This window comes from Ursus americanus, chromosome 23, assembly GCF_024610735.1.
Source record: "Ursus americanus isolate L20-20 chromosome 23, mUrsAme1.1.p, whole genome shotgun sequence".
Classification (NCBI taxonomy): Eukaryota; Metazoa; Chordata; class Mammalia; order Carnivora; family Ursidae; genus Ursus; species Ursus americanus.
Window position 1 is genome coordinate 6,471,169 of NC_142149.1, and position 68,999 is coordinate 6,540,167.

Genomic DNA, 68,999 nt, shown 5'->3' on the forward strand with positions numbered 1-68,999 from the left:
GCAGATGCTGGGCCAGGTACCGGAGACCCCAGGAGTGAGCCAGGCAGAGCCCTGGTCAGTGCAGTGCAGTGCAGGCTGCAGACCACGCCACCTGGCTGACAGTACCCCCGAGCTCATGCTGGAATGCGTGCGGGCCTGTAGAAGTACACAGAGCGTGATCTGAACCAGCCGGCACTCCCAGGAGGCTGTCTGAACCCTGATGGGCGAGGTTCTGTCTTCTCTCCACTGCTCAGATCCCTGGCTGGGAGGGGCTGAGTGCCTAGCAGCTATTCTCCCCACGCTGCCTGTGCTGCCCTGCGAGGACAGGGGGGTCCCCCATTTTCTCTGTGGGTTGGCTGGAGGTCGAGAATATAATGTCTAAGCTTCTGTTTTGCTAGGCTGACCCTTTCCTGGTTCTTTGGCAAGAGAGGTGGCTTTTGTGGAGACTTTTTTTCATTCCCCACCTGTGCCTGTTACTATTTCCCAGTTGCTTGCTTCTCCAGTCTGGGATATTTCCATGTTTGGGATAAATGAAGCAAAAAGAAAATCCTGACTCTCAAGGCCCCTCAGTCTACTTTCTCTCCACCTTTAAGAACATTCTTATTTTTGTCAAGCATTTGGACAGGGTATAGTAGGGAAATTTGCCTCTGCTCCAGGATGTCTGGACCCTCAGCTGGAAGGCTCAAACACAGGGGGCTGGAATCACTGAAAAGCTCTTTCACTTACATGCTGCTGTTCACTCACCTGGCATTAGTCGAGGCCGTTGGCTGGAATCCCACCTGTGGCCTCTGCATGTGGTCTGGGCTTCCTCACAATATGGCGGCTGGGTTTATGAGCAAGTGTTCCGTGAGAGCCAGGTGGGCGCTCTCTCCTTCTCTGACCTGTTCTCAGAAGTCACACATCACTTCCGCCATGTTCCATAGTCAGAACAGTCACAGGCCCACCCAGCTTCAAAGGGATGGGAAATAGATTCCACCATTCCGTAGAGATGTCAGGCTTCTGGAAGAGCACACAGGACTAGAAATATTGCTGTGGCCACTTCTGGAAAATACAAGCTGCTGCAGGCATGATGACAGAGCAGACTTACAGAGTCATTGTGAAGCCACATGAGACAAACAGGGCGAAGCATGGAGCCCAGTGCTCCCCACATAGTGAGCCATTCTCCCTTCTGCTCTCTCTTCTGTCTCTCTGTGCCTCTGGGGAACAGATGATCAGAACCAGAATAGGGAGCTGATGATGGTCACATGATGTGCATGTGCTGGGTTCAGGGTCCAAAGGTGGGGACCTCTTTCACAGGTGTGCTGCAGCCACTTTCTCTTGACCCCATTTCCTCGACCAGGTCCTTCCTGCTCTCTGCCAGCTTCCTATTCCTGGTCTTGCTGAAAGCCATCCTCTTCCTAAGCTTCGGCTATGCTGCCATTTGGCTGGCCTGGCTTCAGCATCACCTCTGAGGGTGATGGTCTGTCCAGCCCAGTGAAACTGCAGCTCCTCCACCAGGGGCTCCCTGTCTGGTGACACAGCTCTCGGCCTCTCTGCTCCAAACTCAGCCTGGACCCCTCGCTGGGATGTGAAGCTGGAAATGCATCAGCCCCACCAGAGACTTCTGGGCCTGGGTGTTGAGTCATCTTTGCTGGATCCTTTCATGGGCAGGCCTGGCAGCAGACACCAGGACACAGTGCAAGGACATGGGCTCTGGAATGGATGTGTGTCCAAACCCCAGTGCTGGGGCGCCTGGGTGGCTCAGCCGTTAAGCATCTGCCTTCAGCTCAGGTCATGATCCCGGAGTCCTGGGATCGAGCCCTGCATTGGGCTCCCTGCTTGGCGGGAAGCCTGCTTCTCCCTCTCCCACTCCCCTTGCTTGTGTTCCCTCTCTCGTTGTCTCTCTCTGTCAAATAAATAAATAAAATCTTAAAAACAAAACAAAACAAAACAAAAAAAACCCAGTGCTGCCACTTAACCTGTGACCCAGGAGAGGTTATTCTGTGGCTCTCATCATCTGTATCTTGGATTTGTATATAATTGAGATAATACGTGGAGGACATTGGCCACATCAGGGGAGCTTCCACATGGAACTGCCATGGCAATTGCTGGTTTGGTCCAGGGCACAAGGAGGAGTATAGGCAGGTAAGGGACCTGGGAGGAGTGAGCCAGGCCTCTTGGGATTCCTACTTGACTCTGGGCACAATGAGGGGAGGTGGTTAGCCCCCAGAGACCCCACCCACATCTGTCGCTTCAAACATGCATTTGGCAATGGGTGAAGGGGATGAAGAATGGGGGTCTTGCTTTAAAGTAGAGCTGAGAGTGCCACCCTTATGTGCAGTAGGTGTTGGGAAGAGGGTTTCCTTGTGATGAGCAGCAAACAGCTGCTAGAGGGGCAGTGAGTGGCCAGGCATGAAGGAGTCTGACCAGACTGAACCCTTCCCCCTCCTTCTCTCTCTTTGTCCCTCTGTCCCGCGTCATCAGTGGCCTCTGTCCTGGGAAGGGGTTCCTTCCTCCTTCCTTAAGGCTCAGCCCTTATGCCCTGGGTACAGAAATCACATCTTATCTGCTACTCTTTTTGACACCCCACTCCCCTGATTTGTGTGGATTTGTGAAGAATCCAACATGTCTTCTCTGCCTTCGTCCAAAGTGTTGCTGAAAATACTGAACAGGTGAGCCTCCAGGTAAAGCCTTTGGGCATCTGATTGCAGACCACATACTAGGTGACTTGGCCTCTTTCCTGCAGGATGAGGAATGTGGCAGGCACCCCGACACTGCCCCTCTAGACAGGTGTGACAGTAGGCTGTTAGTTGGCTCGTACATCACTTCTAGTTGGAGAAATATATCCTCACACCTTTTCATGAGTTAATTAGCAAGACAATAGACCTCTTAACTCCTAGCACCCTAAGTAAGTGTCTTTCTTTGTACAGAGGGGCTTACAAAGGGACCCAGTTGGAGCAGAGGGGAAATGAGTGTGAGCTGGACCCACTCGCATCTAACGAATGGAATATGGCAAGTAACAGGATGCCAGTCTGCCATTAGGTTATAAAAAGACTCTGGTTTCTGTCTTGCTGGCTTTCTCTTATTTGCTGTGATGAAAGCCAGATGCCATGTTGTGAGATGTTAGAGAGATCCATGTGGCAAGGAACTGAGGGGGCTTCTGACCAATAGCCAGAACAGCCCTGAGTTCCACGGTCTGTGAGCAACTGAATCCTGCCAGCAAGCACATGAACAAGCTTGGAAACTGACCCACCCTCGGTCGAGTCTTCAGATGAGACTGCAGTCCCAGCCAATACTAACTGCAACCTTGTGAGAAGCCTGTAGACAAAGCCATGCATGATTCCTATGAGACAGTATATGTGATTGTTTTGAGCTAAGTTTTGGGGTCATTTGTTGTGCAGTAATAGGTAACTATGATCCCATGAGCTGCCTGAGAGTAGGACCAGGAATGAAGGTTTACCTCTCTGTCTCCTCAGGATCTAGCACAGCGTTGACACAGAGAAAGACACAGAAATCTTAGCTGCAGTGATGGGAAGTCACTGGCGAATCCAGGATTACCCCACTGGGGCAGGAGGCAAAGACGGGTAGGGAGGGAATGCACATTCTCCATTTGAGGAGTGTGCAAAGAAAGGTTTAATGCAGAATGCCTCTTTCATTTAGTTCTTATTTGTCTCCAGGAATGCCCAGAGCCATGACAGTGACTCTTGGTCACCTTGAGGACTAAATACCTGGAATGTTCACATAGTCACTGATAAGTGAGGTTATTCTGTACACCCGAGGCTGTGGGTCAGGATGGGGCAGGTGGTCAGCACTGTTCTGTGTCAGCAGGAAGATTCATGATATGCACCTGGTGGAGACATCTCACCCATGTCTCTAGTTTGCAGCCAGAGAGAAACGCATGTTCTCACGGCCCTTGCAGAGAGGGGTGACTTGGAAACCTGTATGCCACTTCTCTAATGTTTGCCCCTAGATACCCTTCCTGCTACTCCTGCACTATATCCTTCACTGTAATAAACCTTAGCCATGACCATAACTTGTCAAGTTGTATGAGCCCTTCCAGTGAATCACCAAACTAGTGGGAGATCACGGGACCTTTGGAGCAGAGTGAAATGATGTTTAGGGGGGGGAAAGAGGAGCTTGTTGTTATAAGAGAAAAGGAATGGGCTCTATTCATCCCTCCCTAAGCTCCATTATTTGACAGAATAGTGGCCCCTCGAAAAAGATGTCCACATTATAACCCCCAGAACCTGTGAATATTTTACCTTTCATAGCAAAAGGAACTTTACAGCTGTGATTAACTTAAAGATCCTGAGATGGAGAGATTATCCTGGATCATCCAGTGGGTCCAATGTTATCATAAGGGTTAATATAAAACAGAAGCTGGAGGGTGAGAGTCAGAGAAGCAGATGTGTTGATGGAGGCCGAGGGTGGACTGGTGTGGGACCACATGCCGGTGGAATGAGGCAAGGAAGTGGATTCTGCCCTGGAGCTTCCAGAGGGAACGAAGCCCTGCTGACACCTTGACTTTGGCCCAATGGAACTAATTTCGGATTTCCAACCTCTGGAACTGTAAGACTGGAGTATGTCCCCACTCCTCTGTGTGATACTAAAAAGGGCGTCCAAGTTGAAGAAGCTTTGAACTGAGCAGGGTGAAAACCTTGGTCACAGCCGGACCAGAAATGATCCTCCAGGAGGACCTGCACTGTGATGGCAGTGGGCAGGCTCTTCCCATAGGGCAGCGTTGGCACTGTGGATCTATGGGGCCAAGAGCCAAGGACAGCCTGGGATCCAGTTGGGTAGACCCTGCCGTGGCTGGGCGGGCCCTCGGCACTTGAGGGGACAAGGTGCCATCAAACTCCCCTTGCGGCTCTGGTTTTGGGTCAGTCTCTTTTTCACCAGGTTCTTTCCCTTTCCCAATAACTTTGCAACTGAAAATGAAGAAGCAGCAGAGGAAGGAAGCTGATAACAAAATATGGACAGGAAGTGACAGTATCGAGGGCTGGAACTCCTAGGCCAGATGTCGGAAGATAAGGATCTGAATGTTCTGGGGCTGGGGAGACAGGACCACTGGTCTGTTTGTAGCTCAGCCCCTCTGCCTCCAGGTGAGTGGGTCTAGGACTTGTCACTTACTGACACTTCCCTGGGTGGGGGGAAGAGGTGGAGAAAAGTTCAGGAGAGGTAACACGCAGGTCCCATGAAACTGCTACCACCTACCCAGTTGGGCGGGAGGATGTGGACACCACGACTGTTCACTGCCAGGCACAGAGGCGGGGGATGTTTTGTCAGCCCACTGGTGTGTGTGTGTGTGTGTGTGTGTGTGTGTGTGTGTGTGTGTGTGTGATATCAGTTGCTCACATTATGCCAGGGTCTGTGCCTAGCACTTGACATCAGCGATCTCATTCATTCCTCACAGTTGTCCTTAGGCCGTGGATGCCACCATCTTAATGAAGGAACTGGGAACAAGAGAGATGCCAGGCAGGGAGAGGTGTACTTTCCAAAGGAGGGGGAGGCCAGGGGATAAGGGGACAACAGCCAAGCTTCCCACAAGGAGCAGAGTGAGGACAAGCCAGAGGCCCGGTGTTTGGGTGTGCAGGGCCTCAGAGGAGCAGACCTGATTCCCAAGAGGCCTGATGAAGCGGTATGACCTGTCATGGGGTCGGGGAGGGTGACGGGGGCAGCAGTAATGGGAGTGGTCAGGAGAATGAGCTAAGCTTCTTTCCCCAAATGTATGTGTTCTAGGTGCTTCTGACAGTTGCTGGTGGGGGTGGGCAGGCCAGAGCCCTATGGGCCTCCTGCTGTCCCCAAGCAGAATGGTTCCGGGCATTGGGTTGACACCGGACAGTGGATCCCATGTCATATAAGCCATGCTGTGGATGGTGCAGCCTGTGGCCTCCAGCAGTGGTAAGACCCTGGGGTGATGGAGATGGGGAAGAGGCTGTGCTTCCTTTGGGAAAGTGATCATCCTACTTCTTACCCACTAAGCTCTTTGTCAGTTTCCACTTCCTCTACTGGCTTTTCCCTCAAATCCCAACAAACTAGACTGGGGTTTGTGGACTTGATTTGATGATGTCTGGTTTCAGGACCTCTCTGTGCCTCTGTCTTCTTACCTATAAAGTGGGGATAATGGTACCTGCCTAACAGCTTTCTTGTGAACTTAAATAATTTAGGCGAAGCCAATACCTGTGTCTTTGAGAAGAATATGTTTCTGATACATAAGTTGAATTTGGAGGTAATATATAGCTGGTTGACAGACAAGATGAGAAGCTAGTCCTGGTCGAAGACTATTCTAAAGATATTTAACATTTACGGAGCAGTTAGTGTGTTCCAGGCACTGTGTCAAGTGCTCTATGTTTGTTCACTCCTTTCTTACCTATGAGGTAAGAATGGTCACTATTACTCTATTTTATAGATGAAGAAGCTGGGGATGAGAGTGATTTAGCAACATGCCCAAGGGCACATGGTTAGTACATGGTGGAGGTGGGATCTGAATTTGCGTGACTCCAGAATCTATGCCCTTCACCAACACCCTTCTATTGAATTAGATTGATAGCGTCCAAGCAGGTGAAGCTTCCCACAGGAAGTCAGGAGGTTGGGTCCGGAGCCCAGAAGAGAGACTAGGTTAGAGGAAGAGGTATGAGGTCAACCACATGGAGGTAGTGGTTGAGAGAGTTATGGGGAGTCCTCACCCCAGATATTTAAGTGGGGTGTTTAATGACCCAAAAGCATGCAGCCAGAGAGAAGGGACAGCTGGTTAGGTCAAGCAAGCAGCCTCGGACAGGAAGAAGAATGAGAGACAGGGACAAAGTCTCTCCTCTGTTGGCGGTTTCATATTTTGGGGACTGACTTGAAGCTTTGGGGTATGATCCAAACATTATATTGCCATTAAATGAAGGAAAAATCAGTAGATTTCTCTTGTTGTTCTTAGTCCATTCTCTGAAGTATCTCTTGCCACTCTTTCCCTTTTCCTAAGTAGGGCTTCAAATTAGGAAGTGGCTAGGAGATGAAAAAGGAAGTAGGTGAGAGACAGAAACGCAAAGGAAACTTGAGCAAGTAGAAAGTGGCCACCGCAGACTCTGTCGCAAACACCTGGATTCCAGTGGGGACCTGGATTTGCTGGGGGCACCAGCCAGAGAGACAGAACCATGTGGCTGTCCCCAGTTCTGCTCCTTCTCTGCCTCTCAGGTGAGTAGGGCTGGGGCTTTGGCACTTGGTAATGGGGGGGCGGGGAACAGTGGGTAGAAGGTCTGTTCTGGGTTCAAGCCAAAGGAGAAGTCTCAGCAGAAATAGGAAGGACACATCCATTCATCCATCTGTATATCCTCTTATTCACTCAAACATTCATCTACAGAGCCAACATAAGCTTACTGAGCACCAGATGTGTGCCAGGACCAGCTGTGTGCCGGGAGAGCAATTCTGCACTCAGGGACTCATGGTTGAATGAAGGAGTCAAGTCACTGTGATACAGCGTAGAACTTTCTGTAGAAGAGATTTATCCATGTGGTGTGGAGGTGCACAACAGGGGCCCCAAACACTGCTCTTGACCCAAAGCAAGTTCTCACCGAGGCTTCACTGGACTTTGGACTTGAAGGATGAATGAGTTGGCTGAATGGAAAGTGGGAATTAGCCTATGCAAAAGTGTGGATCTCTAAAGATCATGGAAAGTTCAGGAATTAGCAATGTTCCATTTTGTCAGAGCTTCGTTTAAAGGGGTTGGAAAGGTTTCTTAGAAGGAACTAAAGAAGGGTCTAAAAAGGCATCCTCAGCATCCACCTTAAATCCTTGCTAGAGCAAGGTGTGCTGCCGTCAGGTAACTATAATTGTCCATTGAAGGTTGGAGTTTCAGAGGAGAAAGTCTTTAAAAAAAAGACATTCGACATGCATGAGAATCCATTCTCTGTGGGAAGTAAGTTCAGGGTAAAAATTAGACGGTATTCTTCATGTTTGTAGAATAATTTTTATGTTGGGTGAGACATAGAATCTGCCCAACATAATGATGGACTGTTCCAGAAGAGTGGGTGGAAAATGGAGAGGTTTAAAGAAAGAAGACCAGTTGGGTGACACCGGCCAAAACATCATTTTCTTTTCAGTCTTCTCAGTAACACAGGAGAGTGGACGGGATGGTCTTCAAGGTCCCCCAGGGCCCTCATAACTGAGATCTTAGAAAGACATCTAAAAAGAGATGTATCTCATTACACATGGGAGGTGCTCAAAAGGTCTTAAATGAGGATGATGATGATAAAGGACATTTTCTTTTTTTTTTTTTCCTTCTTTTTTTGGATAATGGACTTTTTCTGAATCCCCATAATTAAGTAAATGGGCACCCAAAGCAGTGGTGGCTGGAGCCGGCTTGCACCCAATCACAAGAGCTGATTATGGGCTTATTTTCCCCACCCTACCTCCAGTGACAGCATGTTGCTAGCCTGAAATTAGTCACAGTGAGAGTATTTACGTCACAGAAACCGGGAAATACTACGACTCATGGCTTCTCCTTGACTCCTCTGCACCCCGCCTTGCTTCCTGCCCGGAGCTGGTTTACCAGCTTATCACTGCTTCCTCACACCTGCTTGCTTAACTCTGATACAATTGCCTAAGGACCTTAGCTTGGATGCAGTTAAACTGGGGATGGAAACTTCTTCCCACCCCTTCACGTGGACTGGCTGATCTCTCCAACCCCACAGGTTCACCTTTCCATCCATTTATAGCTCGAGTTCCTCCTGGGTCCAGATGAAAGCTTTGGAGTCACTTGTAAAGACTGAAATTTTGGTTCTCCGGCCCCCCCCCATCCTAGCTCCTGGCTTAGCTCCTTTTCCTCTGTTCCAGCATTCTTCTACCTGCCATACCCATCAGGATTACAAACAGCATTTGGAAAAATGTGACCCCTTTACATTTATGGAGGGTTGTATGGTTAGCCTGAGAAAGGAAGGGGCAAAGGGGGTAAAGAAAGATGGTAAAGCCCCAGGGACGGTGACGGGGTTGGGGGTGGTCAGATCGTGCCCCAAGCCTGTGTCAAGGAGGCTGTGAGGGTCTCCTTGGGACCCAGCCCTTCCTAGCCGTGTGTCGCTCTTCCCTCAAGAATAGTCTGGATGAGGGTCAGGGGTTTACTTTTCCTCTCTTGAGAACACCCGGAGAGCGGAGTAAACAAGTCTTGCTCCTACAGAACAAGTTTGAATTGCAGAAAACCTGAATGCAGGGCCCGACTCCAAAGGGAAGTGTTTTTATATGTCACTGAATCTCATGCCTGCGAAGGCTAAGGACAGGGCAGGACAGCTGGCTCCCTCTGCTCCCTCTCCAGCTTTGTTCCGATTCTCCCTGTCCCCAAGGGGCAGGATCCTTGTGTGGTTACTCAGTGTTTCTGGGCTCACAGGGCATAGGTCTCTACCTCGCTTGCTGGCCGTAGTCTCCAGACCCTCTGGCTTAGGTTCTAAGCTCAGATGTCCCTCCAGGCCCCTCTCCCTGAGCCTGGAACCATCCATACCTCCCTGGGAACGTTCCCCTCAGGCTTCAGGCAGACAGCTCTTGTAGGGGGCCATTGAGATGGAGTCCTAGGATGTGGCTTGTGTTTTCCAGGCTCTTTGTCCCTGATGGGCCCCAGCTCTGTGACAGGCACCTTGGGTGGCTCTCTGTGTGTGCGGTGTCAGTACGAGGAGCTGTATCAGAGGCATAAAAAGTACTGGTGCCGAGGACAGTATGAAGCAACATGTGAGAAGATTGTGGAGACCAATGGAGAAGAGAAAGAAGAGAGGAGTGGGCGCGTGTCCATCAGAGACCATGCTGACAAACTCACCTTTATAGTGACCATGGAGAACCTCACTGCGGATGATGCTGGACCCTACTGGTGTCGAATTCAGACAACATGGTTCCTGGATGCGTTGTCACGTGACCCTGCAGTCCATGTTAATGTGTCTGTTTCTGCAGGTAAGAAATCTTCTCACTCCGGCAGCGGTGCGTATGGATCTCGTCTCTGGGTCTTGTCTAGTCCTCAGTCCCAGTGGTGTTGGGAAGAGCCTATGATGAGGGCAGGGTGAGAGGCAGCCGACTTTGCAGCCTTGGCATGGGTGGGGGTGTGTAGCTGAGGGTACCCTCACTCTCACAGGGCCAAGGCCTCACTCCATTGCCTGGGAGGCCCCTCCATGCTGGACCAAAACTATTTCTACCACGCCTTTTGGAAACTTGTACCGAAGGAAATAAACTCTTCATACATACATCTTCAGCTTGCTCACAGAATATTCTCCCTACCATACTGTCTTGAATTTGGCCTCACTCCTCTCATTTCAAGAAATCGGCTGCTTGAGTGGAAGCTGCTCTTTTTCCTACCCCATGTGCTATAGGGTGGTGAAGCTATGTTCAAATTCTCCCAGTTGCCCATCACAGCTTCTAACCAATTACTGTCCCACCTGCTTCCTTTGACATTTGTGTCACATGGTCTCATGTATCCTCTACTTCTCCTTGGCATGGCCTTCCATTGACTTCTAGGTTACTCCCTGACATCCCTAATCCCTGTCATCATCTTGGGAGTTTTTAATGAGTAACTTGCCTCAGCTTCTAGGATCTTCTCAACTGCAGTGGCCTGCATTTCCACCCCCAGAATCCCACACCATGGCAACATTGCACAGCTTGCTGTCACCCCAAACTGGTCCGTGTCCAGAAACCTACCCTCAGATGTTGTACTTTCAGACAACCTTCTGTGCATCACCCTCACCCCTGCTGGCCCTATTCTCAATCTCACATATGCCTCCAGTCCTCGGATCCCTCTCTCCATTCTCTCCCCGTTTATTGCCTACCCCTCCCCTGCCCTGATCTCTCTTCCTTCCTAAGCTGGGCCCAACTCTCATGGAGGACTACGTTTTCTTCACTTACCATGCACCATGTCCCTACCCACCTCTCAAAACCCTCATCCCTGGACCCATCTTAAAATTAGGGTGAACAACCATTGGGGGTTTGCCTAGGACTGAGAAGTTTCTTGGGATGTGGGGCTTTTAGTGCTAAAACTGGATAAAATCCCAGGCAAGCCAGGGCAAATTGATCTCCTACCTAAAATCTATCGGCTGCAGTCGTGCTGGGGAAGACACAGACGGCCCGTGTGAATGTCAACACCAGCTCACGGTTTCTAGTATGACTCTCCCATTCTTCTACCTTACCAAGGGCACACGGGATAGCAGACGTGAACTCTCTCAATTTCTTTTCTTCTCTCCCTACAAACTTCTGCGACGCCTAACTCATTCCTCCCCCTTTCCCTTCTAGGTTGACGGGGGTTTCCCTCCACCTGTTCCAGAACAATCATCTTGAGGCTGGCTCCTCAGTGGAGCTCCTTGCCTCCCCATCCCCTTGATCCGAATTCCCTCCTTGCTCATCCGTATCTTCTCCATCAATGATCCACACTCTCTCTTCACCCCAGCCTAGAAACAAAGCTGGGTTCTCTCAGGGCCTAAAAATACCTTGTAATCCCCGTGGCCTCCTCTAGGTGTCACCATGCCTCACGTCTCTCCTTTCTGCCTGCCTGGATGGTCGCTGAGGTCTGAGTCCTCTGTGCTCTTGCTGTATCTGATGGAGTTCAGCCCCAGTGCCCGCTCTCTATTGATTTGAATCCATCTACTTAGATGCCTCTGCTCTGTGTGAGGGCAGGGACGGTGCCACATCCGTCAGTGAATCCCCAATGGCAAAGACGTCAAGGGCTGTGGTTGGATGAAACGGAGCCTGTCCTGGGAGCACCGGGAGGGCTAAGCCTCTGGGAGGCTTGCTTTTTTTGGGCAATCGTGAGGTTGGGGCAGAGACACAGGTTACACCAATAGCCTGCACACCTGAGATTTAGCTCCTCCCCAGCAGGACGTAAAAGCGGCCTTCCTTTCCGTCTGAAGGGTGCTGTAGCCCCTCCCACAGCCTCTTTGCGGCCTCTGGGCCACAGGTGGGGCCCGTCTTCTCCAGACTTGCCCCTGTTCCTCCTCCCTCTGGGGCTCCACCTCAGCTGGAGAAGCCCCCGAGACACCCCTGCTCTCACCCTAGGCAGAGTCGGACTTGGGATGGAAAGAAAGATCTGGCACTTATTAGAGGTGGCTGGTATGACCAGTTCTGGAAGCGTCTCCTTTGGTCCCTGAGGGGCTCCCTCCACCCCGGAAGTGGCCTGGGGTTGGCTTCAAAGCATCTCTCAAGTCCCTTCTGCAAGTGGGCGACCGTGCGTAACATCAGGTCCAAATGGGCACTTAGCGCGGGGCTGGGGAGAGAGCAGCGCCTGATGTGTGATTTGTCTCCAGCACCGGGTGAAACCGCAGGGAGGACCACGTGTGGAGCTGCCCCTGCCACCTTTCCGGGACTGCAGAGCAAGAAGAACCTCAGCTCTGAGGAGGTGCTGACCTACTGCTCAGGGTAAGGGCCCACAGCCTAGACACCACAGAAGAGGGGGCTCGGTCCCTTATGGGACCTTGGGGGTGCGGGCTGGCAACACACCATCACCTTCCTACCTCACTGCTGGGTTTTCTTCCGGTTCTGGTCCTGATTTTTACATTCTCCATGGCTGCATGGGGATTATTCCACGTGGAAAGTATCCCTTGTTTTAGGAACGCGCTCCCCCATGGGACAGGAGCAGGGAAACAGGCACAGGCAGCCCCTCCCATGTCCACCCCTTCCCTTCTCCCTCCCCACCTGGTTCTGGACTCCGGCTTCTGGTTCTGTGGCCCTAAGTCGGGCTTACCTCCAAAGGTCTTTGCCGTACCAGAGATCCAGGAGCAGCTTGTGGGGTATGGAGAGAGATGGGCTGGCGCCAGGCTGTTTTCCTTCTCCCAAAGATACCCAGAAAGGGCTGCCATGTTGTCTTCAGGCCCTGCGGGGCCGAGGATAAGGGTCAGGGCTTTAAAGTGAGGGTGGGGGTGGCTTTTAAGAAGTCGGTTGATAAGGAGAAATGTGAGAGGAAGGGGCAGGGTGGAAGCTTTGGAAAGCAGGCACTGCTGGGCTCCTCTTCTCTTTGCCCCATCACCTCTCCTTGACCGGATACCCAGGGGCAGGTCATGATCAAGGAAGAGAGGGGCTGCCTGAGCACATGTCCTTTCCAGGTTTGATCCTGAGTTATGAGGGCTCTAGAGTTGGGGTGCAGGGACAGGTTGGGAGAGAAGGGTCCTGGGCATCCCCCCGAGGAGCCAGTCATTTCCTGTCCCTATGTCCACCCCCACAGGTCCTTGCTCAGCAGTGTCCACTTCTTGCTCCTGGTCTTCCTGAAGCTTCCCTTGTTCTTGACATTGGTGGGTGCTGTCCTCTGGGTGAACAGGCCTCTGAGGGGCTCTGGAGGAAGTAAGCCTGATGAGGTTAATCCACGATGTGGTGCACCGTCCCCAGGAATGCCCTGTCCAGGAATGTAGCCCTTCACACTGGACAAGAGAGACCTTCAGACTCCAGACTCCAGGGCAGGGCAGACAGCAGTGCCTGGCTTCTGGAGGGACCCAGATCTTCTCAGGGGTATTGTTCCCATGTCTCGAGGGAGAATCCTGGGTCTTAGAGGACACTTGCTCTGAGTCCTCAGGTGCAGGAAGGATGAGTGTCCTGGGCTCACACTTGGGGTCCTCCTTTCCCTGCCCCAGATCCCCTAGCTCCTTGCCCTCATGCCTACCTCCCAGGGCAAGAATTCTCTGGAAGTTGCAGGAAAGCCTGGCCCTTTATGCTTCTCCTTGCCACAAAAGCGTCTCAGTTCAGTGTTCCCCAAGGGCAATAACCATCTCCTTCCTACAGCCAGGGGGCTCGCTGAGGACTCGCCCCTCACAGCCTCCGTCCTTGGGCTCACAGGGCTTGGACGTCACTTGTGTCCTGAGAGCAGGGAGTGTATGGCCGGGCTCAGCGCATCTCTGCCTGGGCCAGCCATGACTGAGAAACTTTAGGTTGAAGCTCTGGGGCTGATTGGAGCAGTAGTGGGAAGAGGCAGTAGGTGCCCCTAACATCCCTCCTGGAGTTCCCCAAGCGGGAGGGCCTCCTGCGCACAGAGCTGATGGTTGGTCCAGTTCAGTAGAAGTCTGGCTGAAGCCACATGCCAACATCTGGTGCTTTCCACAGGAAAAGCAGACTCAGCTTTCCAAATACAGGCTACAGGACACAGAGGTGAAGAAATACTTCCCCACATGGGGATGGCATGATGCCACAGCCACCATGGGGCACACCAGCCCAGAAAGGACTCAGTTGGTTTCCAATGCTTGTCCACGGCTCCCTTCCGGAAGCATGTAGGAAACACAATGCAGGGCAGGAGAGGAGCTCATGATGTAGTTTATTCTTTCTCACACTTATTTTGAAGTATTCTAGTTTCTTTACCTTTCCATATAAATTTTAGAGTCAGCTTGTCTTGATCTACCAAAACAATCCTGCTGGGATCTTGATAGGAATTGTCCTAAACTTACAGATCGATATTGGGAAAATGGACATCTTTCCTATGTTGATTCTGCCGGTCCGTAAACGTGGTGCCTCTCACAATTTATTTAAATATTCCTTGGCTTCGGTCCCCAGACTTTTGTAAATCTTAGTATCTAGACGGGGCACTTGTTCTGCTAGATTTCTAGCCGGGTGTTTCTTCGTCTTGTCGAGCGGCTGTGACTAGTGACGTGTGCTGTGTGTTTCAATTCAGTTTCTACATGCTCGTTGCTAGAATAGAAATAGGACTGTGTGTGTGTAGGTGTGTGTGTGTGTTTATGTGTGTATATGCGTTTGTGTGTGTGCATTGATCTTTCATCCTGTGACTTGTTAAACTCATTTTTTAGTTCTAGCAGTTCGTTTTTGTTTTGTTCTGTTTTGTTTTTTTGGTGGAATCCTTGGGATTTTCTACATAATTATGTCATCTGCACAAAGGGACAATTTTATTTCTTCCTTTCTAATCTGTGTGCTTTAATGGTGTTCTGGAAGCCCTGGGGAGCCACTGGAAGGTCTTAAACACCCTGGTGGCCATGCAGGACCTGCTGTTTTCTGGCATTTTTGCATTTAAAAGAGAAACGCGAAGCGAAATTGTTTATATTTACATGTAGGCAACAAAGCCCATTTAAAAAATATTGTGACCCAAGCAAAACAATATTCCTAAGTTCATGCAATTCATGAACGCAGTCTGTGATCTGTGAGTCAGACAGAGAAATTGCAGAACATTGTCGTGTCTGCCTAGTATTAGAACCTGGGGCCATCTGGTGCCCAGCAGGCTTGGGAACTGACCTTTCAAGGACACAGATGGACTTGCAGGGACACCGTGTGGGCCAGCCCCAGGCTGGCTCCGGGGCAGATCCAAGTCTATTCCTGGGCCTTGTAACTGGGGCCGGGGGCCTCAGCCCTTCCGGGCTCCTCGTTCTTTAATGTGATGTGAAGACACTAGATTAATATTCTTCCATGTGGCAGTTCTAACATGGGACTGCAAATTTCTTGACACTCCTTTTACTCAGAGTTGGGGCTCTGTCCCCACCCTTTGAGTCTGGGTGGGCTGTGGCTGCAGCCAGTAGCCCAGAGCAGAGCTCCTCAAACTTTTTTCCGTAATTATCTTCCTAAGGAGTCTCTTTAGACATTTTCTTTTCCTAGAAGTGCACCCCCCCCGCCGTGCTATGAAATCTTAATACCAAAGATACACTGTATATGTCCATGTTCTATTGATCTGTCAATTAATTGATCCATCTACCAATCGATCATCTATGTTTTGTATACGAAAAGAGTAGCGTTCTTTCACCCTCCAAGAACCAATGCTCATCCCTGTCGGAAGACCCGGATAGAGCCTGGTGACAGTGACCCTGTGTGACTTCCGAGGCCAGGCCAGGAGGAACCCCGCAGCTCCGTCCTCAGGCTCTCGAAACGCTGGCTCTGGGGGTCTCCCGCTCAGAATCCAGCGGCCACATGGAGAGGCTACCTGTAGGGTCTCGGGTCAACAGTCAGGACTGAGCTCCATGTTGGATCACCTTGGCTCATGTTCCAGACATGTGGGCAAAGAAGCTTCCAGATGACAGCCGCACCTGGCCATGTGAGTCACCCCACCACCATTATGTCTTCCCAACTGCGGCACCAGACATGATGGAGCAGAGACAGGCCATCCCTGAGTCAGCCCGTCGGCATTCCTGACCTCGGAATCTGTGACAGGCCACAAGGAATATCTAAGCATGGATAACTGGACCGTTGGGCCTCTATCGTTCTAGGGTCAGGCAAGACGGTAAAGAGAAGCGTGCTGCTTCTGCCGTGGGCACGGCGGGCTGTGGGGGGGTTGCTGGCTGCTGCCAAGGGCCCCCTGTGACTCAGCCCTGCGGTGGGCTCAGCGGGCCGAGAGCGCCCATGCGGTAACACGCTGGCTGCTGGGCCTTGAGGTCTCGCCCTTTCCTGATGTGCGACCCAGAACCGTGTGGGCTGTAGGTGTCAGCATGGGGCGGAGGTGTTCCCCCCCAGGAGCTACCCGCTGAGGCAGAACGCCCGCCACCCCAACACACCCGCTTTGGCGGTGCCCCGACCACATTCAAAGGACAGCTTGAGCCAAAAAGAAACCAGCGCCTTTTCTAAGGCGCTCAGGAGAGGGACAGAGCGCCAGCGAAAGGTGGCTGGTGAATTTGCTTCAGAGAGGAAATGCTCCAGGACACAGAGCAGGTCACACAGGTCTGCTCAGTCTCCAAGATACTACAGACGACGACCTCGCTAAAAAGGAGCTCGGAAAACAGATACGGTTCCCCAAAAATGGTTCCAAAAATATGGAAACGAAAAAGAGCAGAGCCCAGGAAGAATGTAAGTGGAAGAGAAAACAAACAAACAAACCCCAAAGAAGAAAACCTTTACTGAGGAAAAATATGTATACCTTTGAAAATTAAAAATGAAAAAGGCTTGTGTTGTTAGATTTTGGTGTGTGAAGAGGAGGAAGTTGAACATGAAGGGCCCAGCATTCTGGCTTGCCCTTGCTCTGCTGGGGGTGGGGGAGGGTGGGAGGGTTGGCAGGCCAAAGGTCAGGTCAAACCCAGGAGTGGGTGAGGGTGGGTCTGAGCTGGCCGGGGGACAGACAGCATCACAGGCATGAAGGGGACAGATCTGAGCCCCTCATTTGTCCCATCTGGATGGAGAAGTCCAGACTGTCCCTGGAGCCCTGCACCGGAAGGACCAGGTGGGCTAAGGGACAAGTGGAGGGACAGAAATGAACTGTTCTTGTGACCACCAGTTGAGTCCCCTGTGCTTGGAGACCACTGATGTAGCCACAGGGTCACGTGGATATTGACATTGTTTCAAAGCCCCTCCCCACCAAACACTCATGACTTACACAGGGAAAAAGAGTAACTTCAGGCAGGTGCCAGACACACTCTAATTCCAGCGCTGGATTTAGAGTCACTTCTGACCCTCTAGGATGGACGGGCCTTACTCTCACATATAAAACAATGAAAGAGTGTCCCAGTGAAATAATCTCAAAAGAGCCCAGGAAAGCCATAGATTTAATAGGAAACGTGCGGAGCAAACAGATGGGATGTGGGTCGGGGTGGTCCAACCTTGTCTTCAGTCTTACGTTCAGGCGATTCTTCCTCCAGGAGACAGGGACGCAGCAACAGCTGGAACATCTGGCCCATCAGGGTCTCTGACCACGTGCAACACTCGGAAGCTTTTTGGTTTAATTCTGGTTCTATAGTTACTGGTAGGTCTGGAATTTTAAAACCCATCCTTGGCCAGAGTCCTGAACGCTGTGATAGTCCGTTATCCTCGGCAGAGCCACTCCAGGGTCACAAGGAAAAGAGGCACCAGGAGGATCCACACAGGAGGCTTCTTGGCTGCTACCGTGGAGGCCAGGACTCCTGACCTGTGCAGAGCAGAGAAGGAGCCAGGGTTCATTCCTGAGGACAGGACGAGGGGAGTCCCTACCTAACAGCGACCAGATCTCTCTTGGAGCTGTAACCACTGCCCATTCCCTGCTCAGAGGTCAGAGGGTGCAGTGGTGTTGATGGCGCCTCTCCTGCTCAGGCTGACTCTATCCTCCCCCTGGGTCCCCCGACTCCAGCTCAGCCACACCACAGTGCACACAGGACCCCAGCAGGGACACCTGCACAAAGGTCAAGAGCACGAAGTGAAGGCTGCTAGCAGGCCCTGTGCAGAGAACAGGGTGGCAGGACTGAGCTCCCTCTTCATGGGCAGCCCCAGCCCCTTCCTCCCTGACCTCACTTCTGAGCCCAGAGCTGCAGGAACGGCAAGCCTTGCTCCCTGCCAGGGAAGCCCCTGTGAGGGCACAGCCATGCTGCTCAGGGCTAAACCTTTAGGGGTCTCGCTGCAGCTTAGCCTGGGCTCCAGCCCCTCGGTCCCCTGATTTCACCCTGCTTTTTGGCTGCTCTCCCACAATTCCCTTCCACCTCACCTGCAGGCCAGTGAAGCTCAAGGGTATGCTTTTGCTGTGTTTTCATTCTGCTTGTGTCCTACCTTGTGTCAATTCTGCCCCAATTTCCATCTCTGATCTAATATTACCTCTTTGAAGCAGAGGAAGGTTGCCCCACCCCTGTCCACCTGGCTGTTTACCTTCAGAATTCTCCTGGGAGGGTCTCTCCCAGCTCTGACCCCCACGTGGCAATGAGGTGTACCCTCTCGTACACCCTGTATAAGGGACTCGGAGTGTAGATGGATGATGGATCTTGCTCACATATGTCCCCCTGGTGGTCCTTCACAGTATCCAAAATTCTGGACCCCTCAACCTTGACTTCATGCCCTCCTCCACAAGCAACGCCAGGACCCCTGCAGGCCAGCCTTGCTCTGTGCTTCCTCCTGCCTTGAGCATGATGGGTCATGTGGATTTCACAGGTGGTTTTCTGGAGAGAGGGGTCATGTGACTTTGCCCTTCCTCAAAATATCCTTTAAACCAATGGGCTCATTTCACCAGTTCTACTCCCTGTGGGGCTGCTGCCTGTCTTTCCACCCCACAGGCTTCTTCCCTTGCCCCTTGATCTCCTAAAAATCCTGCATTTTTCACTCCCCATTCACAGGACAACTGGTCCCCAAATAGTCACCAGCAGCACAGAAACTCATTGTTGACCAAGTGCCTTGCCTTATTCAGAAGCATGACTGAAAAAACTGCTTAGCAAGGCCAGGGTCCAAGGAATAGGGTCCTGGAGAAGAGAAAGAAGTAGGACTGGGGCTGAAGGGAGCTGGTGGTGGGTGTTTTTGGGAGGCAGGACACAGGGAGGGCATGTGCCTTCACCCTGACCTCTGATGGGGTGAACCTTGGGCAGTGTGTTGGCCCTTCGATGAAAGAGCTAACTGATTGTTTTTTTGGATGCCTCTGAGGGGGGGCTTCAGGTTGGTGTCCCAGCATCTTTACCATGTTGGGAACGTGAGGAAGCAGGAATCCCAGCTTCCCACTCCTTGCCCCCATTTCCCTAGCATTCGGGCAGGGCTGGGCTGGATCCATGGAACAGGTAACAGCCCGTGACCTTCTGTGAGCAGAGTAACACCCCCCCCCCCACAGAGATGTCCTAACCCCTAGACCTGTGAATGTTTAGGGTACATGGCAAGGGGGAGTTCATGATGCAGATGGAGTTAATACCGCCAACCAGCTGACCTTGAGATGGGGAGATTATCCTGGGTTACCTGGGTGGACCTTACGTCATCACCAGTGTGTTTACAAGTGAAAGGACAGGGAGAGCCAGTGTCCCAGTAATGTGGTGTGAGGAGGACTCAGCCACCACTGCTGGCTGTGAGGATGGAAGGGGCCATGAGCCAGGGGGTGCAGGGTTTCTAGAAGCTGGAAAAGACAAGGAAGGACGTCTCCCTTAGAGCCTCCAGAAGGAACCAGCCCTGTCGGCACCTTGACTTTAGCTCAGGGAGACTCATTTCAGACCTCTGAACTTCCAACCACAAGATCATGAAATTGTGTTGTCTTATGCCAGTTTGTGGCTGATTCGTTCCAGAGGCCACAGGAAAGGAAATACAGAGCACTTCCCTTCTGGCAAACTCGAGGCTGAAACCACTGACACCTCTTTTGGCTTCTTGTGGGTCGGGAGGCAGGTGAGCAGGAGACCAGAACCTTCTGTCCTGCAGCCCAGCTGAAGCCCGTGTTAGGCCCCTCGTGGGGAGTGGGGAGTGGGGAGCTCTTGAAGTGCTCAGAGGTATAAAGGAGGGGCCCCAGGGCAGACCTTGCTGATGCTCTCCTGCACAGGAGACCTCAGAGGGGCCAAGGGGGGTCCCTGACTGAGTGTCCTGAGGGGAGTGGTCACAGGGCAGCAGCGGGAAAGTCTGCTGGGGTCCAGCTTTGCTCACCTGCCGTTGGGGTTGATCAGAGCCACAGGTGGGCTGCCGTTGATGCCCTGGGTAAGTGGAAATGAGGAATCCCAAGTGGTTGGTGTGGGTCTTGCCAACGAGGAATCCCCAGTGGTTGGTGTGGGTCTTGCCAACAAGGAATCCCCAGTGGTTGGTGTGGGTCTTGCCACCGAGGAATCCCCAGTGGTTGGTGTGGGTCTTGCCAGCGAGGAATCCCACGTGGTTGGTGTGGGTCTTGCCGACGAGGAATCCCCAGTGGTTGGTGTGGGTCTTGCCGACGAGGAATCCCCAGTGGTTGGTGTGGGTCTTGCCGACGAGGAATCCCCAGTGGTTGGTGTGGGTCTTGCCGACGAGGAATCCCCAGTGGTTGGTGTGGGTCTTGCCGACGAGGAATCCCAAGTGGTTGGTGTGGGTCTTGCCGACGAGGAATCCCCAGTGGTTGGTGTGGGTCTTGCCAGCGAGGAATCCCCAGTGGTTGGTGTGGGTCTTGCCAGCGAGGAATCCCCAGTGGTTGGTGTGGGTCTTGCCGACGAGGAATCCCCAGTGGTTGGTGTGGGTCTTGTCAACGAGGAATCCCAGCTGGCTGGTGTGGGTCTTGCTACAGGCTTGGGAAAATCTGTTGGATCCGGTGCTAAACACACAGAGCAGAGCAGGGCTGTGAGAGTGACACAGGGGCTCCCATGGCCTTCTCCACTCCCCACCCCCAGGCTGAAGGAGCTTCTGTCTCAGCACAGTCGCTCAGGCTCATTGGTCCGCCCTTGCATCTTTCTGGTTTCTCATCCCAAACATGCGGTTACTTCATTTGCAGAGAAACACCAGTTCCCCGTCTGGGAGGCACGTGGGGTGGGGGCTTGGGAGCAACTACGTTCAGCTCAGTCTCAGTGTCCTGTGTGGCACAGCTGAGCATGTCAGAGCCACGTCCCCACCCCCGGAGCTTTCCATCAGCCAGGCCAGCTCTTCTCTGAGTCTCAGCCTTGCCCGAAGCAGGCTGCGTGCCACCTGCCCTGACGCGCTATGACCCACGGGCTGGCTGGGCCAGGGTCCCCCGTGTCCTGAAGTCGCCCAGAGCCCGCAGCCCTTGCTGTCCCCTCGGGGCCTTCCTGCCTCCCCGGGGCCTTCCTTACTGCACCAGGCCTGCCAGCGAAGCCTTGTCTGGTTGGCGGGTCCACACTCCAGATCTCTGGCCCCAGTTCCTCCTGCACTCTTGCACACATCCACCCACCCTGTTGTCTTTCTCAGTTGATCTCTGGAACATTCTACACCAGCATACCTGTCCACTGCACACATTCGCACAGCAGATTTGCATATGCTGAGTGTGAAGAGCCTTTCTCTGTTTATTTTTTTATTTATTTTTAAAAAAGATTTTATTTATTTATTTGACAGAGAGAGAGAGAGAGACAGCCAGGGAGAGAGGGAACACAAGCAGGGGGAGTGGGAGAGGAAGAAGCAGGCTCCCAGTGGAGGAGTCTGATGCAGGTTCGATCCCAGGACTCCAGGATCACGCCCTGAGCCATGGGCAGATGCTTAATGACTGAGCCACCCAGGCGCCCCCTTTCCCTGCTTATTAAATGGGCTAATGAGTAGTAAAGATATTACTTCCCTAGTGTTTGTGTGTCTCTGTGTCTGTATGTCTGTATGTTGGAGAGAAGACTGAAGGGTCCAGAGGTAGACTGTGGGGCAGGGACTACACCTGACCCCCTTTCCAGGCCTGTCTCCAGGGAGGCCCTAGTGCCTCTGGGGCAGCTGCAGTGGAGCCCAGAGTCCCCTCCAAGGCTCAGAGGCAGGGAGAGGGGTTCCCTGCACTCTGGTGGAGTCTGCCTTTCCTTCTCCCAGAAATGGGTTCAGAGTCCCTCCCCTGCTCCTTTGTGCTTATGTTGCCAGAGGAGGGAGGGGAAGAAGGAGGGGGCAGGGAGACGGTCTCTTGTCCTGTGGTTGAGACCATAAGGGTTAAGGCTTTCTAGCTCCTACTCCTCTCCACACACCTGACAAGCCCCACACAGCCTGGGGCTGCACGGGGGTGATGTAACCGGGAATAGAGGAGCTGCCTTCCCTGGACAAGCCTATCCTGGTCGAGTCTCTGCTTCTCTGCTCCCTCTGGGGGAGCTGATGGAGACATGCAGAGATGTGAGGCTCACTCTTTCTTCCAGTCTTTCGCTGATTCTTGGTGCCCCCCCAAACATGTTCACACAAACACACACAAGCACACACACGTGTCGTATCAGGCATGTTTGGAGATTCTCCAACCATCGGGAAAGACAGAGGAACAGTCCTGACTCTTCTGCGGGTGGTACCCGGGCCCCCGGGTACAGGAAGGAGTAGTGCCTACCTGGGTGGACAGCCACGTAAAATTTGAACCCGATGTCATTTCCTATTTTCTCTATTCCACACCAGTATGTGTCTGCGTCGTCATACCGGAGATGCTCCAAGGTCATGGTGAATTTGTGTTGGCTGTGATTGTCCTGGATCGACGCTCTGCCCTTCTTCACCAGTTTCTCTGACCCGGTGGTTTTAACAAAGATTCTGCAAGAATCCCAGTCATCACCGCGGCACCACCACTTCTTGTAGGATTCCCATCCTCGGCCATACCCACAGTTTACCGTCAGGTTGCCCCCCTCTGTTCCTCTCACCGTTCTCTCCTGGCAGATGGAGAAGTGGCCTAGAAGACAGAAACCCGACATTCATCTCGTCCTCCTTGAGCACAGGGCTTTCCGGGTGCTGCTGGGGCATCTGGCACTGCCCTGAAGACCAGCCAGCAGCCTCTGCCCTCTGTCGAATCGCCACATCCCGCGTGTCCCTTCATCCCCTGCAGTGTTGCTTTGGCTGTGCCCTCTCTTGGATGTCCCCCCTGGTGGTCCTAATTCCCCAATACAGGATCCTGTGCTCGCTTGCTCCATACTGACCACTGACCCCTCCTTTGACCTCTGCCAACACCTCTCCCCAGCAGCGCAGAGCCCACACGGCAGCCCCAGGTATATTTCTGGATCCCAGACCCGGGGAGGTGCAGGGGCCGCTCCCCACCCACCCCCTGACACCTAAAATGCCTCGCCGTCTGAATCCACACGTGGAACTGAACACACTCTCACACACACTCACTCACGCAAGTCACGGCTTATTTCGTTACCTACACACCTTGCTCTTCTGTGATTCCTTATAGTCGCACAAGCTGTTCCCTCTGCCTGGAACGTTCTCTCTTCTTTGCCTGAAGGAATCAAACCTTTGTATTCATCCTTCAAGGTCTGGCTCAAACAGTGTCTCTTCTATGATATCTCCTGTTTGTAGCCACTCGGTTTCTCCAGGTGACACCAGAGTACTTTGTCCCTGATTCCTTTGCTGCTCTTATGACATCGGAGGATGGTCTGGTCTTTGGTCACCTGGAGCAGAGATTTTGGCAGCCTGATGTGTGGCTTTGAGCAACTCTTCAGAGAGCCTGTCACACACTGCTTTTGCTGCCTGTCTTCCTCCCTCTGCTCTGAGCTCTTCAGAGAGAGGATCCCGGCTCTAGCTACACGTCGAGACCCGTCGTGCAGGTTTGTAAATGATCCAGATGTCTGAACCCCACCTTGACGGGGTGGGTCTCAGCTGGAGCCTGAGCTTCTGGGCTCCTTCCATGTTCCTCAGGAATTCGTGCATTTATGTGAATATATGTTTGTGCATGTATGTGCTTACCTATCTGTCTATGTATCTAACTCTCACCCATGTATCAATCCGTCCATCCATGCATCCCTCTGATGGTTGATCCAGCCATGCACTCGTGCAGCCCTGCATGCACACATCCATGCAGCCATTGACCCACCATCTGTCTCTCCATCTCTCTGCTAGGGTTGACAAACAGTGCTCTAGAAAATGGGCACCATTTACATGATTTATTTTTCTTTTCTTTCTCTATCACTAACTTAGTGCCTATCGGGTAACAAAACTTAAAAAAAATTTTTTAAATTAGTAAGTGTCTGGGTGAATGAAAGGCCCTGCGATTTCCCCTGGGAGAGACCCTGTCTGAGTCCCGCCCCAGCTCTGCGGGTGCTCCGTCTTGAAGCCCTCGCCCCACTCACCTTGGACGACCAGAAGGAGCAGAACCGGGAGCAGCCACATGTCTCGCCTGCCTGGGTTGTCTCCCTGGTGCTCGGCTGATGTCCGTTGCCCTCCAGGGACTGGAACTGAGCTCAGAAGCAACCTGCCTTCTATTTCTCCAAATTAATCTTTTGTAGTTTCTCTCATCTACTTCCCTTAATTTTTTTTCTTCAGTTACTTCCTAATTTCCTTAATTAGGAGAACAGCAGTGCCATCTTTTGGGAGCGTATGGCTGATGTGATGAGGTCTCCCCTCTCCTTGCTCTGGCCCCTCCTCTCAGTATCCCCTGGAGTCTGACCCTGATGACCTTCTCTCCTGGGAGCGTCCCTGCCCCACTCTCTAGCACCACCTCCAGTCTCTGACTTCCTGCCTCTTCCTGCCACCCCCAGCCCCAGCCCAGTTCTGGGCTTCTATTGGCTACTGGCGTCTTTGTAGAGCTGTTTACCATGTTAGCAACTCCGATGTGCTCAAAATGCAATTTCTTGTCATCTTCACGCCTAAAGTCAATCTGTACCGACACCTGGTCCGTGGGCCCAGGGCTCCCTCTCCACCTGCCCCCACCAGACTAGACTTCTTAAAACAAAGCTCATGGGGTCTTCTTCCTGACACCTGCCACCCTCAGAAGGCCTTGCCAAGATGGAGGGAAGGGAGGTGGAGAGGCCAAGGGCTTTGCCAGCAGGAGGAGAAGAAGATGGGCTGGGCCAGCCCCGGGGAGTGAAGGGAGCAAGAGTTCCTGTCCCCTTCAAGTTCCTTCGAGCTGGACTGAGAAGCAAATTGACATGAGACAGATTGACAGGAAAAAATGAAATTTAATAGCATATGTGTAGGGAATGCACACGGACATGACAGTTGGCATAATGGGGTACAACTATCATCCTGAATTAAGAGAAGGGGGTAGGGGTTTGAAACTTCAAAGACAAGGAACTCAATTCAAGGAAGATGAAAATGAGCAATTGTTTCGCAGACAAATGTTTGCTCTGCCATGTAGTTGGGTTAGTCAGAGAAAACTTAAATTTAAAGTCCTCTGAAGTTTCTCACAATAGAAGTTGTGCTGGTAGCATGTTTCTTCCCATTGAACTGGTTTCATCCAATTATTCCTGACAGTAGGTGGGTGGTGGCAAACTCATTTCAGAAGCGGTGATCCGGGTGTATTCACAACGTGAGGCTAATGGAGTAGGTCATCGGGTATTAAATAAGAGGCATTAATATGGAATCGAAAGGAAAACGATGGTTAATGACTGGATCAAATGTTAAGCCAGTTCCCGAGTTCTGAGGGCAGCCAGGGGAGCAGACTTGTAGATGTCAACCTGAAGCGGCTTCAGGGAGAGGGAGGGCAGGTTGTGGCAATGAGACAGAACCTCCGGGTCTCTAGATGAAACGTCTCTGGTGATCTGAGAGGCCCACTGAGCAACTGGCACGAAGCTGGTCTGTGTGTGAGCTATTGTGCTGATTTCTCTGAAGTGTACGTCGAGTTCAGGAAAAAGGGCAGTTTTCATTCTTAATGATTCCAAGTCGGGAAGGTGGGAGAAAACTCAAAATCTTAGCGTGGAGACTCGTAGTCGGGCGGTGGAAGACACTAGAAGGACCTAGTCCCGTTTATAATGATTAGTGTTAAAATCTATTATGTACAAAGATGTGTTATTGAAACACGCTTTCTCTCTCTATTCACCCTCATTATTGCCAAAGATAACCACGTCAACACTAATGTGTTTGCAAAATAAGCTGAGTTTCCAAAAAAGCATGGCCTGATGATTTACATAAGAGCAGCGAGAATGGTGGTTGACTCTTTAAAACGTGCTCGGCAGAAGTTTTCATGAGGAATCTCCGAATGAACTTTAACAGCCTCTCGTGGCCGGAAACCAAGCCAGATCCTTGCCATCAGACATTGCCGGCTCTACACACAGATTTGGGTGATTTCCTCTCCTCTCTAAGTCCCCCCAATATCCTGAGTGTCCTGCACCTGCCAGGATTTGATCTTTATTCACCTGGTAAGACCGCTGGGCGCTCTGTAAGCATGGTAGCCGTCCGGTATTTGCAAGCGGCTTTATTGGCTCCATAAGGCCAACCTGAGTTCCATACAGCTGTCAGGTCACTCCTGAGCCCACACATGTCTCCCCCAAATTGGACATTCCAGTCCTAAATCTGGTACCCATAACCAGTGTTTCCAAGTGTGTCCAGTCATAAAGAGAACAGATTCTTACCGATGTGAACAAATAAATACATTGTCATGAAATAGAAGAACACTCATTGAGTTTCTGAATTCTGGAGGGTTCAAGTAGGAGCGAAGAGAAATGTTTCCATTTTTCACAAAGGGTGTATTTTATCAAAGTGCTGTAGGGCAGCTAGCTTAAGAGAGAAAGTTTCCCTAAATCTGCAAAAACAAAGCATTAAAAAAAGTAGCAAAGTTTCAAACAAAAGTCATAAAGAGTCTAATTAATTATTCTCAAGTTGGTCAGAGTCACACTGTTAATTTTGATCCTGCTTGAACGTAGCCTTGCACGACTTCCAGAAATTGTCAGTTCGTTCAGATTTATGGTCTTAAGGTTATCAGAAACTTGTACTCAGAGTTTTTCCCCCATGAATCTCATGGCAAAGGAAGAACATTTGTACATTATTGAGGAATCTGTGCAAGTGTAACCGTCTGTAAATGAGGAAAACGTAGAAATGGCCAAGGTTGGAGGTCTGCTTAGAGTTTCTTCCAGTGCGGCCGACAAGGAAATCTGGTTATTTTTGTGACACACAACATTGTGAGATAATATCACAGCAAGACATCAGATTAGGGGTCTCAGTGAACCCTGGGGTTTCTGCCTCAGACAAAGAATTTATGACGGGGTGGGGGGCAGGATCTCTGGTCTCCCCTCAAACTTTTCCCTCTCACCCTGTCTTTCTCAAGTTTTACTGAGGTGTAATTTGATAAAATAAACCGCACCCACTTAGATTTCACAGTTTGAAACATTTTTCCTCTTGTTTTTAGTACTTCTCAAATTTTACATGTGGTACAATTTTGTGCTGTGTTCAGTTCTGTGTTTAACGCACACATCGTTTCAGGGAACCACCAGCACACATACAAAAAGCAATGCTATCCCCCCCCTCCCCAGAATAGTCTTTAGCTATGACTTCTGTTTCTTAAATGGCAGGCAGTCCAGCTGGTGAGGTTAGGACCTCAAGTGCTGATGTGGCTTCTGTGGACTGTGGCTCCCACGTGCGCTGCCTCAGCTTTCTGGAGCCTTCCTTGCAGGTGCTCCTCGGATGTGCCGCACGTGCGCCCTCCAGTGGCCAGTCTGCGTCTGGGACGATCTTCCCCAAGCTCTCAAAGTGGGTGCTCTCTCCAGGGACGGATCAGGTACGCACAGCAGGGGCGGGATCCTGGGAGGTCTCGGGTCCGTTTCTTCAGGGGCTTCCTCTTCTCCATCCCCCAACACCATTCCCAGCTTTCAGAGCCTCCATCTCCTGCCTTCCTGGTCCTTTGGCTGGGAAGCTTGGCAAGCTGAGGCTTTTCTCTCCCCAGTCTGTTGTGTACTTTCTGTGACTGGGTTTACTTCCAGGGCCAAGCAGAGGGAGGACAAAGAGAGAGAAGAGGCAGTGGTAGTTCCCCCCCAGGTTCTGGGACCCTAACTCTTCTGGGCAGCAGGGAAGCTCTTCCTTCTGAGTTCGGCTTTTGTCCCCCAGCGGCTGCAGGTGGAATTGCAGCTTCTGGCCTGAGGCTGGAAGGGCCCTGGTGGGAGGTTAAGAAAACACAAACACCAAGAAAACTGCTGGAATGACCCCCCCCCCCACCCTAGGGTTTCTTTTCTCTGCTCATCCTGAGCTCTTAGGGTCCCTGCTGAGTGTGCACTTTCAGGCTGTGAGCCGCAGGGTTCATGATCAGGCAGGAGGACAGAGAAGGAAACATAAGCAGAAAACTCTCAGCGGCATTGTTTCTATGCTTGGTCTGGTTTCCTTCCCCAGTCTCCTGCTAGGGTTCATTTTGCAGAATGCTCCGATAGTTGCTGAAGGAATTCTGTCTGCGTCCTTACCTGGAGTCAGGGAAGAGGTCTGTGGAGCGCGAGGACAATATTTCACTTGATTTGGGAACCCACAGCATAGACGTGCAAGAGCAAAAACAAGAGAGTCAACGGCCAACGAAACAGGAGTAGTTAATATGCTACAGACACGCAAAGGACCATAATGCAGCTTTTAAAAAAAGATTTAGTTATTTAATTTAAAGAGAGAGGGAGAGAGAGAGAGCGAGCTGGGCGAGGGGCAGAGGGAAAGGGAGAGAGAATCCTCAAGGAGACTCTGGACTGAGGTCAGAGCTGGACTCCTGCTTCATCCCAGGACCGTGAGATCATGACCTGAGCCTAAATGAAGAGTCGGCTGATTAAGGGACTGAAACACTGAGGGGCCCTGGTTAGGAAGCCATTTAAAGGATTAAGGAAACACAGGCGTAATGGTTTGGAGAGATTCACCATAATATTTAAGACCTTTTTATTGGAGTATCGAATACACACAGAAAGTGAACACATCAGAAGTGCACAGCTCAATACGTTTGCACAAATAAAACACACCCACGAACCAGCACCTGGATCAAGAAACAAACACTCCCATCCCCCAGGAGGTTTTTAACTTCGTAAAACATTTGGGGAATCCAAGGCAGCTAGAGAGGATGCTGGAGGCCACCTTCATGGCTCTTCATTCTGAAATTTAGAAGACCCCTCTGCCCGCTCCTGTGAAAGCATAGCTTGTAGTTCAAGAAGGGATGGAAGCTCAAAGAATCTGGGACACTCGGACACCCCTGTTTCACATGCTTGCTGCCCCCACATACTCAGAGCCCCAGTCAGCTATGTTCTGGCTCATTCTCCATTACAGTCCGAGAACCAACAATGATCAGCGCTTTAGGCATGGGTGGGATATAAAAAAGAAGGACCAAACCAGACCAGACCAAACCAACACATGACCAGAGAGTGAGGAGAGTTTCAAAAATATCAGCACTCAGAGAGCAAAAAGGAGCTTTGGAAATGAAACTGTAATTTCTTTTTTTTTTTTTAATAATGATTTTTTATTATATTATGTTAGTCACCATACTGTAATTTCTAAACTAAACACTTGATCCAAGGTTCGGAAGAGACAGTAAAAACACAAAACCAAACCAAATCCTCCCAAGAGGTAGGACTACCTCAGCAACGTGGAAAATAGACAAGAAAAGGGACTCAGAAAAATTGACTCGGGAGGTTAGAGAAAGGGGAAGGGGACAGAGGGAGGAGAGGACATGGGAAGGATGAGGGGACCCTTCTGGGGAGAACACTTAGGACGGCCTTAGCATGAGCAGTTGGGGCTGGGAAGAGGCCCTAGTCCACAGTCAGGGGAAATGCAATGAGAGGTGGCAGACGAAGTGGCTAGGGCACAATGAAGCTGATGGGAAAAGGCCACTTCTTCTTCCTGAAAATCTCCCCATGGCACTTCTGTCTTAGAGGGACTCAGGAATACAGGGGGAAGTCTAAGAGGGAAGGGCCTGAGGGCCAGGATCAGGGCTGCACCAGGGCCCAGGGCAGGAGGGGTGGTCTGCGATGCACCCTGTTGGGTGGCCCAGAAGGAGACTTAGGATGGGGCTGTGTGCCCAGCAAGGCTGGGTGTGAGCCCTGAGCACTGCATTCTTCCCCACGTGCAAATCCAAAGTGTCTCCATCACTTCCTTGGACCCACACTCTGAGGGTCAGGTGTCTGGGCCCTGTTGCACTGTGTGCCCTGGTTTGCTGGCTGCTGGCTTCGCAGCTCCTCACATATCCTGGTAAAGTGACACACTAGCCAGTGGGACACTTTGCTTCCCCAAATCATTGAGACAAATTGTGTCAGCCATAGGCTCCCAAAGGATGGCACTGCCTTTCTCCTAATTAAGTAAATTAGGAAGTAACTGAAGAAAAAAATTAGGGAAGTAGATGACCGAAACTCTGAAAGAACAATTTAGAGAAATAGAAGACACTTTGCCTCTGAGCTCAGTTTCAGTCCCTGGAGGGCAACGGGCATCAGCCAAGCACCAGGGAGACAACCCAGGCAGGCAGGACATGTGGCTGCTCTTCGTTCTGTTCCTTCCCGTTGTCCAAGGTGAGCAGGCCGGGGGCTCCAGGACGGAGCACCTGCAGGGCTAGTGGGACACACACAGGGTCTGTCCTGGGGGGAATGGCAGGGCCTTTAACTCATCCAGACCTGTTGTCGTTAAAAAATTTACAAAAAATGGTTTTTTTTTTTACCTGACAGGTTCTAAGTTAGGTGTTGGAGAATGAAAAGAAAAATACGGTGTCTATTTTTAGGGCACTATTTGCTGTCCCTGGCAGATGGATGGATAGACAGATGATGGATGGATGGGTGGATGGATGGATGGATGCATATGTGCACAAATACATACATACATAAACACTGATTCCTAAGCAACATTTAAGCTGCCAGAAGCTCAGGCTCCAGCTGAGACCCACCCTGTCAAGGGGGGGTTCAGACATCTGGATCATTTACAAACCTGCACGATGGGTCTTGACGTGTAGCTAGAGCCGGGATCCTCTCTTCTGAAGAGCTCAGGGTAGAGGGAGGAAGACAGGCAGCAAAACCAGGGTGTGACAGGTTCTCTGGAAAGTTGCTGAACCCCACACATCATCCTGCCTGAATCTCTGCTCTGGACGAGCCAAAAACCAGACTATCGTCCTGTTTGGTCAGCCCAACAACCAAGACACAATGAGTGGTGTCATCAGGGAGGGAAGACACAGCTGAGAAGCTATCTGTTTCCGGGTTGGATGTCAAATCTTTGGAGGCAGCTGTTTCTTGAAGCTCAGGGAAGACAGGAGCTAGTAAGGTAGGACCATCTGATCCCCCCCGGCTCTGTTCTCATCCTCCAGAATCATGGGACTCGGGGCAGGATGCAGACAGTGTCTCCTCTGGGAAGGAGGTCATCATGGGAAATAAAATGAGCCCATTTACTCATCCATTGACTTCTTCATGATATGTGTAGAAGGAAAACACTCTGATGGGGGAGATTTGCATGCACAACACTTATTGGGAAAACTTGCATGTTATTATTTTCTTAACATGGAAGTTCATGAAAGAGTTACAAGTGCATATGAGTCATAAGAGCAAAATACCATAGACTGAGTGGCTTGAACTATAGAAATTTCTTTTCTCACAGTTTGAAGGCTGGGGTGTCCAATCAAGGTGCAGGCTGATTCAGTTGGTGATGAAAGCTCTCTCTCTCTTTCTTTCTTTTTTTTTTTTTTTATTATGTTATGTTAGTCACCATAGAGTACTTCATTAGTTTTTGATGTAGTTCTCTTTCTGGTTTTTAGGCAGCCACCTTCTCACGGTGACCTGCACCTTATGCATAGAAAAGGAGAGACAGAGGGAGTGAGAGACAGAGGGAGAGACAGAGATAGACAGAGACAGACAACAAGAAAGAGAGAGAAGTTCTCTGGTGTCTTTTCTTATGAGAGCACTGATCCCATCCTGAGGTCCCCAGCATGATCTCCTCTAGTCCTAATGCCCCAGCTTCACATACCGTCCCATTGGAGCTTAGGACTTCAACACAGGAATTGTGGGGAAACACAAACATTCAGTCCTTGACAATATAGGGGCAGAATCAAGGGGAGAACAGTGCAGGCTCATCTATTGACATTGACATCACTACCACCCCTTCTAAGTCCTCTTCTGCATCACTGAGCAAAACCTGGGAATCACCATTCCTCCAGTCACCTTCCTTGTATGGGCTGGACTTTGTCCATGGAAGCACCTGCCAGAGATTTAGAAAAGGGGGGAGAGCAGCCTTACGCTCTGGGGTCAGCTGACATGTGCATTGGAGGACGAGAGATTCAAGGTGGCTCCCTGCTTCACTCTTGGGAACACTTACTCTGCTGGTGAAGGCTGAAGATAATTGGTTGGAGTTTCTCAGAGAATTTTCAGAATCACAGCAGCGTCTTATGGGCTCTTGAGAAAGCCCATCCCGGAACTTCTGCTGTGAACACAGTGTCAGCTTCCCTCACCATGAATCAATACAGACACTAGTACATAACTGCTCATAGCAACATCATTCACTGGGCCAAAATGTCGAAACAACCCATAATTCATCAGCTGATGAGCGGAAGAGCTAAACGTGCCCGTCCCTACCATGGGCTGAAGGGCCCACACATCCCACCACACACATGAGCCTTAACACGTTATACTAACTGACCGAAGCCAACAGAAAGGCTAAGACTGTAGGATTCAGTTTATATGCAGTGTCCAGAATAGAGAAATGTTTGGTCCGAATGTAGATTAGTGGTTGCCAAGGCTTCAGGGGAGAGGGAAGTGGGGAATGACAAGGGGTACAGCGTTTCTTTCTGCAGTGACCAAATGTTCTGGAATTAGAGGTGATGGTGGCACAGCTTTGTGAATAGGCTAAAAACCACTGAAGAATACACTTGAAATTCATGATATGTGCCTTATCTATCTCAATTTGTAAAGTCAAGGAAGGTAAATTCTTTGCCTTTCACACTCTTTAATTCATTTTGAAAAGAAGAAAACTATCACCGTTAAGTTAAAAACTTAGCAAATTGAAAAGAGAGCACAAGTAGTAATCTGGAGGCCAGAAGAGGAATAAAACTATATGTATGAGAAGTTAATAACTTAGGAAATAAAAACAGAAACAATTACAAACTAATTTCAAAAGTGGTTTAATGAGGGGCGCCTGGGTGGCACAGCCGTTAAGCGTGTGCCTTCGGCTCAGGGCGTGATCCCGGCGTTATAGGATCGAGCCCCACATCAGGCTCCTCTGCTGTGAGCCTGCTTCTTCCTCTCCCACTCCCCCTGCTTGTGTTCCCTCTCTCGCTGGCTCTCTCTCTCTCTGTCAAATAAATAAATAAAATCTTTTAAAAAAAAGTGGTTTAATAAGTAAAAAATGTGGAGGAGGAGAGTAGAAACAGGAGGAGGATGTCCTGCAGCAGGTGTAATCCACACAAATCACATAGCGCATGTGGTCAAAACGTGTAATTGAAGCAGATAAGAACATTTTTAATTATAAAGGATACTTTCTAAATGCAGGACTTTATGCAGATACACACTCCATGAAATAGGACTTTCTGGGAAGAAGGAACCAAAACAATAGAACAGATTCAAGGACCATCAAAGAACTTGAAGAATCGATATTCAGGGGAAATCAATTTCATGTAATGAATAATTTGTCTCATTAATGAATTTGACAGTTTTGTAGATAATTCATAGGATTCTAAAGACACAGAAATTCCTTTGCTCTGTTTATATGCTGGTTACTAGTGTTTTCAAGTTGAGAGGTTTCAGAGAAATCCAGATTCCTGGCTACTGTAGAAAAATGAAAAGATCTGAAACCACAGAGCCCCCAGCTTGCATGAGGACAATCGGCTGAAGTGGACCGGGGCCATGCCTTCCCTTGGGTCATTTGCTCTCCAGATGACATTGGCCATGATGACAGGGAAGGGTGGATTATCAGAAGCTGTCATTGCTTAGTGTGGACATTTTTGGTTCTCTGAGATGTACAGCTGTGCTCTTTGGTGAGTTCTGTGGTGGCTTTGACCCAGTGGAGTTTTGAAGGACAAAAGTCTGTTTTGTGGAAGGTGTATTCCTTCTTTGACTGTTACTCAACTCATCAGGCTCTTGGGTTTATTGGGGCTATTTGTGATGTAGGAGGCTGTGGCTCTGCCCTCGGGGGTGGGGTGGGGTGTGACAGGCACATGGGTTTGTGTTTTCAGGCTCATCTGCCCTCGTAGCAGTGTCCGATGCAGTGAGTGGCCCAGCGCGGGGCTCACTGACCGTGCAGTGTCGCTATGAACCCGGGTGGGAGACCTACAGTAAGTGGTGGTGTCGAGGGGCTGAGTGGAAAGACTGCCATATCCTCGTTCAAACTGATGGATCAGAGCAAGAAGTGAAGAGTGACCGAACGTCCATCAGGGATGATCAGAAATCACTCACGTTCACTGTGACCATGGAGGAGCTCAGGTGGAACGATGCAGACACTTACTGGTGTGGGATTGAGAGAAGTGGAACTGACCTTGGGGTCGAAGTTCAAGTGACCATTAATCCAGGTAAAAGTACGTGTGTGTGGATGTGTCTCTTCAGGACCTGCTCTGTGATGGTCCCTGAGGTTCCTCTCCAATGACTTAAGTGTCACTCAGAGTGAAGTGTCACACAAGGGGGTTGAGTCCTGAGTTCTTCTAGGACCCCAAATGACCCCTTGGATTGGGAGGGACAGGGCTTCTTTTAGATGCTCTCATGGCTCCTGGTACCTCCTCCAGGATAGATCCAGCCTTTCTGGGCACGTGTTTTTCTGCACAGCACAATGCCTGTGTCTATTGTCCATAGAGATCAAGGTGATGGTCCAAGTTTCAGTCTGTGGGCCAAAGGGACCTTCTTCCGTTTGACCTAGAGATCCCAATTCCTGCCAGTGCTTTCCTGGACCTCTGGTGTCCACGTGTCCCTACTCGTTCTGGAGTTTAGAGCTGGGACTTCACAGCGGCTATTTCCACCCCGTTCCATACCCAGTCCCAGAGGGAAGAGGTCCAGTGCAGTGGGGGCGCTGTGGTTGATTCCTGAGGTCCGAAGAGGCCTCCCCAGTCAAAGGGCTGTTTAATTCTATCAAAGACTTTTGTCTGCATCTGTGAGATGATCACATGATTTTTCTCCTTGACTCTGTTAATGTGGCATATTATGCTACTGATTTTCTCATGTTCAAACAATTTTGCATTCTTGGGATAAATCCAACTTGGTGATGATGTATTATCTTGCTTATATCCCTGGATTCAACATGCTGATTTTTTGTTGCAGACTTTTGCATTTACATTGAAGAGTGATTTTTTTGCTTATAGCATTCTTTTTTGCAGTGCCCTTGTCAGACTTTGGCATCAAGAGTATGCTAGCCTCATTAAATGGATTTGGGATTGCATCCTCTTTTCCTATGTCCTGGAATTTTTTTGTGTAAGAAGACATTATTACTTCCTTAAATATTTAGCGGATATCTCAATTGAAGTTCTATGGACTGGGAAGTTTCTTTTGGAGAGGTTTCATTCATTCATTCATTCATTCATTCATTCACTTATTTATTTTCAGTAAGCTCTATACCCAGTGTGGGGCTTGAACTCCCAACCTTGAGATCAAGAGTCACTCGCTCTGCCCACTGAGCCAGCCAGGCACCCCTTGGAGTGGTTTCTAATGATGGATTTGATACTTTTAAATAGTTGTAAGATGGTTCAGGTTTTCTGTTTCTTTTTGTGCCTCTTTTAGCATATCACATTATTTTTGCTAGAAATTTGTTTATTGCACCTAATATTTCAAATTTATTGGCATAAACTTGTTTAGATATCCTTTTATTATCCTATCCCCTTATTACTTTTCCTTCTTTTTAATATGCTCAGGATATTGTGTGATGTGCCTTTTTTCATCCTGGTATTGATTATTTGGACCTCTCCTTTCATCACAAATATCTTGCTAGGGTTCTGTTTTGCTTAAAAACCAATTGTTGGGTTTTTTGATATTCTCTATTTTATATTTCTTCTCTAATTCATTAGCTTTTTCTTTTCTTCATCATTTCCTTCCTTCTCCTTCCACCCACAAGTGACCGCGCAGTGTCACTATGGCCCAGGGTGGGAGCCCTACGTGAAGTCGTGGTGTCTGGATGCTGATTTGAATAGCTGCGCCATTGTCGTTCTAACCACCGGATCACGCTTGAGGAAGAACGAGCTGTCCATCAATCAGAGAAAGCACACATTCTCCATGGCCATGTGGGGCGAGTAAAACAACTTTTGAGAACAAGCAGCTGTTGTTTTGATGAGTTGCTGCCCAGATGTTTTATAGTACGGCAACCCTGCTCACACCCGCAATCCAGAACTTAGAGAAGGACCCCAAACTTTGAAGTCCTCCATTATTTCCTGCTTTGCTTTTCCTGGAGCACATTACAAAATAACCACTTGGAGTTGAGCCCATGAAAAACCAGTCCTCTCTGTCTTGACCACCCTAAAAGTAACAGGACCTGCCACCCTGCTCTCAGTCTCCTGCTCGCTCCTGGTCTGGGGTGGAGGGCTGCCCTTCCCAGGCTCATGGGGTGCCTCTCCCCTGGATCTGTATGCAATAAATTCTGTGACGCTCCTTCCTTTGTGTGGGTGTATTGAAACTGTGCCTTCCATTAAAATGACCCTGGGTGTTTCAGGTCCCCGACGTGGGAGCTTGGCTGTTGAGGGAGCTCGCTGCCGACCCATGTGGGTGGCTTGTGTCTCCTCATTCAGCAGGTGGTGATGGGCGTATTCTTAACTCAGTAACCAGCTCCGGCTTCTACACGCACCACGGAGGAGCTCAGGCATGGGATGCAGACACGTCCTGGGGTGGGATGAGGAGCCCAGAGCTGACCGTGGGCCCGAGCTAACCTGACCAGTGTCGCAGGGAAGCACTCTTCCCTCGAGTACCGCAGGCCATCTCCTTGGCAAGAGGGAGCTAGTGAAATACCGAGCAGATTCGCCAACTTTTATATTCATGTAGGACTTTTAGAAAAGGAAAATTTAAAAGTACACAGAATGTAAAGTGAAATGGTGTGGTCTGTCTTCGACCCTGGTCCCCTACCCAAGGTAAGATCTGTAACCAGTGTGTGAGTGTGTGAGAGAGAGAGAGAGAAGACAGAGAGATGTGGAGAAATTCTATTCATCTAAAGTATATATGTGTATATAGTCCTTCTAACCTCAAAGAAAAAGAACGGATATTGTCCAACAGAGGGTTTGGCATGCATGTGGAGGAGGGGATTGCCCCTTCCAGGAGACTGTCTTATAGGCAACAAGGTACTGGTTCTTCGCACCAGAACTTAGAGTTCACCCTTCACTTCTCCTCATACAGAAATGGCGTGCTCAGGGATCCCCCCGTGGTGCCCACCACCTTCTGGCAGGTGCTCAGAAATAGAGAGCCTAAAAGACACAGCCTGGTGTCCTTCTCCTTACCCGCACGAGGGAAAGGGCCTTTGTCACTTCTCAGGAATGTCAGATCCCACTGTGACGATAAAGCAGGTCCCACTGAGTCATTCCACAGTAGCTCCTGCCCCTGCCATTTATCATTGTCTCTAGAAATCACATGAAACACTCCCTGCCACCCACTGCGGGGGGCAGACACACTTACATCTCCTCTGAGCATCTCCTGATTCTGGACAAATGGGGCTCAAGACACCATTTTGGTCGTTTAAGCACTTCCCTTCACAGACGAGGAAACAGGCCAGACAGAAGCCGCTTGTCCAGTGCTGCAGACCCCCGGGCACGTGAGCCAGAATTGGAAACGTGGTCTTCGATCCCAAGACCCCATAACTGGTGCTGTTTCTGCCCACCCAGGATGTGCAAGGTTGGTTCTGTCTAATGAACAGTTATGTGTTGGTCTGCCCGCTTTAGGTTGGTTCCTCTTCCAAGACAAGCACGCAAATGTCCAACATAACCAATATGGCACAGACACCATGCTGGGCTAAGCTTTTCATCCTAGCACTCTTGGATCTGTTGAAATCCAGTTAAGGGCCCACCTAAATCTCCTCCACCATTATTCTAGACTATTGGAAAGACTTCTCAACTGGTGGGTCCTTGGCATCTTTACTGATTAGGGCTTTGCCATATGAATTTGGGGGAGAAAGAGACATATATTTCCAAAAAATTGGTTCGAAATAAAATATGGACACAAGAAAGAGCAGAGTCCAGGAAGAATGTAACTGGAAGCGAAAAATGCCCATCAAAACCCAAATCTTTGTTGAGAGGAAATAGGCACATCTCTGAGAAACAAAAAAGAAAAAAGCTTGTGTTTTTAGTTTTTGACAAGTGATAGGGAAGAAGTTGAAGCCAAAGAGCTGGGAGTCCTGGACTTCCCGTTACACAGCTGGGGGTGGGGTGGGGAGGCGTGGGGGGTGTTTGGAAAGGACAAAGGTTAGGCCAAACTTAGGAGTGGGTGAGGGTGGGTCTGAGCTGGCTGGAGGACGGACAGCATCACAGGCATGAAGGGCACAGATCTGAGCCCCTCATTTGTCCCATCTGGATGGAGAAGTCCAGACTGTCCCTGGAGCCCTGCACTGGAAGGACCAAGGGGACTAAGGGACGAATGGAGGGACAGATTGGAGCTGTTCATGTGACCACCGGGTGAATCCCCTGTGCTTGGAGACCACTGATGTAGCCACAGGGTCACGTGGATATTGACATTGTTTCAAAGCCCCTCCCCACCAAACACTCATGACTTACACAGGGAAAAAGAGTAACTTAAGACAGTTACCAGACACACTCTAATTCCAGCGCTGGGTTTAGAGTCACTTCTGACCCTCTAGGATGGATGGGTCTTACTCTCACATATAAAACAATGAAAGAGTGTCCCAGTGAAATAATCTCAAAAGAGCCCAGGAAAGCCATAGATTTAATAGGAAATGTGCGGAGCAAACAGATGGGATGCGGGTCGGGGTGGTCCAACCTGTCTTCAGTCTTACGTTCAGGCGATTCTTCCTCCAGGAGACAGGGACGCAGCGACAGCTGGAACATCTGGCCCATCAGGGTCTCTGACCACGTGCAACACTCGGAAGGTTTTTGGTTTAATTCTGGCTCTGTAGTTACTGGTAGGTCTGGAATTTTAAAACCCATCCTTGGCCAGAGTCCTGAATGCTGTGATAGTCCGTTATCCTCGGCAGAGCCACTCCAGGGTCACAAGGAAAAGAGGCACCAGGAGGATCCACACAGGTGAGATTACAGGTGCCCCTGAGGACTGAGGGTGGAAAGAGGACAAATCCTTTCCTTTCTCTGCTGCTACAGTTGCGGTCAGGGTTCTCGACCTGTGCAGAGCAGGGAAGGAGCCAGAGTTCATTCCTGAGGACAGGACGAGGGGAGTCCCTACCTAACAGCGACCAGATCTCTCTTGGAGCTGTAACCACTGCCCATTCCCTGCTCAGAGGTCAGAGGGTGCAGGGGTGTTGATGGCGCCGGAGCTGGGCCTCTCCTGCTCAGGCTGACTCTATCCTCCCCCTGGGTCCCCCTGACTCCAGCTCAGCCACACCACAGTGCCCAGCAGGACCCCAGCAGGGACACCATCACAAAGGTCAAGAGCATGAAGTGAAGGCTGCTAGCAGGGCCCTGTGCAGGGAACAGGGTGGCAGGATGAGCTCCCTCTTCAGGGGCAGCCCCAGCCCCTTCCTCCCTGACCTCACTCCTGAGCCCAGAGCTGCAGGAACGGCAAGCCTTGCTCCCTGCCAGGGAAGCCCCTGTGAGGGCACAGCCATGCTGCTCAGGGGTAAACCTTTAGGGGTCTCGCTGCAGCTTAGCCTGGGCTCCAGCCCCTCTGCCCCCTGATTTCATCCTGCTTTTTGGCCGCTCTCCCACAATTCCCTTCCACCTTACCTGCAGGCCAGCCAAGCTCAAGGGTTTGCCTTTGCCTGTCTTTCTCATTCTACTGTGTCCTACCTTGTGTCAATTCTCCCCAGATTTCCATCTCTGATCTAATATTACCTCTTTGAAGCAGAGGATGATTGCCCCACCCCTGTCCACCAGGCTATTTACCTTCAGGGTTCTCCTGGGAGGGTCTCTCTCAGCTCTGACCCCCACGTGGTAGCACATATGCGGTGGACCCTCTCATACACCCTGTATAGTGGACACGGGGTCCAGGTGGACGATGGCCCTTGCTTACATGTGTCCCCCTGGTGGTCTGTCTCAGTATAAAAGTTTGACCCCCTCACCCTCGGCGTCATGCCCTCCTGCACGAGCAAGGTCAGGACCCCTGCAGACCAGCCTTGCCCTGTGCTTCCTCCTGCCTTGAGCATGATGGGTCATGTGGATTTTACAGGTGGTTTTCTGGAAGGAAAGGGAGGGCATGCTGCTTTGCCCTTCCTCAAAATATCATTTAAGCTACTGTGCTCTTTTCACAAGTTCCATTCCCTGTGGGGCTGCTGTCCCGGCTGTCCACCCCGCAGGCTTCCTCCTGTGCTACTTGGTGTCTACAAAGTCCTGCTACCTCCACTCCCCAGTAAAACGAACAACTGGTCCCCAAGCAGTCACCAGCCGGACAGAAGGTCATCGTGAAGTATGTGCCAAGTGCCTTGCCTCATTCAGAGGCATGACTGAAGAAACTGTCTAGTGGGGCCTGATTCCAAGGAATAGGGTCCTGGAGAAGGGAAAGAAGTAGGACTGGGGCTGAAGGGAGCTGGTGGTGGGTGTTTCTGGGAGGCAGGACACAGGGAGGGCATGTACCTTCACCCTGACCTCTGATGGGGTGAACCTTGGGCAGTGTGTTGGCCCTTAGATGAAAGAGCTGATTGTTTTTTTGGATGCCTCTGAGGGGGGGCTTCAGGTTGGTGTCCCAGCATCTTTACCATGTTGGGAACGTGAGGAAGCAGGAATCCCAGCTTCCCACTCCTTGCCCCCATTTCCCTAGCATTCGGGCAGGGCTGGGCTGGATCCATGGAACAGGTAACAGCCCATGACCTTCTGTGAGCAGAGTAACACCCCCCCCCCCACAGAGATGTCCTAACCCCTAGACCTGTGAATGTGTTAGGGTACATGGCAAGGGGGAGTTCATGATGCAGATGGAGTTAAGATTGCCAACCAGCTGACCTTGAGATGGGGAGATTATCCTGGGTTACCTGGGTGGACCTTACGTCATCACCAGTGTGTTTACAAGTGAAAGGACAGGGGAGAGCCAGTGTCCCAGTAATGTGGTGTGAGGAGGACTCGGCCACCGCTGCTGGCTGTGAGGATGGAAGGGGCCATGAGCCAGGGGGTGCAGGGTTTCTAGAAGCTGGAAAAGACAAGGAAGGACGTCTCCCTTAGAGCCTCCAGAAGGAACCAGCCCTGTCGGCACCTTGATTTTAGCTCAGGGAGACTCATTTCAGACCTCTGAACTTCCAACCACAAGATCATGAAATTGTGTTGTCTTATGCCACAGTTTGTGGCTGATTCGTTCCAGAGGCCACAGGAAAAAGAATACAGAGCACTTCCCTTCTGGCATACTTGAGCCTGGAACCACTGACACCTCTTTTGGCTTCTTGTGGGTCGGGAGGCAGGTGAGCAGGAGACCAGAACCTTCTGTCCTGCAGCCCAGCTGAAGCCCTGTGTTAGGTCCCTCATGGGGAGTGGGGAGCTCTTGAAGGGCTCAGAGGTATAAAGGAGGAGCCCCAGTGCAGACCTTGCTGATGCTCTCCTGCACAGGAGACCTCAGCGGGGCCAAGGGGGGTCCCTGACAGAGTGTCCTGAGGTGAGTGGTCACAGGGCAGCAGCGGGAGAGTCTGCGGGGGTCCAGCTCTTCTCACCTGCCATTGGGGTTGATCAGAGTCACGGGCTGGTTACTGGTGATGCCCTGGGTAAGTGGAAACGAGGAATCCCAGCTGGCTGGTGTGGGTCTTGCCAACGAGGAATCCCGAGTGGTTGGTGTGGGTCTTGCCAACGAGGAATCCCAGCTGGCTGGTGTGGGTCCTGGCACAGGCTTGGGAGAGCCTGCTAGAACTGGTGCTAAACACACAGAGCAGAGCAGGGCTGTGAGAATGACGCAGTGGCTCCCATGGCCTTCTCCACTCCCCCCTCCCCCAGGCTGAAGAAGCTTCTGTCTCAGCACCGTCGCTCAGGCTCATTGGTCCGCCATCGCATCTTTCTGGTTTCTCATCCCAAACATGCTGTTACTTCATTTGCAGAGAAACACCAGTTCCCCGTCTGGGAGGCACGTGGGGTGGGGGCTTGGGAGCAACTACGTTCAGCTCAATCTCAGTGTCCTGTGTGGCACAGCTGAGCACGTCAGAGCCACGTCCCCACCCCTGGAACTTTCCATCAGCCAGGCCAGCTCTTCTCTGAGTCTCAGCCTTGCCCGAAGCAGGATGCGTGCCACCTGCCCTGACGTGCTGTGACCCATGGGCTGGCTGGGCCAGGGTCCCCCGTGTCCTGCAGCTGCCCAGAGCCCGCAGCCCCTGCTGTCCCCTCGGGGCCTTCCTGCCTCCCCGGGGCCTTCCTTACTGCACCAGGCCTGCCAGCGAAGCCTTGTCTGGTTGGCGGGTCCACACTCCAGATCTCTGGCCCCAGTTCCTCCTGCACTCTTGCACACATCCACCCACCCTTGTTGTCTTTCTCAGTTGATCTCTGGAACATTCTACACCAGCATACCTGTCCACTGCACACATTTGCACAGCAGATTTGCATATGCTAAGCGTGAAGAGCCTTTCCCTGCTTATTAAATGGGCTAATGAGTAGTAGAGATATTACTTCCCTAGTGTCTGTGTGTCTCTGTGTCTGTGTGTCTGTATGTTGGAGAGAAGACTGAAGGGTCCAGAGGTAGACTGTGGGGCAGGGACTACACCTGACTCCCTTTCCAGGCCTGTCTCCTGGAGGCCCTTGTGCCTCTGGGGCAGCTGCAGTGGAGCCCAGAGTCCCCTCCAAGGCTCAGAGGCAGAGAGAGAGGGGGTCCCTGCACTCTGGTGGAGTCTGCCTTTCCTTCTCCCAGAAATGGGTTCAGAGTCCCTCCCCTGCTGCTTTGTGCTTATGTTGCCAGAGGAGGGAGGGGAAGAAGGAGGGGGCAGGGAGACGGTCTCTTGTCCTGTAGCTGAGACCATCAGGGTCACGGCTTTCTAGCTCCTACTCCTCTTCGCACACCTGACAAGCTCCACACAGCCTGGGGCTGCACGGGGGTGACGTGACCGGGAATAGAGGAGCTGCCTTCCCTGGACAAGTCTGTCCTGGTCGAGTCTCTGTTTCTCTGCACCCTCTGCTGAGAGCTGATGGAGACATGCAGAGATGTGGAGGTTCTCCTTTCTTCTAGTATGTCCCAGACTCTTTGTGCCCGCCCCCATACTCACTTGCACATGCACACACATGCAAAGACATGCATCCACAGAAACACACACACGTGTTGTCTCAGGCATGTTAAGAGACGCCGCTCCATCCTTTGGGAAGACAGAGACATAGTCCTTACCCCTCTGTGGGTGGTACCAGGGCCCCAGAGCACAGGAGGGAGTCGTGCCTACCTGGGTCGACAATCACGGAAAATTTGTACCCCAGGTCTTTGCCTGTTTTCTCAATCCCACACCAGTAGGTGTCTGCGTCGTCCAGCCGGAGCTCTTCCAAGGTCATGGTGATTGTGCGTATGCTGTGATCGTCCTGGATGGACACTCTGCCCTTCTTCACCAGTTGCTCTGACCCAGGGGTTTTTACAAGGATTCTGCAGGAATCCCAGTTCCTCCCTCGGCACCACCACTTCTTGTAGGATTCCCATCCTTTGGTATACTCACAGTACGCCGTCAGGTTGCCCCCCTCCGTGCCTCTCACCTCTCTTTCCTGGCAGATGGAGAAGTGGCCTAGGAAACAAAATCCCAACATTCATGTCATCCTGCTTGAGCACAGGGCTTTCCAGGCGCTGCTGGGGCGTTGGCACTGCCCTGAAGACCAGCCAGGAGCCTCTGGCCTCTGTCGAATCGCCACATTCCGCCTGTCCCTTTATCCCCTGCAGGATGGCTTTAGCTGTGCCCTCTCTTGGATGTCCCTCTGGGGCTCCTAACTGCCCAATACGGGGGCCTCTGCTCACTCATCACCTACTGACCACGACCCCTCCTTGCACTCTGCCAACTCCTGTCCCCGGCAGCACAGAGCCCACACGGCAGCCCCGGGTGTATTTCTGTATCCCAGAGCTGGTGAGACAGCGGGGTCCTCTCCCCACTCACCCCCGGCACTCTAACCCCTAAACATCTAAACACCCTCACCCTTTGAACCCACACGTGGCTCAGAACTAAACACACAGAGACACACACACACACAACAAACACACAGCAACCACGCACGCACTCACTCACACAGGTGATCGCTCATTATTTTACCCACACACTTTGTTCTTCTGTGTCTCCCTCTATTTGCACAAGCTGTTCCCTCTGCCTGGAATGTTCTCTCTTCTCTGCTTGAAGGAATCAAGCCCTTCTATTCATCCCTCAAGCCTCGGCTCAAACAGTGTCTCTTCTATGGTGTCTCTGGTTCTGCAGCCAGCTCAGTGGCTCCCAGTGTCACCAGAGCCCTTTGTCCCTGTCTCCGTTGTTGCTCTTATGACACTGCAGGATGGTCTGATCTTTGGCTCGTCCAGAGCAGAGACGCAGGCAGGCTGATGTATGGCGTTGAGCAACTCTCCAGAGAGCCTGTCACCCCTGCTTCTGCTGTCTGTCTTCCTCACTCTGCCCTGAGCTCTTCAGAAGAGATGATCCCGGCTCTAGCTACACGTCGAGACCCGTTGTGCAGGCTTTTAAATGATCCAGATGTCTGAACCCCACCTTGACGGAGTGGGTCTCAGCTGGAGCCTGAGCTTCTGGGCTCCTTCCAAGTTCCTCTGGAATTTGTGCATTTATGCATGTGTGTGTATATGTGTGCATATGCTTCCCTCATCCATCTGTCTATCCATCATCTATCCATCCATCTATCTGCCACGGTTGACCAACAATGCCCTAGAAAACAGACACCGTTTGTGTTACTTATTTTTAGTTTCTTTCCCAAACACTAACTTAGTACCTGTCAGATAACAAAACTTAAAAAGATTTTTTTTTTTTAATGAATAAGCGTCTAGATGAGTGAAAGGCGCAGCCATTTTCCCAGAGACAAACACTGTGTGAGTTGCACCCCAGCCCTGCAGGTGCGCCGTCCTGAAGCCCCCGTCCTGCTCACCTTGGACGACCAGAAGGAGCAGAACCGGGAGCAGCCACATGTCCTGCTGCCTGGGTTGTCTCCCTGGTGCTCGGCTGATGCCCGCTGCCCTCCGGGGACTGGAACTGAGCTCAGAGGCAACCTGCCTTCGCTTTCTTTAAATTAATGTTTTTTAGTTTCTCTCATCTACTTCCCTTAATTTTTTTTCTTCGGTTACTTCCTAATCTCAATAATTATGAGAAAAGCAGTGCGGTCCTTTGGGAGCGTACGGCTGATATGATGAGGTCTCCCCTCTCCTTGCTCTGGCCCCTCACTGCAGCGTCCCCTAGAGTCTGTCCCTGATGACCTTGTCTCCCGGGAGGGTCTCTACCCCCACTCTCTAGCACCACCTCCAGTCTCTGCACACCTACTTCCTGCCACCCCCATCTCCCAGCCCAGATCTTGACTTCCATTGGGTATTGGCGCCTTTGTAAAGCTGTCCACGCTGTTATGAACTCAGATGTTCTCAAATGCAATTTCTTGTCATCTTCACTCCTAAAGGTCTTGCTGGAATGGGGGCGGATAAAAAGTGGAGCGTCCAAGGGCTTTGCCAGCAGGAGGGGGTGAGAATGTGGTGGGTTAGCTCCACGGAGCGAAGGGGAGCAGGAGTATTTGTCCCTTTCAAGGTCCCTTTAGCTGGATGAAGAATGAAATTGACATGAGACAGATTGAAAGGACAAAATCAAATTTAATAGCATACATGCAGGGAATCCACACAGACATGGTAGTCAGGCATAATAGGGTGTGACAGTCATCCTGAATTAAGAGAAGGGAGTAGGGGTTTGGGACTTCAAAGGGAAGGAAAGGAATTCACAGGATATGAAAACAAGTAAATGTTTGATAGTCAAATGTTCCCTCTGCCAAATAGATGGGTTACTCAAATAAAATTTAAATTTAACTTCTCTGAAGTTTCTCACATTAAAAGTTGCACTGGTAGGATGTTTCCTCCCATCGAACTGGTGTATTAGTCCTGACCATAGGTCAGTTCAGGCAAACTCATTTCAGAAGACAGAGATGCAGATGTATTCTCAACATTAGGCCTATGAAGTAAGTCATCATGTCTTAAATAAGAGGAATTTCTATGGAAATGTTTCTCAAAAAAATGGCCTGGTTATTTATGTCAGTGCAGCAAGAATAGTGTGTGACTCTTTAAACCTGCTTTGCTAGAAGTTTCCATAAGGAATCTCAAAATCAACTTTAACAGCCTCTCAAGGCCAGAAGCCAAACCAAATACTTGCCATCAGACTTTGCCTGCTGTACCTACAGATTTGGGTGATTTCCTCTCTTCTCCAAGTCATTCAGACATCTTGCACCTGCCAGGAAGTGACCTTCTTTATTCAGCTGGTAAGACTGCTGGGCACTCTGTAAGCAAAGGAACCGTCGGGTATTTCCAAGGCGCTTTATCGGCTCCCTACGTCAACCTGAATTCCATACAGCTGTTGGGTCACCCCTGAGGCTATGCATGTCTCCCCCAAATATGACATGCCAGTCCAAGCCCTGGTAATATAACCAGTGTTTCCAATTGTGTGTTGTCATAAAGAGAACGGATTCTTATTGAAATGAAGCAGATAAATAGATTGCAATAAAAATAGGAGAACACTCACTGACAGTTTCTGAAGTCTGGCTGGAAGGTTCAGGTAAGAGCAAAGAGCAATGTTTCCATTTGTTTACAAAGGTGTATTTTATCAAATTGCTGTAGGGCAGCTAGCTTAAGAGACAAAGTTTCCTTAAATCAGCAAAGACAAAGCACTAAAAAAGTAGCAAAGTTTCAAACAAAAGTCATAAAGAGTCTAATTGATTATTCTCAAGTTGGTCAGAGTCACGTTGTTAATTTTGATCCTGCTTGAATGTAGCCTTGCACGACTTCTAGAAATTGTCACTTCGTTCAGAATTATGGTCTTAAGGTTATCAGAAATGTGTACTCAGAGTTTTTTTGTCCATGGATCTTATTGCAAAAGAAGCACATTTGCACATTATCGAGGCATCTGCGTACAAGTGTAACCGTCTGTACTTGAGGAAAGACTTAGAAATGGCCAAGGTTGGAGATCTGCTTAGAGTTCCTCCCAGTGCGGCCGACAAGGAAATCTGGTTATATCTGCGACACACAACATTTTGAGATAATATCACACAGGACATCAGATTCCTAGGTGTTTCGTATCATTTTCAGGACATGTATTTTGATATTATATCTACATAAATTCGTACTACTTATTTGGCAATGCTTCCCAGAGAAGGTAAGATACCGAATAAGACTCACTAGTTTAATTGGTTACAAAATCTCTGAAAATTCCCACGGGCTCTTTGGAACACCTCAGACGGTGGTCAAAAGACTTTATTTTAGAATTTGATTTTGGGAATTATGTCACAAAATATCAAAGTGATTTGAATGTTGATTGAATAGGATCACACATCATTATGAAACAATATTTAATGATTCTTTTAACCAAAGCAACAACAAAAGATACTCAAGGCGAACACAGAAGGTTACATCGTTGTGAGAAAATGTAACTCCCTTCAGATTAAGACTCCGTGTTCTTAAGTAAGCGAAGACCTGATAAACACAGGAAATAATTTTGTCAACTAGAATCGTGGTTTTTTAGACAGGTAAGTGAAAAAGAAAAAGGTTTGCTTATAATATCTTATGGAGAAGAGACCAATAGTACAAAGAAAACTCTGTACTTTTAACAAAGAGAAAACAAAAACTCCACACCAGTGCACTTTTGATGTTAAAACTCATTTAGTTATTTAAATGTATCATAATCTTAGCCGGTACTGGCCACACATAAAATTTGTTTCCAAAGATCCTTTCTTTGTAAACCTTCTAGAACTTTCTTTTTTTTACATTAGATTTTGTCCTAAAAAAAATCTAATGTCCTACATTAGATTTTGTCCTCTTAAAGTAACCAGTCTCCTGTTAGGATAAACTCCTTTTCTTTTCCTTTCTATGCTTTTCCTTACCCACAGCACATATCTTACTCTCTTCAAGTACAGAGTTGTTTCCCTTGTTATTTCTAGTGATCTTAGTTATATTTACAGAATTCTTAATGCTTTGAAACCTTAATATCCAGTGAAATCAGTAGTGAGTAACTGTGAGCTCGGTGACAGAAATCTTTAGACTGACAAATTGATGAATATACTTGGAATTTTGGAAACATGCTTTTTCATAATACAATCTTTCAATAAAACACGAACTCTGTTTATTAAATTTATCTTTAGTTGCCTATCATAAGAGAAAGCAGATAAACTTCTGTTTATTATTTTATCTTATTTATATCTGTTAATTAACTTGTTTTTAACAAGTACACTCAAACTCTCCCTACAACTTCACAAGGTATTAGGAAAATCAAAGATTATTTTAAGGTTTCTTTTTCCCCTAATAAAATTTGCAACAGAGAGATCGTGAACTTATTTGACTTTTAGTAACACAAGCAGAATAAAAGATTTATATTTAATGCTGGCAACTATAAAGACATATCTATTTTAAGTAAAACAACAATCTTCAATTAGCTTTAGTACCAAATATTTTCCCAGATTGTTTGAACATGAAAAAATGTTTGGGTGAGTTTTAACTTTTCTGAGTTTAGAATGCCCAATACTCAGGAGTGTTTGCCTTCAAACTAACTAACTAGAGCTCTTTTGCAAATTATTTGTAGCAATACCTCCCATTGGTAGAAAAAATATCTCACATTTACACCATCCATGGACACATACAAACACACAATACACAGACAGGATGCACACAAAATCTTAACTTTGTTTACACTCATATTTGTGAAAAGGATTGGAGGCCCAATTTTTAAATATTTCCTTATTTATTTATTTATTTTAATGAAGAACTTTCCCCTAAAGTTTGTGTTTCTGTCTTTTCCCTCTTTATTTTTCTTCTTCAGTCTCAGCAGATTGTGGGCTGTGTTTACATTTCAAAGACATGAGAAGATTTATAATTTCAGGGACAGAGGAAGAATGTAAAAAATTTTTTCTTTGAGTTTCCAGATAGCTGAATTTAAAATTCACCTTTTTAAAAAGTACAGAACCTTTTTTCTCCAACATTCTGATCTGAATAATATCCACAAACATTCTGAGAGGACTAGGCAAGTTTGGAGGTTCAGAGAGCTAAGTGGGCTCTAACTTGTTTCTCGAGCCGTAGTTCTCCCTTCGTAGAGATTTCTACAATAAGGACAGTTGTTCCTCATTCCCCAAAGGTCTGGATTACAGCCTGGATATCAAGCCACTGCCCTGTCTTGTTAACTAAATTTGCTTCTTCGTATCAGGGAGAATTTACCTAAAATGGAAACCAAAAGATTTATGCCTTTGTGAAGTCTGTCTAAAGGCTTTTAACAAGAGCCCTTTTTCTGGATACACAGTGTAAGTCTGAACATGGGCCTTCAGCCGATCGTTTGTGGGAGGACACAGAAGAAATTTGGTCATTTGTTTGCTCTGTGAAGAGAGAGTTGTAAATATAGTCCAAGAATCTTTGTAATTCTTCTCTAAATTTGGTTGGAGCTTTTGGAAGCAGAGGTAAAAGGGCGTTATAATTTCAAAGCTCTGCTGCTGTCCCGGGACACGAATTTTTTGTGGCGGGAGGTCTAGGATACACGTGCAAACACATCGTGCAAGAATTCCTGAGGCCGGCAGGGCCTGAGTACAGAGCCCTGGAGGGTAGGACAAAGGGAGCCCTGTGGCCAGTCCCCGGTGCTCTCGTGAAATTCACTTTCTGGCTTTCCACATGGATAGGAGCAACCTGGATCCTTTGAACCTAGAGATCAGGCCAGAGTGAGCTGTCAATCTTGTAGGGAAAGGGAAGTCAAGACAGGCACGTGCAGCCAGACTTTAAGAAAGGGAAACAACAAAGAACAAAGAAAAAAAAAAGAGAGAGACAAACCAGAAACCAGCTCTCACCTCCAGAGAAGAAGTGGATGCTTCCCAGGGGGGAGGTGGGTGGGGACTGTGTGGAATAGGGGAAGGGCATGAAGAGTCCACTTACTGTGATGAGTACTGAGTAATGTACAGAAGTAAAAGAAACCAACTATAATGCCAGTGAAAAACTCAATGAAACTAAACAAACAAGGAAGAGACAAAGGTGATTTACACTCCGTGGGGACATTTATTTTTGTCTTAAAGTCAAACTTCTATCTTGTCAAGGGAGACCTTAAGGCTAGTCATGATACTAATAGGACAATGAAAGCCTTTATAAGATGTATTTGTTCAAAATGTAGCCAATTTAAGGATCCATCATGTGGCCATTGATGAGTAGGCTCTATTATTAGCAACTCAAACCAATAAGCTTTTTTGTGACTTAGCCCAGGATGCAAGAGGTGTCCAGAGAGGGCACGGAGGATGCAGCCTCCGTGATACCTAAGAAAGCAAAGACTTCAATGCACAGTTAGTAAGGGTGGTGTAGTGGAAACGCTGTCTCCAGTCTCCCACGAAAATGTGAGATGCCTCCACTCACGGACGTCTAATCTGTGACATCACATAGGTGCTTCTGGAATGGGACTTTCCAGCACTAACAAGCAATGAGGGTTGAGACCACAAGGGTTCTCATGGGCTGGAACCTCTCATGACAAACACCCCTGAGAACTGGCGCAACCTGACAGAGAGAAAGAGACTTGGATGCCCAGTGTGTTCCACTGGCCTCCAAGGTTTACCCCAGGAAGTGCGCCGTCTGGATGGTGGAGACCAAAGAGAACATTCTTACTGATCAAAAGGCAAATTCTTAGGACATAGAAGAAAACAAAAAGAAAAATCTTCCAGGTTTATCTAAGCCTTGGGTCTCTTGGAGCCAAAATAACACCATGGAGGAACGTGCCACGGGGTTGGGGACTGTGGATTATACAAAGTGTACCTTGTTGCATGGAGGTTTCCTTAAGGCTGGTGGGTGACTAGTGTCCGCCTACCCCATTCCATGACCAGCTCATCCTATCACGGGAATCCGCTTGAGGTGATGAGCAATCTAAAGGGTTTTAAGGGATCCACTTGTGTCCCCTAAATTTGCAACTTTGCTTCCAAGTTGTCTCTTAGCAACACATGACACACAACATACATGACACAGACCAAGGAAAACAGGGACTATCTCTGGGAAGAAATGGTTCAGTACTCGAAGACTACTCAACCAAATTGAACCAAAGAGTCGCTAAGCCCAAGGGAATAGTTCCACACTATTTTCTCCTGCTCATCTAAATTGAGAAAGAGAGAAAATAGACTCTGATCACTCTCGTTCCATCGGCCTGTGCAGCTAGCCATTCTGGGAGGTTGACACGGTGAGAAATCTTACCTTCTACCGGCTCTCTGTCAGATGTCCCAAGGATGTCTCAGCTGCAGCAGTGTCGGGGGTGAGCGGTGTCCAGCTAGTTAAAGTATCCTGCTGACTACACCAAGTGTCAGGGAGCAAGAATGTGTCATCCCATTCTTGGGGGGCAAGAGTACCTGTCCCCTCAAGGTCCTAGCTGGACCAAGAATCAAATTGACATGAGACAGATTAACAGGAGAAAATCAAATTTTATAGTATAAGGGTGGGGAACCCACACAGACATGGCAGTCAGGCGTAATGGGGTACATATGTCATCCTGAGTTAAAAGACGGGGGTACGGGTTTGGGACTCCAAAGGGAAGGAAAGTAATTCACAGGATGATGAAAATCAGTAAATGTTTGGTAGACAAATGTTTGCCCGGCCATGTAGTTGGGTTACTTAGAAAAGATTTATCCCTGGGTATAACCCTTATTCTGCAAAGATCCTGCAATCGAGATTCCTCTATTCAGTTAAGGGAGGGGTAAAAGTTTCCCTGGAGCCCGCAAGTTCTCAAGGCCTTTAGCTCAGAATAATCTTCATGCCCAAATGGCCCATATTGGGGGGGGGGGCTGTCTTCAGCCGCTAGACCTCTGTTTGTGGTCCCGTGTGAGGGCTGAACCTTCTCCTGTGATTAGGGGTCTCAGTGAACCCTGGGGTTTCCGCTTGAGACAAAGAATTTATGAAGGGGTGGGGGCAGGAACTCTGGTCTCCCCTCAAGCTTTTCCCTCCCACCCTGTCTTTCTCAAGTTTTGCTGAGGTGTAATTTATAAAATAAACCACATCCACTTAGATTTCACAGTTTGAATTGCTTTTATTGTTGTTTTTACTACTTCTCAAATTCTATATATGGTACAATTTGTGCTGTGTTCAGTTCTGTGTTCAAGGCACACGTCATTTCAGGGAACCACCAGCGCACATACAAAGCAATGCTATCCCCCCCCCCCCGAATGGTCTTTAGCTATGACTTCCGTTTCTCTAAGGGCAGGCAGTCCAGCTGGTGAGGTTAGGACCTCAAGTGCTGATGTGGCTTCTGTGGACTGTGGTTCCCATGTGCGCTGCCTCAGCTTTCTGGAGCCTTCCTTGCAGGTGTTCCTCGGATGTGCCCCACGTGCGCTCTCCAGTGGCCAGTCTGCGTCTGGGACGATCTTCCCCAAGCTCTCAAAGTGGGCGCTCTCTCCAGGGACTGATCTGGTGTGCACAGCAGGGGCGGGATCCTGGGAGGTCTCGGGTCCGTCTCTTCAGGGGCTTCCTCTTCTCCATCCCCCAACACCATTCCCAGCTTTCAGAGCCTCCATCTCCTGCCTTCCTGGTCCTTTGGCTGGGAAGCTTGGCAAGCTGAGGCTTTTCTCTCCCCAGTCTGTTGTGTACTTTCTGTGACTGGGTTTACTTCCAGGGCCAAGCAGAGGGAGGACAAAGAGAGAGAAGAGGGGGTGGTAGTCCCCCCCCCCCCCCCCCCAGGTTCTGGGACCCTAGCTCTTCTGGGCAGCAGGGAAGTTCTTCCTTCTGAGTTCTGGCTTTCGGACCCCAGCGGCTGCAGGTGGAATTGCAGCTTCTGGCCTGAGGCTTGCTGTGGATCTGGTGGGAGGGAAAGAAAACACAAACACCAAGAAAACTCCTGGAATCTGACCCCCTCTACCCTAGGGCTTGTTTTCTCTGCTCAGCCTGAGCTCTTAGGGTCCCCGCTGAGCGTGCGGTTTCAGGCTGTGAGCCGCAGGGTTCATGCTCAGGCAGGAGGACAGAGGAGGAAACATAAGCAGAAAACTCCCAGCTGCACTGCTCCTGTACTTGGTCTGCTTTCCTTCCCCAGTCTCCTGCTAGGGTTCATTTTGCAGAATGCTCGGATAGCTGCTGAAGGAATTCTGTCTGCGTTCTTAGCTATAGTCAGGGATGAGGTCTGTGGCATGTGATGACATCATCTCAACTGAAATGCAAGCCTGCAGCATAGCTTAGAATTCCTCCTTAAGTTCCTGCTTTGCTCTTCCGGGGGAACCTTTTCAAATAACCACCTGGAGTTGAGCCCATCAAAAATCAGTGATCTCTACCCCAAAACCTTGTAAGTCACAGGTGCTGCCGCTCTTCTCTCATTCTCCTGGTTGCGTGCACTCTGGGATGGAGGACTGCCCTTTCCCAGGATCATGCTACACCTCTCCCCTGGATCTGTAAACAATAAATTTTGTGACTCTCCTTCCTTTGTGTGGGTGTATTGAAACTGTGCCTTCCATTAAAACGACCCGGGGTGTTTCATGTCCCCAAAGTGGGAACTCGCTGTCGAGTTGAGCGAGCTCGCTGTCGACCCATGTGGGTGGCTTGTGCCTCCTCATTCAGCGGGTGGTGATGGGCGTATTCTTAGCTCAGTAACCAGCTCCGGCTTCTACACGCACCACGGAGGAGCTCAGGCATGGGATGCAGACACGTCCTGGGGTGGGATGAGGAGCCCAGAGCTGACCGTGGGTCCAAGCTAACCTGACCAGTGTCGCAGGGAAGCACTCTTCCCTCGTGTACTGCAGGCCATCTCCTTGGCAAGAGGGATTTTGTGAAAAACTGAGCAGATTCACCAACTTTTATATTTATTTGTAGATTTTTAGAAAGAGAAATAGAACAAATTCATAAAAATGTAAAATAAAATGTATGTTCTCTCTTGTACCCTACAGCTACCCAAAGTTAAGGACTGTAACCTGTGTGTGTGTGTGTGTGTGTGTCTGTGTGTGTGTGAGTCATGTGGAGAAATGCTATGCATCTAAAGTATACATATGTGTATTTATTTTTCCCTTCCTCAAAGAAAGACATCACATATTGTTCTGCAGTTTGCCTATTTTCACTGAATGTATTTTAAAAATCATTCCATATAGATATCTACAGATTTTTGTTTTTAATGGCTTCACTGTATTCCATGATACCTACATATTATGATTTGTTTAATTTTTTCACTCCTGATGGGCATTACCATTGTTTTGGGTTTTGTACCTACATGCAATTGTGTACCGAATCTCTGCATACGTGGCTCGCTACACAATTATGGAGAGATCTGCAGTGTACATTCCTATTAAAATAGGTGTGTTACTGGTCAGTGCATTTTTTCCAATTTTGATGGATCTCACCAAAGAGGTTGTAAACATTTCTACCCTTGTCTGACTGTGTAGATAAACAATCAGCCCCCACCCCCAACATTGGGTGTTGTCAATTTTTTGTCTCTACACTCTGATGGGCAGACTTGGCGTGTTGCCTGCACGTGACCTGGGCCCCAGGCAGAGGAGAGCGCTGTAGGGGACGGGGGTGAAGGAGGGAGGAAGGAGTAGCGATGGGCACCAAGCAGAGAGCCACCAGGTAGGTGATGCTGGGTGGGCCAAGAACCAACAGGACACCTGCCCTCGGGGTAGGGGGACATTCCAGGCCACCACCTGCTCCAGCTTGCAGACCCTCCCAGCCACCTCCCACCCCACACTCGTCTTTGGCACATTCCAAAAGGGAGTAGCACCTTCAAGAGCTTATAGGGGAAAAGAAAAGAAAGAATAGCACAAAGCAAATAAAGTGCATTCACCATGAGAGGAAATGCCCAAAGAAACAGAAAAATCCGCTCACATGAATAGCTCTATTCAGTCTCAAGGACATGACAGACAATGGGATGATTCCAGAAATGTAAAAAGTGTGCAGTACAAAAGAGGGTGATGAAAAGCAAGCAAGAGTAGGAGCAGAAGAGAAGGACACAAGGTTGCTGAGAAGAAACAATGAGGAGAAGGAACCACTAAACTCAATGATAGATGTATGTGAAAATTCACGAATGTGGTGCCTTGGGGAAACTGCATGAAGTGACATTAAGTGACATTAAGTGACAATAGCAAATGTGTGGAGAGGCAGATGCAGGTACAGGTGACAGAGAGGTGATGCCACAAATGTACATTGGCTCTTCCCTTGGAGGAGAAAAGAGAAGCCAAAAGTAAACCATTGAATTGAATCAGAAACTATCCTGGGGCACCGGGGTGGCTCAGTTGGTTTAACATCCAACTCTTGGTTTCGACTCAGGTCATGATCTCATGGGTTGTGGGATGGAGTCCGGGTTGGGCTCTGTGCTCAGCAGGGAGTCTGCTTGAGATTCTCTTCCTGTGCCCCTCCCCCTCTCTCTAATAATTAAATAAGTACCCCCCCCAAAGTTATACAGAAGTAAAGAAGCTATAATTGAGAGCCCACATGGTGACCCAGGAAAGGACTATACCGATGATCCACACCATAATATTCTGAAGTTACAGAACTTGGAGGATAAGGAGAGAATCATATGGGCTGGTATCAGAAATGGTGATCTAATCGGAAGGTTATATCAGAAGGAGCTTGTGTGTGACACAAACAGGCTGGCCTCCGACGTGACAACCACCGCATCCCAGAAGACAGTGAAGGAAAATCTACATGCTCTGAGCAAATGAGAGAATATTCCGGGAATATTCTGACAACAGTCTCATGCACGCAAGACCTTATGAAATACAGCACCCATGAGCCCTTAAAAATAGCAAGTCTATTTCATGGGGCGCCTGGGTGGCTCAGTAGGTTAAACATCTGCCTTTGGCTCATGCCATAGTCCTGGGGTTCTGGGATCGAGCCCCCTGCTCAGTGGGGAGCCAGCTTCTCCCTCTCCCTTGCCCCCCCCCACCAGCTCATGCTCTCTCTCTTGTGCCCTCTTGCTCATGCTCTCTCTCTCTCAAATACATAAATAAAATCTTAAGAAAAAGAAAGAAAGTCTACATCTACACCATGATAAAATTCTGTCTCAAAGGGATAAGTTAAATAGTGAAAAAAGAGAAGGTGGCCAATGAATATATTTTAAAATAGAAAAAAAAAAAGAATGCTAAGCAACGGTGGGAAATATTACAGAACAGAGTATAAATGTCATGGGTGCAAAGAACCCTATGCTGACAAAATCAGCCCAGGGAAGAGGACGGTGGACAAAGGGTGAGATGAGAAAGTCTTCATCTTTTAGGGCACGGAGTCAACAGAAAGTTCAAATGTGTTGTTAAAAATGAGATGGTAATGCGGGGGCTTGCTGTTCAGACAAAATGTGGTGAGGGGCCCCCCGGGCAGGGTTCAAGCAAGGTGAGGAAGCCTCCCTACAGAGGCTCAGCCCAGGCTGGGGTGGCGGAACCCAAGAAGGAGGAGAAGGGCATCTCCATGGAAGGCGGGTTGGTGTAGGACATGAAAGCCCATGTAGGGTGAGGCTGGGGGCAGGGTGGCCCAGGGGGTTGGCATGGGTGTGGAGGCGGGATCTGCACCTTCCAGGGGAGATTGGTTACACGTAGCAGTAATGATCCTTAAGTAAATATAAGAAAGCTACCGGAAATCAAGTTGCTCACAGTCCAAGAAGGGAATCACAAACAGAGAAAACCAAAAAACTAGAAGGAGCCCTGTGGTTTGGGCTGGGAATTGGGGCACTGATGGGAACTGATAGTTTTTGATGGATGTGGATATAGAGGGGAAACAGCAGTGCATATGCTCTCCCAGTTATAGGTGTACGTAGGTGTGTCTGCAGAGAACCTAGGAAAAGGGACACACCAGTAACAGCGAACACATCCAGCTCCTGAATCTTTGGCTTCTGGAGCACTATTCTCCACTAAAAGAAAGCAGAGTTCATTGAGGAAGTGGCTGATTCCAGGGCTGGGACTGAGAACCTACATGCTGAGCCTGGGGTATCTTGTTATGTCAACAAAGGAAGGAAGAGCTCACGGGACAAGAGAGACACATCAAAAGGACAGGAAGCTGCTTGAAGGGGCTCCCACTGGCCACAGCTGGGAAAACATGAACATCAAAATACATAATGGTAATAAAGGAGTGTAAACCCATGGAGTAAAATAAGAAGCCATTTTAGTGTATATTGGTACAAGCAAATAATGGAATAAATCAAAATTTCATGAGGAAGTGGTGATTTACATTATTTTGAAATCCCTCTATGAAATACTTACTAATTACATGTAAAAGGGGAACACTGTAATGAAGAAGTTCTCTGGCCACGACCTTCACTGAAGGATGAAAGTGGACACCAGCAGTAATGGGACAGCGACCATGTGTGCCAGCTGGTAGGGTGCACGTCCAGGAGGTGAGGGAAGGAGCCGGTACCAGAGTTTCCTCCCCCACAAGTGACAAAAACATAGCGGGGCAAGGACCCCTGAGTCTTCTGTTGACTTGTGGGTTCAGGTGTCTTCACTCAGGCTTGGCACCTCACAAGGGTTTGGCTCAGTTTTCTATCATCATGAGGTCTAGAATTTTGAAAACCCTTCTTGGATGGAGCCCTGAACTCCATGGAATGCAGAAGAAAGTCCATTACCATTGCAAGTGGCTCGCAAACTTGAGGTGAAATATGTCCTCCAGGGAATTGTGGTCCGAGAGGAAAGGTATTGTCTACTGCACTAGAAGCCTCAAGAAGAGGGAGGGCCAGGGCTATGTGGTCAAGGGGGCCACCTGCCTGCAGAGGTTGTCCTCTCTGTACCCCTCCCTGTGATCAGGTCATGTGGTCAATAACTCATGTGCCAGGCAAGCCTGCGGGGATGGTGGCCAGGGCAGCCAACCAGTGAGGGCCTGCGGTCATCCTTTTTTCCAGTGCAGTGCCAGGCCCCACAGCTAGACCAGCTATAAAAGGATGTAGAATAAGGAATAGAGCAGAGAGAAGGAAAAAGGGACCCAGTGTCTCTACCCAGCCTTTCCTTTCCTATCCAAACCTGTCCAAGAGAGAGAACAGTTAAGCCGGCAAGCCACAGCAGCCCTTCTGGGGCCATGGGAATGGTGGGGGACCTCTCTGTCCCAGATCCCAAGACTCAGCTGCCTCCCTCTTGTTCCTGGCCAGGACTCCTCCAGCCCCAGTGCAGTGTGATATCCGAGACGAGGTTCAACACAGGGACACATGTAGACAGGGAAATACAACCCCATAGACTCTCAAGTACTCAGAGCTGGACTTGCTGCTTTTCCAGTGAGGGTTTCTTGGGTAGAAGAGTTTGGATTTTTAGACCTCAGTCCTAGACGTGGAGTGAGAGGGTCTCACGTGAGGAGACAGACACCACCACCTGGGCCCAGGATCAGAATTGAGCCCATCTAGACTGTCTATCACCCGGTCCTTCTCAGTTGTGCACACTGATTCCCAATCATCTGTGTGGAGTTTACTCACAGTCACTGGGAAGGTGAGGTCCTCCAAAAGGTCTGCCATGAACGCAGAGCCTCTCCTCCGCTTTCTCACCAATTTGTTGGTTTCCATGAGTCTCTTACAGGCAAAGAGTTATTATTCTTTGCACCAGAACGTAGAGTTCACCCTTCACTTCTCCTCATACAGAAATGGCATGCTCAGGGATCCCCCATGGTGCCCACCACCTTCTTGCAAGTGCGCAGAAACAGAGAGCCTGGAAGACACAGCCTGATGTTCTTCTCCTTACCCGCACGAGGGAAAGGGCCTTTGTCACATCCCAGGAGTGTGAGCTCCCACTGTGACGATAAAGCAGGTCCCACTGAGTCATTCCACAGTAGCCCCTGCCACTGCCATTTATCATTGTCTCTAGAAATCACATGAAACGTTCCCTGCCAGCCACTGCAGGGGGCAGACACCCTCACATCTCCTCTGAGCATCTCCTGATTCTGGACAAATGGGGCTCCAGACACCATACAGGGCATTTAAGCACTTCCCTTCACACACGAGGAAGCAGGCTAGACAGAAGCCGCTTGTCCAGTGCCGCAGAGCCCTGGGCACGTGAGCCAGAATTGGAAATGTGGTCTTCGATCCCAAGTCTGGTGCTGTTTCTGCCCACCCAGGATGTGCAAAGTTGGTTCTGTCTAATGAACAGTTATGTGTTGGTCTGCCCACTTTAGGTTGGTTCCTCTTCCAAGACCAGCACGCAAATGTCCAACATAACCAATATGGCACAGACACCATGCCAGGCTAAGCTTTTCATCCTAGCACTCTTGGATCTGTTGAAATCCAGTTGAGGGCCCCCCTAAATCTCCTCCACCATTATTCTAGACTATTGGAAAGACTTCTCAACTGGTGGGTCCTTGGCATCTTTCCTGATTAGGGCTTTGCCATATGAATTTGGGGGAGAAAGAGACATATACTTTCAGAATTTGGTTTGAAATAAAATATGGACACAAGAAAGAGCAAACAGAGCCCAGGAAGAATGTAACTGTAAGCGAAAAATACCCATCAAAACCCAAATCTTTGGTCAGAGGAAATAGGCATACCTTTGAAAAACAAAAAAGAAAAAAACTTCTGTTTTTAGTTTTTGACGAGTAATAGGGAAGAAGTTGAAGCCAAAGAGCTGGGAGTCCTGGACTTCCCATTACACAGCTGGGGGTGGGGTGGGGAGGCGTGGGGGGTGTTTGGAAAAGGCAAAGGTTAGGCCAAACAGGAGTGGGCGAGGGTGGGTCTGAGCTGGCTGGAGGACGGACAGCATCACAGGCATGAAGGGCACAGATCTGAGCCCCTCATTTGTCCCATCTGGATGGAGAAGTCCAGACTGTCCCTGGAGCCCTGCACCGGAAGGACCAGAGAGACTAAGGGACGAATGGAGGGACAGATTGGAGCTGTTCGTGTGACCACCAGTGAGTCCCCTGCGCTTGGAGACCACTGATGTAGCCACAGGGTCACGTGGATGTTGACATTGTTTCAAAGCCCCTCCCCACCAAACACTCATGACTTACACAGGGAAAAAGAGTAACTTAAGACAGTTACCAGACACACTCTAATTCCAGCGCTGGGTTTAGAGTCACTTCTGACCCTCTAGGATGGACGGATCTTACTCTCACATATAAAACAATGAAAGAGTGTCCCAGTGAAATAATCTCAAAAGAGCCCAGGAAAGCCATAGATTTACTAGGAAACGTGCGGAGCAAACAGATGGGATGCGGGTCGGGGTGGTCCAACCTGTCTTCAGTCTTACGTGCAGGCGATTCTTCCTCCAGGAGACAGGGACGCAGCGACAGCTGGAACATCTGGCCCATCAGGGTCTCTGACCACGTGCAACACTCGGAAGCTTTTTGGTTTAATTCTGGTTCTATAGTTACTGGTAGGTCTGGAATTTTAAAACCCATCATTGGCCAGAGTCCTGAATGCTGTGATAGTCCGTTATCCTCGGCAGAGCCACTCCAGGGTCACAAGGAAAAGAGGCACCAGGAGGATCCACACAGGAGGCTTCTTGGCTGCTACCGTGGAGGCCAGGGTTCTCGACCTGTGCAGAGCAGAGAAGGAGCCAGGGTTCATTCCTGAGGTCAGGACGAGGGGAGTCCCTACCTAACAGCGACCAGATCTCTCTTGGAGCTGTAACCCCTGCCCATTCCTGCCAGAGGTCAGAGGGTGCAGGGGTGTTGATGGCGCCGGAGCTGGGCCTCTCCTGCTCAGGCTGACTCTATCCTCCCCCTGGGTCCCCCTGACTCCAGCTCAGCCACACCACAGTGCACAGCAGGACCCCAGCAGGGACCCTTCACAAAGGTCAAGAGCACGAAGTGAAGGCTGCTAGCAGGGCCCTGTGCAGGGAACAGGGTGGCAGGATAAGCTCCCTCCTCATGGGCAGCCCCAGCCCCCTCCTCCCTGACCTCACTCCTGAGCCCAGAGCTGCAGGAACGGCAAGCCTTGCTCCTTGCCAGGGAAGCCCCTCTGAGGGCACAGCCGTGCTGCTCAGGGCTAAACCTTTAGGGGTCTCGCTGCAGCTTAGCCTGGGCTCCAGCCCCTCTGCCCCCAGATTTCATCCTGCTTTTTGGCTGCTCTCCCACAATTCCTCTCTACCTCACCTGCAGGCCAACCAAGCTCAAGGGTTTGCTTTTGCTGTGTTTTCATTCTACTTGTGTCCTACCTTGTGTCAGTTCTGCCCAAATTTCCATTTCTGATCTAATATTATCTCTTTGAAGCAGAGGAAGATTGCCCCACCCCTGTCCACCAGGCTATTTACCTTCAGGGTTCTCCTGGGAGGGTCTCTCTCAGCTCTGACCCCCACGTGGTAGCACATATGCGGTGGACCCTCTCATACACCCTGTATAGTGGACACGGGGTCCAGGTGGACGATGGCCCTTGCTTACACGTGTCCCCCTGGTGGTCCCTCTCAGTATCCACGTGTCTGGACCCCTCACCGTCGGCGTCATGCCCTCCTGCACGAGCAGGGCCAGGACCCTGCAGGCCAGCCTTGCCCTGTGCTTCCACCTGCCTTGAGCGTGATGGGTCATGTGGATTTCACAGGTGGCTTTCTGGAAGGAAAGGGAGGGCATGCTGCTTTGCCCTTCCTCAAAATATCCTTAAACTACTGTGCTCTTTTCACAAGTTCCACTCCCTGTGGGGCTGCTGTCCTGTCTCTTGCCCTGCAAGCTTCCTCCCATGCTCCTGGTCTCCTAAAAGTCCTGCATCCTCTACTCCCCACTCAGCAACACAACCCGTCTCCAAACAGTCACCAGCAAGACGGAAGCTTGTCGTAGACCAAGTGCTTGTCGCATTCAGAGGCATGACCGAACAAACCGTCTAGTGGGGCCTGGCTCCAGGGAATAGGTTCCTGGAGAAGGGAAGGAAGTTGGCCTGGAGCTGGAAGGGAGCTGGTGGAGGGTGTTTCTGGGGGGCGGGACCCAGGGAAGGAATGCACCTTCACCCTGGCCTCTGATGGGGAGAACCTGGAGCAGTGTGTTTGCCCCTTAATGAAAGAGCTAATTGGTTGTCTTTGGATGATTCTTGATTGGTGGCCGGGGTGGGGGGAGGGGGGCAGTGGGCTGCTTCAGGTTGATGTCCCAGCCTCTCTACCATGTTGAGAATGTGAGAAAGCAGGAAACCCAGCTTCCCACTCCCTCCCATTTCCTTAGCACTCAGGGAGGGCAGGGCTGGATCCATGGATCAGATAATGGCCCGTGACCTTCTGTGGGCAGAAAACACTCCCCCTCAGAGATGTCCTAACCCCCAGGCCTGTGAATGTGTTAGGGTACATGGCAAGGGGGAGTTCATGATCCAGATGGAGTTAAGATTGCCAACCTGCTGACCTTGAGTTGGGGAGATTAGCCTGTGTTATCTGGGTGGACTTTACGTCATCACCAGTATGTTTATAAGTGAAAGGACAGGGAGAGCCAGTGTCCCAGTAATGTGGTGTGAGGAGGACTCGGCCACCGCTGCTGGCTGTGAGGATGGAAAGGATCATGAGCCAGGGGGTGCAGGGTCCACCTACTGCTTCTCCCTTAGAGCCTCCAGAAGGAACCAGCCCTGTCGGCACCTTGACTTTAGCTCAGGGAGACTCATTTCAGACTTCCGAACTTCCAACCACAAGATCATAAAATTGTATTATCTTATGCCACGGTTTGTGGCTGATTCGTTCCAGAGGCCACAGGAAAACAAATAGAGAGCACTTCCCTTCTGGCAAACTCGAGCCTGGAACCACCGACCCCCCCTTTTGGCTTCTTGTGGGTTGGGAGGCAGGTGAGCAGGAGACCAGAGCCTTCTGTCCTGCAGCCCAGCTGAAGCCCTGTGTTAGGTCCCTCGTGGGGAGTGGGGAGCTCTTGAAGTGCTCAGAGGTATAAAGGAGGAGCCCCTGCAGACTTTGCTGATGCTCTCCTGCACAGGCGACTTCAGAGGGGCCAAGGGGGGTCCCTGACTGAGTGTCCTGAGGGTAGTGGTCACAGGGCAGCAGTGGGAGAGTCTGCTGGGGTCCAGCTCTTCTCACCTGCCATTGGGGTTGATCACGGGCTGGTTGCTGGTGATGCCCCGGGGAAGTGGAAACGAGGAAGCGTGACTCGCCAGCGTGGGTCTTGCCACAGACTTGGGAAAATCTGTTGGATCCGGTGCTAAACACACAGAGCAGAGCAGGGCTGTGAGAGTGACGCAGTGGCTCCCATGGCCTTCTCCACTCCCCCCTCCCCCAGGCTGAAGAAGCTTCTGTCTCAGCACCATCGCTCAGGCTCATTGGTCCGCCATCGCATCTTTCTGGTTTCTCATCCCAAACATGCTGCTACTTCATTTGCAGAGAAACACCAGTTCCCCGTCTGGGAGGCACGTGGCGTGGGGGCTCGGGAGCAACTACGTTCAGCTCAATCTCAGTGTCCTGTGTGGCACAGCTGAGCACGTCAGAGCCACGTCCCCACCCCTGGAACTTTCCATCAGCCAGGCCAGCTCTTCTCTGAGTCTCAGCCTTGCCCGAAGCAGGCTGCGTGCCACCTGCCCTGATGCGCTGTGACCCATGGGCTGGCTGGCCCAGGGTCCCCCGTGTCCTGCAGCCGCCCAGAGCCCGCAGCCCCTGCTGTCCCTTCGGGGCCTTCCTGCCTCCCCGGGGCCTTCCTTACTGCACCAGGCCTGCTAGCGAAGCCTTGTCTGGTTGGAGGGTCCACACTCCAGATCTCTGGCCCCAGTTCCTCCTGCACTCTTGCACACATCCACCCACCCTTGTTGTCTTTTTCCAGTTGATCTCTGGAACATTCTACACCAGCATACCTGTCCACTGCACACATTCGCACAGCAGATTTGCATATGCTGAGTGTGAAGAGCCTTTCTCTGCTTATTAAGTGGGGTAGTGAGTAGTAGAGATGTTACTTCTCTAGTGTCTGTGTGTCTGTGTGTCTGTGTGTCTGTGTGTCTGTATGTCTGTATGTTGGAGAGAAGACTGAGGGGTCCAGAGGTAGACTGTGGGGCGGGGACTACACCTGACTCCCTTTCCAGGCCTGTCTCCAGGGAGGCCCTAGTGTCTCTGGAGCAGCTGCAGTGGAGCCCAGAGTCCCCTCCAAGGCTCAGAGGCAGAGAGAGAGGGGGTCCCTGCGCTCTGGTGGAGTCTGCCTTTCCTTCTCCCAGAAATGGGTTCAGAGTCCCTCCCCTGCTCCTTTGTGCTTATGTTGCCAGAGGAGGGAGGGGAAGAAGGAGGGGCAGGGAGACGGTCTCTTGTCCTGTAGCTGAGACCATCAGGGTCACGGCTTTCTAGCACCTACTGCTCTCCGCACACGTGACAAGCCCCACTCAGCCTGGGGCTGCAAGGGGGTGACGTTACTGGAAAAGGAGGAGCTGCCTTCCCTGGACAAGCCTGTCCTCGTGGAGTCTCTGCTTCTCTGCTCCCCCTGGGGACATCGGATGGAGACATGCAGAGATGTGGAGGCTCACTCTTTCTTCTAGTCTTTCCCAGACTCTTGGTGCCCCCCCACATGCACAAGGGCACACATGTGCAGATATGCACACACAGAAACACACACACGTGTTGTCTCAGGCATGTTAAGAGACGCCTCTCCATCCTTTGGGAAGACAGAGACACAGTCCTGACCCCTCTGTGGTTGGTACCAGGGCCCCAGAGCACAGGAGGGAGTAGTGCCTACCTGGGTCGACAATCACGGAAATTTTGTACCCCAGGTCTTCACCGGTTCTCTCAATCCCACACCAGTAGGTGTCTGTGTCATCTCGACGGAGCCTCTCTAAGGTCACAGTGAATGAGCGTCGGCTGTGATTGTCCTGGATGGACGCTCGCTCCTTCTTCACCAGTTGGTCTGTCCCAGTGGTTTTTACAAGGATTCTGCAAGAATTCTTGTTCCTCCCGCGGCACCACCACTTCTTGTAGGATTCCCATCCTCGGCCATACCCACAGTTTACCGTCAGTGTCCCCCCCTCTGTGCCTCTCACCGTTCTCTCCTGGCAGATGGAGAAGTGGCCTAGAAGACAGAAACCCAACATTCATGTCATCTTCCTTGAGCCCGGGGCTGGTCTGGTCGCTGCTGGGGTGTTGGCACTGCCCTGAAGACCAGCCAGGAGCCTCTGGCCTCTGTCTAATCGCCACATCTGGCCTGTCCCTTCATCCCCTGCAGGATGGCTTTAGCTGTGCCCTCTCTTGGATGTTCCCCTTGGGGCTCCTAACTGCCCAATACAGGGGCCCCGCTCACTCACCACCTATTGGTTTCGGATCCCTACATGCCCTCTGCCAACTCCTCTCCCCGGCAGCGCAGAGCCTTCACTGCAGCCCCAGGTGTATTTCTGAATCCCAGAGCTGGTGAGACAGTGTGGCCCTGTTGTATATGGATAGATGTCCCTATGATTTCTGCCGCATAACTGATCACCTGGACCTGCCCATACGTTTGCAGGCAGAGTAAGAAATGTTTTTTTGTGAGACTCCTGATGTGTGAATGGCCTTGGAACCCTGGTTATTTAAAATATTTTATCTGGGAGCCCCTGGGTGCCTCAGTCGGTTAAGCATCTGCCTTCGGCTCAGGTCATGATCCCAGGGTTGTGGGATCGAGCCCTGAGTCGGGCTCCCTGCTCTGTGGGTCTGCCTCTCCCTCTCCCTCTGCCTTTCCCCCTGCTTGTGCTCTCTCCATCTCCCTCTCTGTCAAAATAAATAAATAAATCTTTAAAAAAAATAAAATATAGTATCTGTCCCCCAGATCAGAACTGGCCCTTCTGTTTTGGAGGCTAAGAGCTGCAAATTTTGCCTCACAACCCCTACTGCTCCAGGCTGGGCTGCCCTCCCCCAACCCCACCCCTGCCCCAGAATGGCATACGGGAGGGGAGGCAGACACACATAGCCCAGGTTCCTTGAAAATATAAAAACATGGGAACATAGAAATGCCCTCACTCCAAACCGCGTGTAAGCAAACACATGTTTAACTTCCAACCCCATCATATGCCCTTTAAATAGTGCCCTAATGGGGATGGTCAGTGGGAAGTCTCATCTGCAGGGAGGACGCTTGCTGGGGGGTCTCAGTGGGTCTCCAGCCTGGCTGTCCCCCCCGAGGCTCCCACATCTGCTGAGGTTGGATGTTGTAATTACCCAATTTGATGTCACTTGACCTTGTTTTCGTTTTTGCCTACTATGACCTTCATCTGTGTGTAGATTCCTTCCCTCTTCTGTATCTATTAGGTTTCTATACTAATAATTAATAATAATAATGAAGTTTTCTTTCCTTTTCGAAACCAAAACACGGCTGCTGTGAATCTTTTGTTCAGAACGTAATCGGCATAGTTGGCAGGATTCACCACACGCCTTTTCTGTTTGGTCGTGGACACCCCCACGCTGATGTTGACACTCTCGCGTGCGAAGACCTACAGTTTTGCTCACTGGCAAAGCGATGGTCTAAGCGGGCCGGTCTGTGGGCGCCACGGGAAAGTAAATGCAGCTCGTAGATGCTTTGCAGACTGTAACTGGGCACGACGATGGGTCATCCTTAGCTCGCCGAGGATGGTGTTTGGTCACAGCACACAAGCGGGTGGTGGAGCCTTGTGAGAAGTGCCAGAAGGAAAGACTCAAATTGGAAACGGAGGTGGCCGATGTACAGTCTAAAATGGCTGTGCTCCAATGTCAGACTGTCGTTTTTCTGACCAAGTCCACACCCTCCAGCACGTGGCAGAAAACGCGGCCCTGAGCGTGGCCGAATGTAAATGTAAAAAGAGGAGAGGAACGGTGGCCGCTAAGAAGTGCGCCTAGCCACGGCTTCTGCTGGGCCTGAGTGGGACCCTGACACCTGGGGTGACCATGTCTGGGACCATGATGAGTCAGATACTCACGGGCGCGCTGGTAAGAGGCAAGCTCGCCCCGATCACACTCAGCCTCGGATGGCGTCGCCTGGAGTGGCAAGGGGACCAGCAGGCAGGGGTGAGGGAAGACACTCTTGAGGACTTTACGTAGCAGGAAGTCAATGATATTTTATTTCCAGCCAGCCAACGATCAGGGGAGGCCTTATGATCACGGTGAACGCGCCGATGTGATCTGGGCACTGCGGGCGTCTAGCTTGATGCTGGAGATGCATTTGCGTTTGTGACTGTGTCCCAGGAACCGACCTTGAGAGCCGCGTTTAGAGACTGGAGGCAAGGGCCTCCCGGCAATGACGATAACGGGCAGCCCACGGATGGGACCCCTGTGCTGGAGCTAGCTGTCCACGGACCTGTGACAAATACCCTCCAGAGGACAGAGAAGCCGTGGTATTCTTTAAAAGCCGATGCAAAAATTAGGCGAGGAGGCCATGAAACATGCTGTTTTCTCGGGAGCGGCAGACGCGTTAACGGACCTGCCCCTTACGACTCAAATCAGAAATCGAACAATCAAAACTCCGCCTGCCTAGAAGCCGGTGATCATGACTGCTTCACGAGACCGACGGCCCCACTGATGGCGTGGTGGAGAAGATGACACAGTTAGGTGAATTAGGAGATTGGAGTTTAGCTTCTCGTGATCAATCACAAGGAAAGAAAATTTGGGTCTCCAGGAGAGGCACGTTTCCAGCCCTTCTTAAAGTGGGGTTGGCTCGCGAGAAAATTGGCGGCATTTCCATCCCTGATTTACGGACGATGTGTACAGATAAAGGACTCCCTGTCCAGAAGACCACTGTGAAATGGGAACCCAATCTGGTGAAGGCGCGGGCACCGTTGCCTTTACCCTCAGCCCCGTCTCCAGCCTGTTCTCTGACCTCCTGGCCTGAAGGGGAGGCCACGCCCCAGAGCAAGCAAGGATGTCAGATTAACTCGTCAGGATGAACGACCCCATGTGCCCATGACTATATATCGGAGAAACGGATATACCACTATTGCCTCGGCCCTTGTGGACACTGGGGCAGAGGCCCGTTCAATATATGGAAACCCTAAAGAGTTCAGAAGACAATTCATTACCATTACTGGCCTGGGGCGTGGTGGTGGATACAGGCAGTGCAGACGACACTTATTAAAAATAGGGCAATTACCTAAAAGAGATGATAAAATGACAGTACCCGTTCCTGAATACATAATTGTCATCGATATTCTCAAAGGTCTCAAACTGGCTCGAACAGATGGTATATATCAATTTGGAGCACGTGCATTTCAAGGCAAAACCGCACCGGTCATTGTAGGGAAGCTAGTAGACCCCCCTGTGTCTATTCTACGAGCATTTAAAGGAGTGCAAATAAAACAATAGCACGTTCCCGGTGGACAAGATGATATTAGTAACACTATTTAGTATTACCTTCAAGCAGGTGTATTGATACCTACATCTACTGAGTGGGACAATTCTACTTGGCCTGTGGGGAAAAAAGTGATGGTATTTGGCGAATGACAGTAGATGATAGGCAATTAGACAAAGTTACCCCTCCATTAACTGCTGCCCAGCCGGACATAATTACCTCCATTGAACAGATCCAAGCCTGTGCTGGCACCTGCTACACAGTGACTGATTGAGCAATTGCCTTTTTTTTTTTTTTTACCATCCCTATTCCTCCTGAGTCTTGGAATTGATTTGTCTTCACATGGCAAGGCCGTCAGTTTATATTTACCCGGTTGCCTGAGGGTATAGACATAGCCCCACCATGGGGGGCATCTGGCTCAAATTAAGTTGCCCCATCGGAATTCTAATAACTCACTATATAGATGATATTTTAATGCCGGGAGATCATGAGTCACAGGTGCGGGAGGCCTTGGGGTTGATAGTAAATGAAATAAAACGAAAAAGATGGGAGATTAGTCTCTTTAAAATACAAGCACAGTGCCAAACAGTTACGTTTTTGGAAATTGTCTGGGATAAAGGAAAAAGAGAGATGTTACCTAAAGCAAAACAGAAAATTATAAACTTTAAATCACCACAAAATAAAAAGGAATTTCAGAAATTTACAGGATTGTTTGGGTTCTGGAAAAACCATATCCCACCTCTGGGACAGATACTAAACCCCCTCTATAAAGTTATTGGAAAGAAGCACCAATTTAATTGTGGGAACAGGCTTTTCAGCAAGTGAAACAGGCTATTCGAGCTGCTTTAGAGGTATGGCCCCTTCGACCTGGGCCCTATTGAGCTGCAGGTCTCAGCGGAAGGGGAATATGCTAATTGGAGTTTGTGGCAGAAACAAGAGAGTAAGTGGTGCCTTTAGGATTTGGGGCTAGGCAGCTCCCTTCTGGTCGTACCTCTCAGACCCCATTTAAAAAACCGTTCTCAGCATGCTCCCGGGCAC

The 68,999-nt window shown here is 50.1% G+C and overlaps 4 protein-coding genes and 1 pseudogene across 5 annotated transcripts in view; 2 read left to right on the forward strand and 3 right to left on the reverse strand.

Moving 5' to 3' along the window:
* Positions 1 to 4,975: 4,975 nt before the first annotated feature.
* CD300E (CD300e molecule) lies at positions 4,976 to 16,755 on the forward strand. 2 transcript variants are annotated; one of them, XM_087854137.1, is made up of 5 exons: positions 4,976 to 5,060; positions 6,368 to 6,418; positions 9,526 to 9,873; positions 12,207 to 12,318; positions 13,121 to 16,755. In XM_087854137.1, the coding sequence occupies exons 1-5, from the start codon at positions 4,976 to 4,978 to the stop codon at positions 13,302 to 13,304; spliced, it is 780 nt and encodes a 259-aa protein (XP_087710263.1). In that variant the 3' UTR covers positions 13,305 to 16,755. The 2 variants fall into 2 exon arrangements, with proteins under 2 accessions (XP_087710263.1, XP_045670270.1); XM_045814314.2 differs by lacking the exons at positions 4,976 to 5,060; positions 6,368 to 6,418 and adding an exon at positions 6,788 to 7,140.
* A 579-nt stretch (positions 16,756 to 17,334) lies between these two features.
* LOC123803182 (uncharacterized) lies at positions 17,335 to 25,086 on the reverse strand. The gene is made up of 4 exons (XM_045814455.2): positions 24,201 to 25,086; positions 22,478 to 22,807; positions 20,152 to 20,782; positions 17,335 to 17,710 (listed from the first exon to the last, which is right to left on the reverse strand). Exons 1-4 carry the CDS (start codon positions 24,238 to 24,240, stop codon positions 17,608 to 17,610), a joined length of 1,104 nt encoding a protein of 367 aa, XP_045670411.2. The 5' UTR covers positions 24,241 to 25,086; the 3' UTR covers positions 17,335 to 17,607.
* Positions 25,087 to 30,169: 5,083 nt separating this feature from the next.
* On the forward strand, positions 30,170 to 36,323 carry LOC123803084 (CMRF35-like molecule 1). The gene is made up of 3 exons (XM_045814281.2): positions 30,170 to 30,299; positions 33,935 to 34,267; positions 35,794 to 36,323. The coding sequence occupies exons 1-3, from the start codon at positions 30,260 to 30,262 to the stop codon at positions 35,970 to 35,972; spliced, it is 552 nt and encodes a 183-aa protein (XP_045670237.2). The 5' UTR covers positions 30,170 to 30,259; the 3' UTR covers positions 35,973 to 36,323.
* A 5,099-nt stretch (positions 36,324 to 41,422) lies between these two features.
* Positions 41,423 to 44,882, reverse strand: LOC148107922 (CMRF35-like molecule 7 pseudogene; annotated as a pseudogene).
* Positions 44,883 to 59,944: 15,062 nt separating this feature from the next.
* LOC148107923 (CMRF35-like molecule 5) overlaps positions 59,945 to 68,999 on the reverse strand; it is a 10,519-nt gene continuing 1,464 nt past the window's right edge. Inside the window, exons 2-4 of the mRNA XM_087854144.1 lie at positions 64,422 to 64,751; positions 62,792 to 62,912; positions 59,945 to 60,334 (exon numbers count right to left, since the gene is read on the reverse strand). Coding sequence (XP_087710270.1) covers positions 60,232 to 60,334; positions 62,792 to 62,912; positions 64,422 to 64,751 — 554 coding nt within the window. The 3' untranslated portion in view covers positions 59,945 to 60,231. The remainder of the gene's footprint in view (positions 60,335 to 62,791; positions 62,913 to 64,421; positions 64,752 to 68,999) is intronic.

What these genes read in the sequence shown, in the direction of transcription:
- LOC123803084 (XM_045814281.2), top strand. Translation starts at nt 30,260, where the DNA reads ATGTGGCTGCTCTTCGTTCTGTTCCTTCCCGTTGTCCAAG. An exon ending in GTTCCTTCCCGTTGTCCAAG is followed by an intron (nt 30,300 to 33,934) that starts GTGAGCAGGCCG and finishes TTGTGTTTTCAG; the next exon opens with GCTCATCTGCCCTCGTAGCA. An exon ending in TCAAGTGACCATTAATCCAG is followed by an intron (nt 34,268 to 35,793) that starts GTAAAAGTACGT and finishes TCCACCCACAAG; the next exon opens with TGACCGCGCAGTGTCACTAT.
- CD300E (XM_087854137.1), top strand. Translation starts at nt 4,976, where the DNA reads ATGTCGGAAGATAAGGATCTGAATGTTCTGGGGCTGGGGAGACAGGAC. An exon ending in CTCAGCCCCTCTGCCTCCAG is followed by an intron (nt 5,061 to 6,367) that starts GTGAGTGGGTCT and finishes TCTATTTTATAG; the next exon opens with ATGAAGAAGCTGGGGATGAG. An exon ending in AACATGCCCAAGGGCACATG is followed by an intron (nt 6,419 to 9,525) that starts GTTAGTACATGG and finishes TGTGTTTTCCAG; the next exon opens with GCTCTTTGTCCCTGATGGGC.
- LOC123803182 (XM_045814455.2), bottom strand. Translation starts at nt 24,240, where the DNA reads ATGTGGCTGCTCCCGGTTCTGCTCCTTCTGGTCGTCCAAG. An exon ending in GCTCCTTCTGGTCGTCCAAG is followed by an intron (nt 22,808 to 24,200) that starts GTGAGTGGGGCG and finishes TCTGTCTTCTAG; the next exon opens with GCCACTTCTCCATCTGCCAG. An exon ending in CTGATCAACCCCAACGGCAG is followed by an intron (nt 17,711 to 20,151) that starts GTGAGCAAAGCT and finishes TGCTCTGCACAG; the next exon opens with GTCAGGAGTCCTGGCCTCCA.